General features: G+C 43.2%; 1 protein-coding gene across 3 annotated transcripts; it reads left to right on the top strand.

Annotated features, from left to right (window-relative positions):
• The first annotated feature begins 13,006 nt into the window (after positions 1-13,006).
• LOC126213452 (ankyrin repeat, PH and SEC7 domain containing protein secG-like) lies at positions 13,007-64,054 on the top strand. 3 transcript variants are annotated; one of them, XM_049941207.1, is made up of 6 exons: positions 13,007-13,096; positions 35,583-35,752; positions 35,868-35,912; positions 44,121-44,697; positions 52,210-52,359; positions 63,524-64,054. In XM_049941207.1, the coding sequence occupies exons 2-6, from the start codon at positions 35,665-35,667 to the stop codon at positions 64,014-64,016; spliced, it is 1,353 nt and encodes a 450-aa protein (XP_049797164.1). In that variant the 5' UTR covers positions 13,007-13,096; positions 35,583-35,664; the 3' UTR covers positions 64,017-64,054. The 3 variants fall into 3 exon arrangements, with proteins under 3 accessions (XP_049797164.1, XP_049797163.1, XP_049797165.1); XM_049941206.1 differs by having other exon boundaries at positions 13,030-13,130; XM_049941208.1 differs by lacking the exon at positions 52,210-52,359 and having other exon boundaries at positions 13,030-13,130.
• Positions 64,055-72,089: the final 8,035 nt, after the last annotated feature.

Raw genomic sequence — 72,089 nt, 5'->3', positions numbered from 1 at the left:
TTAGCCACGTTTCTGTTTTCTTCTTCATTGTTAGACCTGCATCTACATTACCCCATTTGACTTTGTATTGGTAAACCTATATTGACTTCACCAGAAGTCCTGTCCTTCGTTCTACCACACTTCACTACTCCCACTGCATCTAAATTGAACCTGTTCATTTTCTTTTTAAATTCTCTAACCAACCTAAACGGCTAACGTATTCCCCTCTGTGACCTCTAGAACGCCAGTTTCGTTTGTTTTTTTTCTGTTGATGACATCTTCCCGAGTTTCCCCCGTCCAGAGATCCTCATGGAGGACTACCATACCTCCATAACATTTTACCTGACAGTGTGTGCTCATTATTTAACTATACAGCAAAGCTGCAAGCGCCGCGCGGGATTAGCCGAGCGGTCTAAAGGCGCTGCAGTCATGGACTGTGCGGCTGGTCCCGGTTGAGGCTCGAGTCCTCCCTCGGGGATGTGTGTGTGTGTGTGTGTGTGTGTGTGTCTGTGTGTGTCTTTGTCCTTAGGATAATTTAGGTTACATAGTGTGTAAGCTTAGGGACTGATGACTTTAGCAGTTAAGTCCCATAAGATTTCACACACATTTCAACAAAGCTGCAGGCGCTCAGAAAAGTGAAGACAACTAGTAATATTTTGTTAATAGCTTTTCTTCATGATCCTGCAGGTCAAAAGACGGCAGAATATTTAATGAAGTATGTATGTATTCTCCACACATATATGTTCCCTCGACACACAATAGGGATCGTTATAAACTAAAACTGTACTCCGTCCGAACAGGCCATGAAGGTCCAACTGTAACGACCGGCCGCCGTCACTGAATACGGATATGGAGGGGCATGTGGTCAGCACACAGCTCTCCCGACCGTATGTCAGTTTACGAGACCGGAGCCGCTACTTCTCAATCAAGTAGCTCCTCAGTTGGCCTCACAAGGGCTGAGTGTACACCGCTGGCCAACTGCGCTCGGCAGACTGGATGGTCACCCATCCAAGTGCTAGCCCAGCCCGACAGTGCTCAACTTCAGCGATGTGACGGGAACAGGTGTTACCACTGCGGCGAGGCCGTTGGCACTAGGGTTTATTGCAGGTCGTTGTTAAGTTCAGCTCTACAGCCTGCCCGCTGAATTAGATACAGCCCTCTCTCCCTGAAGCTGGCTCTGAGCACTATGGGACTTAACATCTATGGTCATCAGTCCCCTAGAACTTAGAACTACTTAAACCTAACTAACCTAAGGACATCACACAACACCCAGTCATCACTCTCCCTGAAGCAAGAGACATTAAACCCCAGTTTTGGCAATGCTTATTATGGCTAACTTGTTTTAGGTGAAAAGTATGCTCGATGCACAGTAGCCATGTTCTCGCTTGCCCAGATGGCAAGGCAACTTCTACTTCGGTATATTGACTGCCGTCCTCTAAAATCGCTACACCAGGAAGAACAGCAATTAACAAAATATTTGTTGACGGTATGCAATATGACAAGGAACACACATGATTAACTCTGTAAGTGACATAAGGTATGGACCTTGGAAAGGCTGCTAGACAGCGCGGTTTCAGGCGTCTCGTCACGGTTCACGCGGCTCCCCCCGTCGGAGGTTCGAGTCCTCCCTCGGGCAAGGGTGTCTGTGTTGTCCTTATCATAAGTTAGTTTAAGTTGGGTTAAGTAGTGTGTAAACTTAGGGACCGATGACATCAGCAGTTTGATCCCAGAGGAACTTACCACCACCCCATCACCTTAAAACTCTGAACAAAGGTGAAGCCACAACGATAATTAGAATTTAATATCACTCCTTAGATAGTTTAAGAAATTCGGTATTGTTGTTATTGTTGTTATTGATGTGGCTCTCCGTGCTATTCTGTCCTGTACAAGCTTCTTCATCACCCAGTACCTACTGCAACCCACATCCTTCTGAATCAGCTTAGTGTATTTATGTCATGGTCTCCCTCTACGATTTTTACCCTCCACGCTGCCCTCAAATACTACATTCATAATCCCTTCATGGCTCAGAATATGGCCTACCAACCGATCACTTCTGCTAGTCAACTTATGGAACAAATTACTCTTCTCCCCAATTCTATTCAGTATCTCCTCATTAGTTACGTGATCTATCCATCTAATCTTCAGCATTCTTCTGTAGCACAACATTTCGAAAGCTTCTCTTCTTGTCCAAACTATTTTTCGTCCATGTTTCACTTCCATACATAGCTACACTCCATACAACTACTTTCAGAAAAGACTTCACGACACTAATTCTATACTCGATGTTAACAAATTTCTCTTCTTCAGAAACGTTTTCCTTGCCATTGAAAGTCTAGATTTTATATCCTCTTTGCTTGGACCATCATCAGTTATTTTGCCTCCATAATAGAAAAACTCATGGACTACTTTAAATGGTTCAAATGGCTCTGAGCACTATAGGACTCATCTTCTGAGGTCATCAGTCCCCTAGAACGCAGAACTACTTAAACCTTACTAACCTAAGGACATCACACACATACCTGCCCGAGGGAGGATTCGAACCTGCGACCGTAGCGGTCATTCCAGACTGAAGCGCCTGGAACCGCACGGCCACACCGGCCGGCGGACTACTTTACGTGTCTCATTTCCTAATCTAATTCCCTCAGCATCACCTGATTTAATTCGACTACATTCCATTACCTTCGTTTTGCTATTGTTGATGCTCATATCCTCCTTTCAAGACACTGTCCATTCCGTTCAGCTGCTCTTCCTGTTACTATGCTGTCTCTGACAGAACTACAATGTCATCGGCGAACCTCAATGTCTTTATTTCTTCTCCATGGATTTTAATTGCTACTCTGAATTTTTCTTTTGTTTGCTTTACTGCTTGCTCGCTATACATACTGAATAACATAATATTCCATATAAATGTAGTGTGGCTAGGGCCTCCCGTCAGGTAGACCGTTCGCCGGATGCTGGTCTTTCGAGCTGACGCCACTTCGGCGACCTGCGAGTCGATGGGGATGAAATGGTGATGATTAGGACAACACAAAACCCAGTCCCCGAGCGGAGAAAAATCTCCGACACCACCGGGAATCGAACCCGGGCCCTTCGGATTGCCCTTTTTCCGCGCTGATCACTGAGCTACAGGGGGCGGACATAATATTCGGTAAAATCACATTCGATGTTATACAATAGATTTCGATAAATGCTGTTTTCTTTATGATTCTTAGAAAACATAGTAGCTAAGCACCGATCCACGGGAGGACAGGCAAGCGGTGGTGGTGGTAGGTTCCTATGGGACCAAACTGGTGAGGTCAATGGTCCCTAGGCTTACGCTGGAAAATCAAACTTGCTGATAAGGATTGCGCAACTTCCGGTTGTGGTTGCGCGCTGTAACTTCCGTGTTAAGAGTCAGTTCTTAAGAGAGAGCAGAATTGGCAACAACACGGGCTCTAGTATTACTAAGCCCGTGTTGCCCTAAAATCAAATATGCGGATTTAGGTTATGCAGGAGAGTTAAGAGATTTTATTTTGTTATTAAAGAATACTACACATTGATCTTGCCAAAAGCCGAGAAGCGATTCTTCTTGGTGTTGTAGCTCTCTGGGGCACTCTGGGATGCACTCTGTGTTCTCTGGGAGTGCACATTAAGTGTTTTTATGACCTCAATAGAATAAAAACCTCAAAGTCCTGCTCAGACACACAGCCGCAGGCCATCCTAGAGAATGGCCTCACGGTGAGGTCTCCTTGTCAGGGTAATTAATTTAGCACAATATGATATATTATTTTCATTTGTGCTTAAAGAAGAGTGTTTAGGGTGGTTATGGCGTGGGGATGGTGGGTGGGTATTTTGTTTATATGTTTTTGTTTATATTTTTCTTATCTTTAATGCGGATTTTCTTATCTATTTTAAACTGTGTGCGTGTGCTGACTACATTGTGTGAAAGAGCTCTTAAAGGAGTATATGTCACGTGACTTTCGTATGGTCTTAAGAGGAGATGATTTTAGTCTTGTAGTTGGACTTAGAATATTTCGTTGGCCGTCCGCCTCCGGCACCGCTATATATATTTACTTAGCTCGTGTTGCTGGAAAATCAAACTTGCTGATAAGGATTGCGCAACTTCCGGTTGTGGTTGCGGTAACTTAAAGAAAGTTACGCTAAGAAAAACACACCCACGCCCTGAGAGGGCTCGAACCTCCGACGGGGGTAACCGCCAAAACCGTAGAAACGCGCCCTAGACCGCGCGGCTACCCCGCACAGCCACAACTAGGCGGTGAAACATTGGAACCTCAAGCAGGGCTGCATTAGTATGTGCGTGGGACTCTGCGGCACAGTTTTTGTGCCCGCAGTTCGCAGCAGGAGAAGAACATAACACTAACCTACAGCTGAATCACACATCTCAAGAGACTTTCAAGATGTTCTACTATAAAGAAGCTGGTTTAACGCTGGACTGCTGAATTTGTTTTTTGTGAATACAACAAATAAACAGCTTAAGCAAAATTTGGAAGCTTTTTGGTGTGCTTGCACGAGTGTAAAATCTAACACAGAATGAACTGAATACTTCTGTTTCAGAGACGCTCAGGCATAGAATACAGAAAGCGATATGTGAATCGAATTTTGCCTCAGTTTTTCTTGTATGTCTTCCCAATACTTCGCTAGGTCACAGCTGTTGCTGAAGTCCAACAAAGATTTTTTTTAAACGTAATGAACATTCTCAGAGCTACGACGGAGCTGCAGTTATTGTCGGTCATTTGTGTGGACACGTATTCTAATCCAATGTTGGGTCACCGTTTCGCTCATCACCTGAATTCAGTGCTGTTGCTAGTCTTGTCAGAGGTTAAGTGCAGTAATAGTTTCCTGACTTTAAATGGTCTCGTTCCTTCCATTCCACCGGAACCTAATTCACTTGAGCTCTATAGGAGAAATTAAACAAACGAATGCCTTGAGCATGAGCCGTGTGGTGCAGTACAGCATATAGTTTGGTGAAATCCTCATATCGCAGACAGTTAGCTTCACTTTTCAACGACAATATAGCTCTAGATAAGTAGAACGATGAAGCCTGTAATTCTGCTCATGGATTTGAAATCACGATTCACGATATTAGCTTCCCTCATTCGACATACTTTCGCAGATATTTTCCCTCTCACTAAAACCGTACTGATATATTGTAAGGCCGAGTTTATCACACTGGCAAAAGTGTAACACCAATTTGTGCGTTCCAAGCTGTGTTGAAAACCAAATGTTGGAGAGTGCATTTCACGGCCAATGTACGGACGAAACAGCAACTATACATCCTAGGCCTGATGCTGCCGCAAATCTAGAAGCAAACATAATTTTGATCAATGTAAGCAGTAATAACTGAAGCTTGTACAAAATCGCTTTAAGATTTCTTTGGACGATTTTTCTGCACTTGGTTTTATTTTTCCTTTTTTTCCTTCGCTGCTATTTAGGATCACAACGGTTGTTGCGCATATTTCCGGAGAAATGCTGGTTATTTGTTGGATATCATTGTCAAATGGACTTCAGGCAACTTTGCTGTGCTGTGCAGTGTCTGTAGTCGCGCCCCGTCGCACTTTCCAGCTCTGAGCACAAAATGAGCAGCTACTGGTGGCGTAAGCAATAGAGACACGCTCTAGGTGAGAAGTGTGTGCTGCAGTTCGATTTCTTTATGCTGAGGGATTCCGCCTGATCTCATGCGGCCCATGTAACACAACCCTCACGTGTGATAGCAAGGAGTGGCAGTCATGCGAGATCTTTGAAGCAGGATGTCCATGATTCAGGCGGTCAGGGAAGGAAGCGAATGACAGCCGATGTCCTTGTTCACTGGTTGGATAAGGCGATTCGAGAAAATCGACCTTAAGGGGCAGTCCAGAAGAAGCGAAGAGGAACCCTGCCATTGGGCAGTGACCCTCTCCATGACAATGCTCAGCAGCTCACTTCAGATGCTATAAAGACGCTCGTGCAGTCTGAGATAGGAAGTGTTTGGTCTCCCACAATAACAGCGTCGATTTTGCTTTATCACTAACGGCAGTGTGAAGCTGTGTCGGATGCTTCCCTGAAGTCAAGGAAAACGTCACAAACATGGCCACCGGTGTATACACCGTAGTGGGCCTCATGGAAGAACACAGCGAGCTGAGTGTCCCAAGATCTCTAGACATGGAATCCATGTTGATTTTTATACAGTAGGCTTCCGTGAGCGTAGTTCATATTCCGTAATTCTTGGTTGATGTCAACGATACAGGCATATTATTATTTACCTCGGTCTTATGAACCTTCTTCGAAATGAAAATGACCTGCGCTTCCTTTCAGTCGCTAGCTACGCTTGGTTGCTCCATGCGACCTACGATAAACAGGCTCTTCTTGTTCAGGATTCAGCGCTGTTCTTCATCTTCCTGCCGTTGGAACTTTCAACAGCACGCCACTGACAGTGAGATCACTCGTTTTCTCCGTGTTATCTTCAAAAGATAACGTGAGGTGACATAACCTTCAGATTGCCAGCTCTGATCCATCGAACAAAAGGAAGGACAAGAATAGAACTAAAACCAGAACATGATTCACACACCCTACCAATGACAACGCCGTTTGAAAAAAATCAAGGCTAATAGCCTCATAAAACTCGTTAATTCACATGACTATGAACGACCTAACGTGAAAGCCGGTCGGAGTGGCCGAGCGGTTCCAGGCGCTACAGTCTGGAGCCGCGCGACCGCTACGGTCGCAGGTTCGAATCCTGCCTCGGGCATGGATGTAGTGCTCACAGCCGTTTGAACCATTTGAACCTAACGTGAAAAATATCAACATACACTGCACGCACCTGAGGACGGCTCGACGAGAATAGTTCAGGCCCGGATTTGGGGGGGGGGGGGGGGAGGGGACAGACAGGAGTGCCTGCCCAGAGCGGCAATTTCACAGGGCGCCAAGTTCATATTCGTGAAGAAAGAAACCTTGTTTCACATGTCGCCTGAGCATCCAGTGCATGTTGTCTATCAATAATTCATATGATTTTGAAATGCATCTAAATTGTTTTCTGGATATTTTTGAACACATTCTAAGTTGGTATCTGAAAGAATCATAAGTTGTTTTCCCATGTATACATAGTCTAAGTGATTACTAGGGAATTCCCTTGCGTCTAGAAATAAAAACAGAGGACGGTGCTATACGAGCTGAGCCGAATAAACCCGAACGGGTGAATGCTATTTGCAGTTTGTTTATGTGGTTGATTGGCGGTGCGAATTATCAGCGTTATTTTATTAGTTAAATCCATAAATTGAGACTATCAGAGTGGAAATAACTGGTAAGACGGATTACATATTATATTTCTGCGCTTATCCAATAAAAGGAAATTTTGACAGAAAATTTTTACCAGATCGCTACATTACCAGTTCTACACTCCCCGGTTAGCAGTCGCATTAAGGTCTGTTCTCGGTATAGATCGGAAAACGAGTCGTACGAATACGTAATGACGCCTGAACGGGGAATAAACGCGCGATAATTGAACCTGTGGTGTTGGCAGGGTTACTGAAATTAACCAAAGAATAAGCTTTCACAATGGAAGGAATACTTACAGAATTTTTGATGAAAAGATTCTTGTTAGAACGAGGAAGGAGAGGAAACGGCGACACCACACAAATTATGTGGAAGAATATGACGACTGCAAATTTATGTAAAAGATTTGGTACTACTATTTTTCGATCTCATGAATGAAACGTGATACTATTTCTTAATATAAAACTTTTTGCTTATAGTAGGCCTAATAGGCATTTGCTATTGATACTTCGTGAATTATGCTGTCATGTTACTCACGTAAGCGACGTAAATGAAAATGATCATTTGCGCGAAAACGTACTCACTTATTTGGTGTGTGTTAGAATTGCAGCAATATTAGGAAGGCCAGTTCATTTTATCTAGCAGACAGTGGAAAAATAGACATAATCAAGTCGAAAAACCACACAAGTCTTGAGTACTACGCGTATTAACAGTTTTTACAGTATTAGAAGACGACATGTTGATTTTGCATATAGCAGACCGTTTGACGGACTTTGATGAGGTAGTAGATTCTTTCACAGGAAGGAAAGCCCACCATGTAAATCTGTAGCAAGATTAGAGACAAAAAAATTCTGGGACCTAAGGATTAAAGAGATGTGTATTGTTTTGATGGTCTCTTGTTTTTACTGTTTTTTTTTTTCTTCCTTAGGAGGAGGCAGGATGTGAAACCGAATGACTAGGAGCAGGAAAGACACTACAGAACAATTTAAATTCCACTGCCCTGAATATACGTTTGATGGCTTCCACTGCAAAATATACACGATCGAATTCCACAGATCAAAATACAGTGACGTGTGATAGAAGAATACTGTATGAAGAAGTGTGGCACTCCAGTTCAGTTTGGCATACTTAAGACCGAATAACTTGTCTCACAAATCCGCGAACATATATATTTTATACATCAAACCCTCGAGAAAGATGCGCAGTACAAAATGAACATATGTTTGAATAATCTAATCTTTTTAAATTTTTTACGTCATATCACGAACACTCGAGGTGGTGGGGGGGTGGGAGGATGGGTTCCACTACGTTCCTGCCTCGCTCGCCATGTTGCAGCTCTGCGAACTGAAACAGCCTCTCGAGTGCACCGCGCTTTGTCGGTGTGACGTAGGGAGCCGCCGACTCAGCGAAGGCGAGGCGCCGCATATCGCTTGTGAACCAGTGACCTCGACCACCAGCAGTCGCTATTAAGGTTTATTTTTTCTTTTCTGAGAAGTAATTACTCACCAGTGCAGCTGAGCAACAGAAAAACTGCGAAGAAGGGTGCTGCACATGAGGAAAAAGACGTAAAGTCACTCTCTGTCTGCACATTTTATGATATGTTTAATATACAGTTCAGGTCAAATTATATCGCCGTTTTCATTACACAGGGTGTATGAAAAAGAATCATCCGATTTGGCACGTCTACATTTTTGAAACTAACAAAGATATAGGAGGTTGGTTCATTAAGTAATGCCCCACATTTTTTCCTCAGAACGTATATATTGTTAAGACTCAGAATTTTGTGACAATATACATCAACATGTCTTGTTCATGTCCTATTTTTCTACGTAGTCTCCATCACGATCTTTGGCTGTACCCCAATGTTGTGGAAGAGCATGTACTCCCCGCTGGTAAAAGCTCTTGTCCTGCGGGCGTAGCCAAGTTTTCACTGCATGATGACACTCTCGCCATCTTCAAAGTGTGTTCCCCGTAGAGAATCTTCAAGCGGCGCAAAGAGATGGAAGTGGGGGGGGGGGGGGGGCAGGTCTGGACGGCAGGATGGATGCCGCAATGATGTACAATCCAGATTGGCGATGTGTTCCCGGGTACTCATACTTATGTGCGGGCGTGCATTATCGTGTAGGACCAAGATTTCTGCTGGTTTCTTGTCTGATCGGACATGTCAAAAACGGTTCTTTATTCAGAGTCTTCAGGTATGTCAATGAATTGATGGTTGACTCCCTTGGCATCACATCTACCAGAATGACGCCATCACAATCCCAAAATACTGTCATCATGACTTTTCCGGCAGAGGGGGTTGTCTTGAATTTCTTCTTTTGTGGTGAATGAGGATGATGCCACTCCATCGACAGCCTTTTTGTTTCCGGCGCCAAGTGGCGCACCCTGCTTTCGTCACCGGTAACGATCCGTGACAGAAAGGTCCCTCCGTCGGTCTCAAAACTTCAGATGAAATGGCTTTTCTTTTAATCTTCAGGTCCGCTGAGAGCATTCGTGCAACCAGTCGTGAGCACCTCCTTTCATATCCGAGAGTCTCGATCATTGCAGACGCACTTCCAGTGGTGACCGACAACTGTAGAGCCAATTGTCGAGTTGCGTTGCGCCGGCCGGCACGAATAATGGCTTCCCCACCACTCAGAATGTCTGGAGCAGTGGCTGTGACAGGACGTCCCGAGCATGGCTGATCATGGAGTTCTGTTTCTGAATTTCCTGAGGCTGTAACTTTCTTCACCCATCGACCAACTGTACTCCTATCAACTGCATCATCGCCAGAGACTGTACGCAAAATTTTGTGGATGTTCACCCCAGTTCGTTTTCCTGTACACAAGAATTCAATAACAGCACGCTGCTTGTAACGTAAGTCGTATGTAGACGCAATGTTGACGCTGTACTACGGCTCTGCCATCTGCCAGAACGGTTCGAAACTTCACCGGGCACAGAACAAACGAAAAAATGTGAAGCATCAACAAGGACATGTCTTTGTACATTAACGCATTTTCCAAACACAATGTGTAACATTACTTACTCAGTGACCCTCGTACAATGAATATCCTTTTTTCATTTACGGGAAACTGAAAAAGTTTCTTTTTCATACCTTTTCGTAGGTGTTCAGTATGCTTCCCTTGACATGAATGGCAAATGACAATCCGGTATTCAAACTGTTCCTCACTGCAGCTAGCATGTCTTGAGTTACAGCCTCCACAGCTGCTGTCATACGATGTCTCAGTTCACTCATTGTTGTTGGTAATGGAGGCAAATAAACACAGTCTTTTATAAACCCCCACAAGAAATAATCACATACAGTAAGGACCGTAGACCTGGATGCCAGTAATGTAAGGCTGAATCATTTGGTCCATTGCGATCGATCCATCGTTCACTAATCCTTTGATTTAAAAATTCCCGCACTTCCAGATGCCAGTGTGGTGGTGCCCAATCCTGTTGGTAAATGAAGTCGTTTGAATCCAGTCTCCAACTGTGGGATAGGCTCGCTCACAAGCATATCGAGGCTTGTGCTTCCTGTAACAGTGTTCTCGGCAAAGCAAAATGGACCGTACATCTTTTACCGTCTAACTGCACAAAACACATTAAAATCTGGAGAATCCCTCTCATGTTGTACAACTTCATGTCGTTGTTCCGTACCCCATACTCTCGCAGCATTACGGTCCACCTTTCCTTTAAATGGAATGTTGCGTCGTCACTTAACACTAAGGGTGGAAGAAAACTGTCACCCTCCATCTTGCTGACAACGAAATTACAGAACACACGTTGTTGTTTGTCACCTTCACGAAGAGCTTGCAGTGCCTGAATTTTGTACGGTTTCACGTGTAAACGTCTACGCAACACACGCCAGACGGATATCGGAGGCATGTTGAGCTGTCGGCCTGCACGGGGAACGGATTTCTGCGGCCTCCTTGTGAAACTATGGCGGATGCGTTCGACGTTTGTGTCAAACACTCGCAGATGTCCCGGCGATTTGCCTTTACGGAAACAACCTGTTTCTCGCAATTGTTCGTGCAATCGTCTAATGTGCTGTAGCTGTGCTGTAGCAGGATCCACACCATACCCAGTACGAACGTCACGCTGAAAAGTTATTACCGTCCCGCACTGCACAAAACGTAGAACACAAAACGCTCTCTCTTGTCTTTATAGAACTGAAGTGGGTGCACACTACTGCTACTTAGAGAGAATCATGTAAAACTTGAGAGTTTTCTCTTTCCATCAGTACATTATTCACGCACGTATCTCAAGTAACGTAATAGTTGCATTTTTACCAGGTCATCGAATATTACACTTAGTTGATTGGAATCGAAAGAAGGTCAGAAAACTCGGAAAGAACAGCTGCAAGCGCAAAACGAAGCATATAAGGAAGAGGGAGGGTTACTATTTGCTGCTGGAGTCGCAGATTGATCGGAAAGCATTTTACATTATTGTTAACTTCCTTGAATTTCTAGTTTCCGAGAATTTATTTTTCAAAAGCGTTCATCTCGAAATGACTTTTTTGACATTTGCGTGCAATCTAACTCAAAAAGTAGAGAACCGATCATTATGAAATTTGATAGTATGATTCTTTATAAAATTACGAAATATTTGAACCACCGTGTGAGATGATATCATGGTTTCAAGGGTATTTTTCTTTGCTTAATAGGAGAAAAACTATCCTGAAAATCGAAGTAAATTGTTCCAACGCCTGCAGACATTTTAATATTCATTATTTTCACCTGCACTGAGCTTCATATTCTTAGAAAATAAGCTATTAATGTAAAATCAAAAACTTTTTGATTTCAGATGAAAATCGGAATGGCTACACTGCACGCAATTGGAGAACTATACTCACAATCTTCAGCGGACATCCCAGCCTAACTTTGTTAATTTTGGCTGAAATTATTCAATAAAATTCACAAAAACTGTTCGAAATATGAATTAAGTGATATAAAAATTGCTTATAATTCTGATTAAATCTTCCCACCCCAAAAGAATATCGAAAATTCGGTGTCAAACAGCTTCCTCGTGTGGTTTCCCCCCTCAATCACAAGATTATCGACATCTTTATACACTTTCAGGCGCGGACGCCTTCTACTCCAACAGGAAGAATATAGAAAAGGCCAAGGACTGTTTGGAACAGCGAGAGAAATGTAGCAGTCAAGATCTTCTCAATTTTGTAGCTCTACAAATCTGGTCATCAATTGTAGGGCGCATCGCTGGATCGAGACCACTGCCATGGCTGGACGTCGTGCTGACGGCAAGTGAGAGGCGCCTCCAGAGGGCGAGTAATTATCTGTCCGGGGTGCGTATCTCGCAGAAGGAGAGAGGAAGGCCACTGAAATGAACACCTCGTGGTGGGCAAGTACGTCGCTGTCGGGCAATGGAGTGGACAGAGGCTGGGAACGAACAGCATCTGATGTGGCCCACGTGGCTTTCTGCTAGTCAGAGGTTCCAGCCACTCTGTTCTGCGATCGCTTATCTCAGTCTCTGCAATTTGGGGCTTCGTGCGATGGTTGAAAGGAGGGACCGTATTTCGCGGTGAAACAGTTTAGAAATACCGAATGCATCACTTTGCATTACGGTGCCAGAATGGCCACTGGGCGACAGAATACGCGATATGAATTCACTTACAGCCTTTGCGTAAGAGCAAGAATTCTTAGTGTTTCGGCTAAGATCACATGGCAGAAATATTTCGAACGTCAGACCTATCCAAGGGTTATCGTTGTCGGTGCGGAGGAGGGAGGGGGAAGGAGTGGGGGAGGGAAGGGGGGGTCTCGAGGAAAACTGCGGACAGAGTGGGTGGGAGGCGACAGCCCAGTCCAGCACAGGAGGCGAGTCTCGCTGCCGACCACCACTGCACTGGCTGCCGCGGCGCCCGACGTGTCTGGTGAGTCTCCACGTACTCCCTCCATCAACGTACGGTAGGTATATACTGTGCGTGTAACTTCCCTCTATTTGACATTCTTGTGTTCACAGTGTTATCCACACTTAAAAGCGGCGGGTATGAAAGCGGGGGAAAACTAAAGGGAGACTGAGATGTTTTTCACTTTTCCCAACTATTTTCCTCTACCTGTAGCGCGACAGCTCTTATTATGAACTCCTGTATTGTCTCACGTTAGCTATGATCTTTAGTATATACACCTTCTTACAGCACAATGTAAATAATGGTGCCGCCAGCATTAGTTATTATTGTACGGAGTTGGATGGTTTTGATACAGGTTCCAGAACGAATGTTGCTTTTGATGTATGCTTGTCGGACCTAAATGACAACTGAAGCAGGCGAGGCTTTCGCAATGAAATTTTCACTGCACAAAAGAGTGTGACTAATACGAAACTACCTGGCAGAGCACTTTCCCGCGAAAGGCAAATGTCCCGAGTTCGAGTCTCGGTCCGGCACACGGTTCTGATCTGCCAGGACGTTTCAGGCGACAGTTGCTGGAAGACTTCTACAGAGTGGTAATGTACCTAACATCTATCTGCCAGCTGGAAGAAGTTCAGATGCTCTGGGTTCATAAATGTTTTTACTAAACTAAGTAACAACATGGAGGAAAGTTGGATGTTGAATTTATGTTCAGGCTGATTCCAAAAGTTTACTCAGCAACGTTGTGCACAACAGTAGGTGTTCGAAACGACGACTAATTGGAACGCCTACAGCCTTATCTGTGCAAGTACGTGACATACACGATGCCACATATCCCAGTCACTGGATCGAATGGGGAGACCAATTTGCATGTCTCCTGTGCTCCCCTCATCGGACGCCTCTTAATGTTTTTTATGTCTTCTCATATCAGCAACATCGTCTACATGACACGGTGTCTGTAGAAGTTCAGTTTCGTTAAGACATGTTGCCGTACAATTTACAGTCCATCACTCACGTTGGATGGTGTCACTTTATTTCAACTCACACTTTTGAGAACATGTGTTTTGGTCCTGTCATTAAATAATGTGTGCAATACTTAATCAGTTTATTACTTCCCATTCGCTCAAGCTCCAAGTCGGTACATACTCACGTTTTATATCAAAGTCTGCACCATTGCTGTAGTTCAAAATCTCACTTTATTTCTGAGACCATATAACTGTTTCATTTCGTACACATCCTCTCTTTGTGTAACGTATACTCGTGTTCTGTAACAACTATTGGTACCTTCTCGTACTTCCCTTGTCTTCATCCTTCTTCTTGATAATCTTATATCGTTTCCGTCGATACACAGCTGAAATTTAAGTTCTTGGACCTTTTCTCTTTCCTCCTCCTTGCCTTCGGACTTTTCTTCCCCGTCGATAGTTTCGAAACGAATAGTGTGATCTCCTCTTACATTTTAGTACTGTAATGCGATAGTGCTGCTGTGTTAATATGCTGGCTACTTAATCTCTTCCTTAGTCCCTGGGTGCTCAAACTACTTCAACTCCCTCCGACTATTACTTTTCCTACTCATAAAACAAGACTTCCCTTCTGCCCACCTTTACACAGCCACACACCTGGTTCAGCTAACTCGCTTTCGTCTTCACAAAATTTGCACAGGTTAAAATTCTCATATCGGACTAGAGTATTATCGTTTACGCACAGAGCAATAGGAATCTTATACACACTGCGTTTAATTTAGTTTAAGATCAGTAATGCCTACTTGTGTTGGCAACAGGTAATTACTGCATGTCTGAAACCTCACTTTAAAGTCGCTAGAAGGCGATATAGTTTTATGAGGATTAACAACAAGAGTGTGCCATTTAAGGGACCTTGCGCGACATTTTCTCCCATTCCGAGGCAGTTTCATTCCTGCGACACCCTATGATTTCTGTTATGAAGGTCAGATTCCACCAGTGTAGAAATGATGCCGTTAATGCCACAGCTAATTGTCTGCTCTGTAGAGCTTTGTGGCTCACAGAGTGGAAGAATTTGACAACTTCGCAAAATATACAGCGGGATATTTAATTTTGCTTACCTCTGCAATCGTTCAGTTTCTGAGGTTCGGTAGTGTTTTCTCTATACAGAACTCGTTGCGAAAGGAAAACAGTGAGGCTGGTAAGAAGTTTTGGTCAGTCACACAAATCAGTATTCTATCCGAACCACATTCTCATAGACTTTTGAAAGGAATTGAAGGACTCTAATAGGTCTGTAACTAATTTCGCTTATCTGCATTTTTACAGATCTCTGTTTCCAAACGTCATTGAATTTCTGTCAGCAAGTACGACCCCAGTCATTAAATGATTACAAACAGACTTAATTATATTCCTATCAACTCTGGACCAGATTAAAATAGAAATAAATCTAATGCACCTGTACTGGGATTGTAGCCACTTTGAAGAAGTAACCAGAGTCGCTATGGCAGAGATTGACACGGTAGCGGGTCTGACCCACACGGTAATCAGGTTATGAGGGAGCTATTTATTTTGGTAGGTACCTACTACGACGATGTGGCACTGATAAACAGTTTTTCATAATTCCTTAGTTTCTCGTCGTAATAAATTATGCTTAGTTTTCTCCACACATTCCCCATCCACAAAATTAGTAGGAATTACCTCTTAGCTCAGATACTAAGTACGCACTTGGTTACAGCAGTTATAGCTGTATGGCGCTCTACTTAGCGACTATGATAGGTCGACCATTATCTGTAGAAGGCCAGAAAGGGTTGAAAACTGTACTTCTGATTGTAGATAAACTGAGGAAGGAATGAGGTAACAAGTCCGCATGAGCGCTTTACATTATGTCCAGAACACACGTGATCACAATCCCATGCATGTATTGACCAGGTATGTAAGCGTACTTTAGCATTTGTGTGTAGTTGTTGTAGTAATGGTGGTAGTAGTAGTAGTTGTTGTTTATTAGTAGATCCCTATTTACAGGCATATCGGACACGTCCTGGTATTACAATCTAGGAACGATAAAATAAGATAATTCACATATGGAGACATTTGTAGGCTTATAGGTCTAGAATGGCAAGAGCGCGACAAATAGTTAGCCGTGGCCTTATAGTAGGAATAAACCTAGCATTTATCGGAGATGATTTACGGATACCACGAAAATCTAAATTAGGGTGGGAGAATGAAGAGCGGACCATCCACCCTCCCGAATACAAGGCCAGTCAGTTTAAGACAGTGCTACCTCATTCGGTTTATCCCTTCCGTACAGTACTTCAGGCGGCAGGGAACTCGGTTGGAGGGGTAAGCTACTACCTGAAACAGTTTACAACACAATACTAATTCATCAAACACACTCGATGTCTTGAAAAATTACAGAATTATCTGTGTTACAGGATAACAAAATTTAAATGTACTTATTACTCTGAGGTCATCTAGCAACATTACTCATGCTTCACAGCAGAGGTTGCTTCGAACTTTACACCGAGACAGGCATTTAGTTAAATTCAAACAGAATGAAATAATTTGTCAAAAAATGAAGGAATCATTAAGATAAATTAAATGTATATGAAAGGAAGGGGAAACTACAGCCGTAATTCTTCCCGAGGGCATGCAGCTTTACTGTATGCTTAAATGATGATGGCGTCCTCTTGGGTAAAATATGCCATAGGTAAAATAGTCCCCCATTCAGATCTCCGAGCGGGGACTACTCAGGAGGACAGCGTTATCAAGAGAAAGAAAACTGCCGTTCTACGGATAGGGGCGTGGAATGTCAGATCCCTTAACCGGGCAGGTAGTTTAGGAAATTTAAAAAGGGAAATGGTTAGGTTAAAGTTAGATATAGTGGGAATTAGTGAGGTTCCGTGGCAGGAGGAACAAGACCTCTGGTCAGGTAACTACAGTGTTATCAACGCAAAATAAAATAGTGGTAATGCAGGAGTGGGTTTAATAACGAATAAAAAAAATTGGAGCTCTGGCAAGCTACTACCAACAGCATAGTGAACGCATTATTGTGGCCAAGATAAACAAGAAGCCCACGCCTAGCTCAGTAGTATAAGTTTGTATCCTAACTAGATCCGCAGATGATGAAGAGATTGGTGAAATGTATGATGAGATAAAAGAAATTATATAGACAGTGAAGGCAGACGAAAATTTAATAGTCATGGGTGACTGGAATTCGATAGTAGGAAAAGGAAGAGAATGAAACGTAGAAGGTGAATATGGAATGGGGGCAAGGAATGAAAGAGAAAGCCATCTGGTAGAATTTTGCACAGAGCGTAACTTATAGCTAACACTTGGTTCAAGAATCATATAAGAAGATTTATACATGGAAGAAGCCTGGAGATACTGGCAGATTTCAGATAGATAATATTAAGGTAAGACAGAGATTTAGGAACCAGGTTTTAAATTGTAAGACATTTCCATCGAGCAAATGTGGACTCTGAACGCAATCTATTGGTTATGAACTGTAGATTAAAACTGAAGAGACTGCAAAAAGGTGGGAATTTAAGGAGATGGGACCCGCATAATCAGACAGAACCAGAGGTTGCATAGAGTTTCAGGGAGAGCATTAGGGAACGATTGACAAGAATGGAGGAAAGAAATACAGTAGATGAAGAATGGGTAACTTTGAGAGATGAAATAGTAAAGGCAGCAGAGGATCGAATAGACCAAAAGACGAGCGCTAGTAGAAACCCTTGGGTAACAGAACAAATATTGAATTTAATTGATGAAAGGAAAAAATATAAAAATGCAGTAAATGAAGCAGGCAAAAAGGAATATAATGTCTCAAAAATGAGATCGACAGGAAGTGCAAAATGGCTAACCAGGAATAGCTAAAGGACAAATGTAAGGATGTAGAGACATACACTCCTGGAAATTGAAATAAGAACACCGTGAATTCATTGTCCCAGGAAGGGGAAACTTTATTGACACATTCCTGGGGTCAGATACATCACATGATCACACTGACAGAACCACAGGCACATAGACACAGGCAACAGAGCATGCACAATGTCGGCACTAGTACAGTGTATATCCACCTTTTGCAGCAATGCAGGCTGCTATTCTCCCATGGAGACGATCGTAGAGATGCTGGATGTAGTCCTGTGGAACGGCTTGCCATGCCATTTCCACCTGGCGCCTCAGTTGGACAAGTGTTCGTGCTGGACGTGCAGACCGCGTGAGACGACGCTGCATCCAGTCCCAAACATGCTCAATGGGGGACAGATCCGGAGATCTTGCTGGCCAGGGTAGTTGACTTACACCTTCTAGAGCACGTTGGGTGGCACGGGATACATGCGGACGTGCATTGTCCTGTTGGAACAGCAAGTTCCCTTGCCGGTCTAGGAATGGTAGAACGATGGGTTCGATGACGGTTTGGATGTACCGTGCACTATTCAGTGTCCCCTCGAGGATCACCAGTGGTGTACGGCCAGTGTAGGAGATCGCTCCCCACACCATGATGCCGGGTGTTGGCCCTGTGTGCCTCGGTCGTATGCAGTCCTGATTGTGGCGCTCACCTGCACGGCGCCAAACACGCTTACGACCATCATTGGCACCAAGGCAGAAGCGACTCTCATCGCTGAAGACGACAAGTCTCCATTCGTCCCTCCATTCACGCCTGTCGCGACACCACTGGAGGCGGGCTGCACGATGTTGGGACGTGAGCGGAAGACGGCCTAACGGCGTGCGGGACCGTAGCCCAGCTTCATGGAGACGGTTGCGAATGGTCCTCGCCGATACCCCAGGAGCAACAGTGTCCCTAATTTGCTGGGAAGTGGCGGTGCGGTCCCCTACGGCACTGCGTAGGATCCTACGGTCTTGGCGTGCATCCGTGCGTCGCTGCGGTCCGGTCCCAGGTCGACGGGCACGCGCACCTTCCGCCGACCACTGGCGACAACATCGATGTACTGTGGAGACCTCACGCCCCACGTGTTGAGCATTTCGGCGGTACGTCCACCCGGCCTCCCACATGCCCACTATACGCCCTCGCTCAAAGTCCGTCAACTGCACATACGGTTCACGTCCACGCTGTCGCGGCATGCTACCCGTGTTAAAGACTGCGATGGAGCTCCGTATGCCACGGCAAACTGGCTGACACTGACGGCGGCGGTGCACAAATGCTGCGCAGCTAGCGCCATTCGACGGCCAACACCGCAGTTCCTGGTGTGTCCGCTGTGCCGTGCGTGTGATCATTGCTTGTACAGCCCTCTCGCAGTGTCCGGAGCAAGTATGGTGGGTCTGACACACCGGTGTCAATGTGTTCTTTTTTCCATTTCCAGGAGTGTATATCACTAAGGGTAAGATAGGTACTGCCTATAGGATAATTAAAGAGACCTTTGGAGGAAAGAGAACCACTTGTATGAATATCAAGAGCTCAGATGGAAACGCAGTTCGAAGCAAAGATGAGAAAGCAGAAAGTTGGACGGAGTATGTAGAGGGTCTATACAAGGGCGATGTACTTGAGGACAATATTCAGGGAACGGAAGAGCATGTAGATGAAGATGAAATGGGAGATATGATACTGCGTGAAGAGTTTGACAGAGCACTGAAAGATCTACGTCGAAACAAGGCCCAGGGCGTAGACAAAATTAAATTAGAAGTACTGATAGCCTTGGGAGAACCAGCCCGGACAAAACTCTACCATCTGGTGAGCACGATGTATGACACTGGCGAAATACCCTCAGACTTCAAGAAGAATATAATAATTCCAATCCCAAAGAAAACAGGCGTTAAAAGATGTGAAAATTACCGAACTATCAGTTTAATAAGTCACGGCTGCAAAGTACTAACAAGAATTATTTACAGATGACTGTAAAAACTAGTACAAGTCGACCTCGGAGAAGGTCAGTTTGGATTCCGTAGAAATGTTGCAACACGTGAGGCAATACTGACCCTACACTTATCTTAGAAGATAGATTAAAGAAAGGCAAATCTACGTTTCTAGCATTCGTAGACTTAGAGAATGCTTATGACAATGTTGATTGGAATATTCTCTTTCAAATACTGAAGGGGGCAGGGGTAGAATAGTGAAAGGCTATTTACAATTGGTACAGAAACCAAATGGCAGTTGTAAGAATTGAGGGCCATGAAAGGGCAGTGGTTGGGAAGGGAGTGAGACAGGGTTGTAGCCTATCCCCGATGTTATTCAATCTGTATATTGAGCAAGCAATTTCCGTAATATCCTTCGGAAACTTAGTGTGCAGTTTTATTCCTTTACTTAAAATTATGCTTATTTTTTCTTGCTAAAGTAAGTTCCGTCTTCATCTTGTTCCAGCTCTTCGGACAGTAAAAGCGAATGTCATCTATCATGTGTACAACTTGTTTGTAAATGTACACACACGGTGCACTTAAGACCCCAGTGTTTTGAACAGATCTTTGCCAATCGCCTCCAGTTCTACGCTTGGTTACTTATGATATGACACTTTTCTGCAGTTTTGAAAATTGTGTTCGTATTTTGTACATTTGATTCCCAGAAGAGAATATTATAATTAAGATTTGAGCGTACATATGAACAGTATGTAACTACAAGATGCTGGCTGTTATACACTGAAGAGTCGAAGAAACTGGTAGCGTGCAGGGCTCCCTCGAGTGCGCAGAAGTGCCGCAACACGACGTGCCACAGACTCGACTAATGTCTGAAGTAATGCTGAAGGGGATAGACACCATGAGTCCTGCAGGGCTGTCCATAAATCCGTGTGGTGATCTCTTCTAAACAGCGCGTTGCAAGGCATCCCAGATATGCTCAATAATGTTCATATCTGGAATTGTCCTGCTGGAATAGGACCACCCCGTAGGAATGCACAACGGACATGAATCGGTGGAGGTGAGCAGACAGGATTCTTACGCATACGTCACCTGTTAGTGTCGGATGTAGATATATGTGGGGTTCTATATCACTCCAACTGAACATGACCCACACTATTACAGAGCCTGAACGAGCTATAACAGTCCCCTGCTGAAATGCCGGGTCCATGGATTCAAGAGCTTGTCTCCATAATCGTACTCGTCCGTCCGCTCTATATAATCTGAAACGAGACCCACCCGACCAGGCTACAAGTTTCCAGTCGTCAGTAACAGAATTTCGGTATTGAGAGGTCCAGGCGAGACGAAAATCTTTGTGTTGTGCAGTCATCAAGGTTACACAAGCGAGCCTTCGGCTCCGAAAGGCCGTATCAATCACATTTCGTTGAATGGTTCGCTCACTGACACTTGCATTGAAATCTGCAGAAATTTGGGGAATGGTTGCACTTCTGTCAAGATGAACGATTCTATTCAGTCATCATTGGTCCGATTCTTCCAGGATCTTGTTCCGGCCGCAGTGATGTAGCATATTTGATGTTTTACTGGTCTCCCGGTATTCACGGTAGGCTCGTGAAATCGTCGTACTGGAAAACCCCCACTTCATCGCTGCCTCGGAGATGCTGTGTCCATCCCTCGTGCGCCGACTGTAACTTCACGTTCAAACTCACTTGAATCTTGATGAAGTGCCATTGTAGCATTAGTAACCGATGTAAAAACTCCGTCAGACACTTGTTGTCTTATGTGGGCGTTGACGACCGCAGCTCTGTATTCTGCCTTTTTGAAGTATCTCTGTATTTGATTACATATGCCTATACCAGTTTCTTTGGTGCTTCAGTGTGTAATGACGGCGGGTCTCTAAGGGAAAAGGATGCTGAATACATCACGTAGCAAGTACCTTTCGCTGTTCAACTGAGATTCAGTATTCATCCCTAGAAGCTTTTCATTTGCTACATTGTCTATAGAGGTGCCACTACATTTAAATGAATAGGATCACTTTCCCTCTTCAAACTGAAATTCATGACGTTTGTTCTCTTTATGTTAAATGTCACATTATTGCTTATTTTCCGATTGTAAACTCCTTAAGGGCCTTGTTTGCTCCCTCTACAAGGAGTTCCCTAGTTTTCTCAGAGATCAGCAAAGATATTATTTCTCCATGACTGTCACTAGTGGGAGAGCCTTCGATGTATATCAGGAAGAGTATTGTTCCTAAAATGCTACCCTCAGGCACTCTTGTATTAATATGTTTTGACTCTGATAAATGCTTTACTAAGGCCTTAGGCTTGTTTGAGGTCTGTGTTATCTGTATGATTTTTACCCTGTGTGATAGGTATGGTCAGAACCAGTCACTAGCTACTGCTCTTATCACTAATGTTTCTACCTAATTTAGTAGAATGTTATGGTCAACAGTATCACAAACAATCGAATCATCTAAAAACTACGTGTGACACAATTATCTTTGTCAAGAGCATTAAGTTATGATTACACTATGGCTCATTCTATACTCCTACTACTTCGAGAGTCAAACAATTATTCACTTAAGATGTATTTATTCAAGTAACTAATTAATCTTTCATAAATGTTCATATTTTCCAGAATGGTCACAACAGCCTAATGGGCCACTAATTTTCTATACTGTCTGCTTACCTCTCTTTAGCAGGGGTGCAAATGTTGCCTGTTTTAAACATTCTGGAAATGTCCCTGATGTCAAGAACTCGTCTGTCGTGTGTATTAATGGAGCATGTATACTCTCTATGCAGCGTTTCAGTACACACATTGTTACTTCATCTAATCCTTTTGACCTTTCATATTTTAGTTTTGCATAGTTTTACTAGCTTCTTGCTCTGTTGTTCTAGCAATAAAAGTGTACTTATCACTTTTTGCCGCAGTTAGCAACGTTTTTAAATCTTTCGCCACGTGCGATAAAGATTTAATAATTCTGGCTCATTATGACTGTTTTTAATGTAACTGAGGTACAGAAGCATTTGGAAAGATTTCTTAACAACTGCTGTTATCCATTTATTTTTGTGAAACATTTTTAGTGATTTGGGTGCTTTTCAAAAGGTCTTTTGAAAATTCAATTTAAATAATGTTGAGAATATAGACGATTTTACATGTACATTCGTTTCTCATTACAATTCATCCCAGGTTTGGTTTGCTGGTTCTTTTGGAAAATCTTGTACTTTGATTTCTGATAAATATGTTTCATAAGTTTGCAGTTTAGAGAATTTTCCATACCCGATTTTACTGTTATTTGACAGAAACGCTCTGATAATCTAAGATCTTCTACAGCTATTTCACACTTTTCTCTGTCTATACTTTTCGCCACATGGTCAATCACTGATGTCTTTGTTGTAGTAGCCATTGTTGTACTATTGACCAACTGGGACATCCCTAAACTCTGAAGGATGTTTGTGGGGATGCTACTAGTTCCTTTTGTGATACTCGTCTTCATGTTTATGTCTTCACACAACAATATGTAGATTATTCTACTTGAGATTTTAGCTGGTACTTCTGTTAATTTATTGAGGAAAATGTCCACACTATCACCAGGAGATCGAGATAAACACATACATATTGATTAATTTCTTGGCCATTAAATAGCCGATGTAGCAGAGTTTTTCTGTACTTATCGTGCTAAGGTCATATCTTGCTTCGAATTCTGATCCTTTTCTGAAATAAATACATGACTGTCCGCCATATGAAGTAGTCATACAATAAGAGTCTATCCTTTCATCCAACGAAAATACTGCATGTTCTATATCTGTGACTCTACACAAATGCTCAGTGACGCCCCTGGTAGCTGAGTGGTCTTTTGTGGCGGCCTTCGTAGCGACAACACTTCGCTGTAGAAACGGCCTACGAGGTCACCGCCACACTTTTAATAGCGGGCCGACCGGTCCGCTGGAACAGTGAACAGAAAGATGAAAACCCAAACACTCGGATTAAATGAAAGTCGGTACTTATCTTTATTAACGACGATACGGAACACAGTGGTGGACATGGTCTACAGAAATCTGTCTAGTTCGAGTCGGAGCGGCTTGGTCAGCGTCGGCTGACGACAAACAACAACTCTGCTGCGATGAACACACAACTGACTAGCAAGTACACAATTCGGTGGCGAGTATACAACTGAGCGGCGAATACAGAACTGTCCTAGCGCTCGCGACTCCAGCGCTTAAGAAGCCAGAAGCCAGCGGTGGCGCGCGCAGACTTGCGGCGATTTCCTGCATCGCTGGCGCTGCTTATGCGGACGGCGTCCGGACTTTGATGCTGCCAACCTTTTTGGCAGCGGGCTCGGTTGGCATTACTGGCTAGGATATAACATGGTCAGCACGACAGACTGTCAATCCAAAGGGCCCGGGTTCTATTCCCAGCTGGCTCGGAGATTTTCTCCGCACAGGGACTGGGTGTTGCGTTGTCCTAATCATCATCATTTCATCCCCATCGACGCGCAAGTCACCGAAGTGGCGTCAAATCGAAAGACTTGCACCAGTCGAGCGGTCTACCCGACGGGAGGCACTCGTCACACGACATTTCATTTCAGTGACAGAAAGTATTGTACAGTTGATCACACTCAAGATAAAATATCTGTATTTTATTTTGTATCTATTACATGTTTATTTCTTATTCAATCTACCCATCTAATCTTCTGCGTCCTCCTGTTGCACCACATTTCAAAATGTACCACTATCTCCTTGTCTGAACTATTCATCCTCCATGTCTCACTTCCAATTACGGCTGCACCCGTAACAGATACCACTAACTGGCACTTAAATTGATATCAGATCTTGATAGATTCCTTCTTTTCAGTAATTCTTTTCGTGATGTTCCAGTCAGCATTTTATATCCCATCTACATTGGCAATCAACAATTATTTTCCTCTCTGTATAACAAAGTTTAGCAACTGCTTTTACATACTCATTTCCTAGCCTAATTCTCTAGTCATCACTTCATATAATTCGACGACATTTCAGAACTAATGTTACACTTTTATTGATGCTCATTTTACACCCTATTTTCAAGACTGTATCCATTATGTTCTACTGATCTTTCAAATCATTTGCTATTTATGACATAATTACAGTTTCGTCAGATAACCTTAAATTTTACAATTCCTCTCCCTTAGTTTTTTATTTCCTTGCTCAATTTGTCCTTGGTTTCTTCACAAGACACTCAATGTGCAGATTCAATTACGTACGCTAAAGGCTTCAAAGCTATCGTTTCATGTCCTTATAACTGCAGATTAATTTCTGTACAAGGTGTAGATAACGTCCCATTTCCTTTTTTTTTTACTTCTAGTACAATACAGTTAGAAGTAATTCTAATACAATTAGACCCCCCCATGAACCATGGACCTTGCCGTTGGTGGGGAGGCTTGCGTACCTCAGTGATACAGATAGCCGTACCATAGGTGCAACCACAATGGAGGGGTATCTGTTGAGAGGCAAGACAAACGCGTGGTTCCTGAAGAGGGGCAGCAGCCTTTTCAGTAGTTGCAGGGGCAACAGTCTGTATGATTGACTGATCTGGCCATGTAACACACAAAAAAAAAAAAAAGAAAACAGCCTTGCTGTGCTGGAATTGCAAACGGTTGAAAGCAAGGGGAAACTACAGCCGTAATTTTTCCTGAGAGAATGCAGCTTTACTGTATGGTTAATGATGATGGCGTCCTCTTGGGTAAAATATTCCAGAGGTAAAATAGTCCCCCATTCAGATCTCCGGGCGGCGACTACTCAAGAGGACGTCATTATCAGGAGAAAGAAAACAGCCGTTCTATGGATCGGAGCGTGGAATGTCAGAACCCTTAATCGGGCAGGTAGGTTAGAAAATTTAAAAAGGGAAATGGATAGGTTAAAGTTAGATATAGTGAGAATTAGTGAAGTTCGGTGGCAGGAGGAACAAGACTTTTGGTTAGGCGAATACAGGGTTATAAATACTAACAAGGGGAGATCGCCAATTGTGAAATTCAGATTCGATTCATACTGCGCATAATAAGAGCTCATGGCCAGAGGTGCAATGTGGCAAAGTACCAATATGCACTTCTCAGCCGTTGTCGGGAAAATCGACAGTTAAAAGAAACCGTTGCGGTGAAATACTCTCTACGCTTAATGATTTTCCACAGCGTCGTGGTGCAGCGGTAGGCGCTCGGGTTCGTAATGCAAAGGTCGCCGGATCGGATCTCGCGCCATGCAACTTTTTTTATTAGTATTTTTTTTAATTCAAGTATATATATATATATATATATATATATATATATATATATATATATATATATATATATATATATATATAGGAATGTGGGTAAGCAACTACAAACAGCATTGTGAACGCATTATTGTGGCCAAGATAGACTCGAAGCCCACGCCTACTACAGTAGTACAAGTTTATATGCCAACAAGCTCTTCAGATGACGAAATAAAGGAAATTATTCAGATAGTGAAGGGAGACGAAAATTTAATAGTCATGGGTGACTGGAATTCGGTAGTAGGAAAAGGGAGAGGAGGAAACGTAGTAGGTGAATGTGGATTGTGCCTAATAAATGAAAGAGGAAGCCACCTGGTAGAATTTGGCACAGGGCACAACTTAATCATAGCTAACACTTGGTTCAAGAATCATATAAGAAGATTTATACGTGGAAGAAGCCTGGAGATACTGGCAGATTTCAGATAGATAATATTAAGGTAAAACAGAGATTTAGGAACCAGGTTTAAATTGTAAGACATTTACGGGGGCAGATGTAGACTCTGACCACAATCTATTGGTTATGAACTGTAGATTAAAATTGAAGAAACTGCAAAAAGGTGGGAATTTAAGGAGATGGGACCCGCATAATCAGACAGAACCAGAGGTTGCAGAGAGTTTCAGGGAGAGCATTAGGGAACGATTGACAAGACTGGAGGAAAGAAATACAGTAGATGAAGAATGGGAAACTTTGAGAGATGAAAGAATAAAGGCAGCAGAGGATCGAGTAGACCAAAAGACGAGCGCTAGTAGAAACCCTTGGGTAACAAAACAAATATTGAATTTAATTGATGAAAGGAGAAAATATAAAAATACAGTAAATAAAGCAGGTAAAAAATAATATAATGTCTCAAAAATGAGATCGACAGGAAGTGCAAAATGGCTAAGCAGGGATAGCTAGAGGACAAATGTAAGGATGTAGAGATATATATCACTAGGGGTAAGATAGGTACTGCCTATAGGATAATTAAAGAGACCTTTGGAGGAAAGAGAACCACTTGTATGAATATCAAGAGCTCAGATGGAAACCCAGTTGTAAGCAAAGAATGGAAAGCAGAAAGGTGGAGAGAGTGTACAGAGGGTCTATACAAGAGCGATGTACTTGAGGACAATATTCAGGAAATGGAAGAGGATGTAGATTAAGATGAAATGGGAGATATGATACTGCGTGAAGAGTCTGACAGAGCACTGAAAGACCTGAGTCGAAACAAGGTCCCCAGGAGTAGACAACATTCCATTAGAACTACTGACGGCCTTGGGAGAGCCAGTCCTGACAAAACTCTACCATCTGGTGAGCAAGATGTATGAGGCAGGCGAAATTCCCTCAGACTTCAAGAAGAATATAATAATTCCCATCCCAAAGAAAGCAGGTGTTAACAGATGTGAAAATTACCGAACTGTCAGTTTAATAAGTCACAGCTGCAAAATATTAACGCGAATTCTTTACAGACGAATGGGAAAACTAGTAGAAGCTGACCACGGGGAAGATCAGTTTGGATTCCGTAGAAATATTGGAAGACGTGTGGCAATACTGACCCTACGACTTATCTTAGAAGCTACATTAAGGAAAGGCAAACCTACGTTTCTAGCATTTGTAGACTTAGAGAAAGCTTTTGACAATGTTGACTGGAATACTCTCTTTCAAATTCTGAAGGCGGCAGGGGTAAAATATAGGGAGCGAAAGGCTATTTACAATTTGTATAGAAACCTAATGGCAGTTATAAGAGTTGAGGGGCATGAAAGGGAAGCAGTGGTTGGGAAGGGAGTGAGACAGGATTGTAGCCTCTCCCCGATGTTATTCAATTTGTATATTGAGCAAGCAGTGAAGGAAACAAAAGAAAAATTCGGAATAGGTATTAAAATCCATAGAGAATAAATAAAAACTTTGAGGTTCGCCGATGACATTGTAATTCTGTCAGAGACAGCAAAGGACTTGGATGAGCAGTTGAACGGAATGGGCAGTCTCTTGAAAGGAGGATATAAGATGTACATCAACAAAAGCAAAACGAGGATAATGGAATGTAGTCGAATGAAGTCGGGTGATGCTGAGGGAATTAGTTTAGGAAGTGAGACACTGAAAGTAGTAAAGGAGTTTCGCTATTTGGGGAGCAAAATAACTGATTATGGTCGAAGTAGAGAAGATATAAAATGTAGACTGGCAATGGGAAGGAAAGCGTTTCTGATGAAGAGAAATTTGTTAACATCGAGTTAGATTTAAGTGTCAGGAAGTCGTTTCTGAAAGTATTTGTATGGAGTGTAGCCATGAATGGAAGTGAAAAATGGACGATAAATAGTTTGGACAAGAAGAGAATAGAAGCTTTCGAAATGTGGTGCTACAGAAGAATGCTGAAAATTAGGTGGGTAGATCACATAACTAATGAGGAGGTGTTGGATAGGATTGGGGAGAAGAGAAGTTTGTGGCACAACTTGACTAGAAGAAGGGATCGGTTGGTAGGACATGTTCTGAGGCATCAAGGGATCACCAATTTTGTATTGGAGGGCAGCGTGGAGGGTAAAAATCGTAGATGGAGACCAAGAGATAAATACACTAAGCAGATTCAGAAGGATGTAGGTTGCAGTAGCTACTGGGAGATGAAGAAGCTTGCACAGGATAGAGTAGCATGGAGAGCTGCATCAAACCAGTCTCAGGACTGAAGACCACAACAACAACAACAATACAATCAGAAACTGAGAAGAGACAATTGCAAATCTAGGAACGCTTCGCTCCTGAAATGACATACGGTACATTGCTTCTAGAAGAGGAGAAAATTCTTTCGCATACTCTAAATAGAAACAGATTGACATTCTGTCAGATCCAGTGGCTATTCCTCTGTAGAGTGATTTCAGTAGTTTCTGTGCCCAATGGACGTTTATTTCGGCATATGTCATTCAGGCGTTCGCTTGACGAATTAAATAAGGAACCACTGTAAGATCTTCCTCAGAGAAACAATTTTGGAAGAAAGTGTAGTATGTCGGTTATCTCTGTCATCCCCCATTTCGATGCCGTAATGTGGGGACTTATCACTTCAATATTTTCACTGACCTAACAGAAGGATAAAACTACTCAGCATTTTATTTGAAGTCAGCAGATGTAATGTATCTTTCCAATTCGTTGAATCATACAGCTTATTTTCTTTTGTCCACAGGACTTGCAGAGCAGTAGAATTGAGTTGCTTCATTAAATAATTTATTTTTCCTATTTTAGAGTTCTGAACTGTGAGTAGAAAACTTCGTATTACGCTACTGTCAAAAGAATTCGCGAATTTACATATAACAAAACTTTCGGTTCGGTGTTCAAAGGAGATAAATCCGAAGCTGTACATTTTATTTACAAATGAGTCTCTTCCCTACCTTCTGGCAGCGGTGTCTGGACGTCGCAAGGGCGGAATATCTGACCTGCACTGCAGGCTGACTCGCCTTTATGTGTCACAGAGGTTGGTCGCACACTGGTGTTTTAATGCGCCGGTACGCAGATAAGAAATGATCCATTTGTCTAACAATTTATAGGATGTTTAGCGGAGTATTGAGAAATGGACTGAACAATCAAAACCGTAGGGATAATAAAGTTGACTAACACAATCGAATTACAGTTCATCATTCATAAATATTTATTGATATTACTGAAATATCTGTGAATGGTGATCTCACTTCATTGTGGATTCAAAGCAAAGTCATTAACAGATAATCATAAATAAAGTGCAGAAGTACAGCGTAAAAGCAGAACATATGCTTGCAGATTTCTTTTTTTCTCAAAGCTGTAATTATCAAAACTGTGTGCAAACATTTCAAAAAATGTTGATCCTTCACACGATGCAAAACATCGTTCACTGCTCACATGCAACCAATAACACAGCTGTAGCAAAATAATCTACAGGGTCAGAATTATTCAACTGTATGAGAAAAATCGCGAATTAGTCACAAGCTGTCGGGCGTGCACGTACTTTATTCAGCATGTGAATATCACTACTGATATTCGTCCATGGGTTATGAGACGTTCGATACGCCTGCCATCATTGTCGATGATGTGGTGCACACGAAAAGCGAAATTCTGCATGGCCCGCTGAAGTGTCGGAACACCGGTACTGTGTATGACCTCCTGAATGGCCGTTTTCATTTAAGCAGTGGTCTCGGGGTTACTGCTGTACGTCTCTTTAATATAGCCGCACAATGAGGGGTCGCATGTGATCAGGTCCGGAGAATATGGCGGCCAGTAGAGACCCCTGACAGTAGCCTCTGGGTACCCCAGAGCCAGAATGCGGTCCCCAAAGTGCTTCTCATGGACATCAGACACTCTCCTGCTTCGATGGTATCGAGCTCTGCCTTGCATGAATCACATCTTGTCAAAATCAGGGTCTCTCTGGATAATGGGGATGAAATGATTTTCCAAACCCTTCACGTACCGTTCGGCAGTCACCGTGCCATCGAGGAGTAACGCACCGACTGCTACGTGACGCGTTGAGGGTGGAGAGATTTCTAGACTGCGGAGTGCGGATTCTCAGTCCCCCAAATGCGCTTGTTTCGCTTATCGACGAATCTACGCAAATTAAAGTGGGCTTCGTCGCTAAAGCAAACTAAACGCATGCACATATTAATTCCCATCATGCACCGTGGCTAACCGTGCAGTTTTAACGTCCTAAAGCAAACCGTTGACAAGTTATGGCGATTTTATTTCATTCACTTCAATAATATTCACCTTGCAAGTTCGTTTCTGCCTTGGTTCTCACTAGTACCAAGCTAAAGTTCCAACAAGTTCTCCAAAATAAATCATCGAAACTGTATTTGAGTATTCCAAATCCTGCACCAAGTAAGAGTGTGGGGCAGAGCTCAGTGAATTAAGGGAAGTCCAACGCTCTGCACCCAGAAACAGGCGCGTTAACTCGCCGACTAGATCTCTCTACAGCTTTACCTCTCCTGAGATCACCGGAACGACCCTCCGAGACAGAAAGCTGCCGAAACACCAAATACACGCGCAGTGATCCACACCCTTCCACATTCTCTGTGGCATCGCCTAACACTGACTCGACGTTAACACTGAGAAATATTCATATTTAAGGTTGTCCCTCATACGTACTTTACATTAAATTCAAAATAGTTAAATTCAAAATAATCTTAGTCGTCACGGACATTTTGTGGCCACTCGAAGCATGAGCAGTGTGATATTACATAAGATATTAACAAAAACGTAAATCACATTCAAGTAAGTCGTTGTGTGCACACACGAAATATGCTACTTAGAGATATACGATTAACGTGTCGCTAATGTAAGAGGAGTGCCCATCCGCCATCTGTTCATTTGTTCTCTAAGAAGTTACATAAAGTGGAGCTTTTCCTTTTTCATTTAGAATTTTCACTAATGCCCATTTCCATTAATCAGTAAACCTTGGATTAAATAGCATTCAACATCAGCCACAGTAATCATCATCGATTATGATTACATTTGAATCTAAATATCTCAACCTTCCCCTTATTACTTGCAACTGTGGCAAGTTCAGAGTATTGGCACATTTAAAAAACCGTACTGCTACAAAACAGAGCAAGTTGCGTAAATGAAATCTGGTTTTTGTAGTGTTTAGCTTTGAGGTGACACCTCATATGCTACTACAGCTCGAAGAGCGTGTTACTTGTTAATTGTCAGTGGCCTCTGACAATGTCCGTAATCAAAAGCTTCGTAAATGTTGAAATAATTGTCACAAAATTGTGATCAATGTTGCGGTGAGCTCATTTCTTCACAAATATCTCTGTGATATCTTCGGTTTCATGATAGATTGCCCCCATTCGAGTCAGCACTCAGTTGCCACCATATACAGGGTATATCAAAAATATTTATCCTATTTGACACGTCTATATTTCTGTAACTAATAAACATACACAATGACTTTTGTGTTTTGATGAAAGGAAAACTCAAAAAGTTTTTTTTTTCATTCCTTCTGATAAGTGTTCATTATGCCGGCCTTGAAATGTACGGGATATGTGAATGCTGTATTCAGATTGTTCCCACACTGCAGCGGGCATGTCTTGAGTTAAAGCTTCCACAGCAGCTGTTATGCGATGTCTCGGTTCATTCACTGTTGTTGGTAATGGAGGCACATGAACGGAGTCTTTCATAGATCCCCTCCAGAAATAGTCACATACAGTCAGGTCCGGTAACCTTGGAGGCCAGTAATGTAAGGGTGAATCATTTGGTCCAGTACGACCAATCCATCGTTCGGTAATCCTTTGATTTATAAATTCCCGCACTTCCAGATGCCAGTGTGGCAGTGCCCCATCCTGTTGGTAAATGAAGTCGTTCGAATCAGCCTGCAACTGTGGGATAGGAACTTCCTCCACCATATCGAAAAATGTACTACTTGTAACAGTGTTCTAGGCCAAGGAAAATCGGACGTACATCTTTTACTGTTCTAACTGCACAAAACACATTCAATTTTGGAGAGCCTCTCTCATGTTGTACCAGTTCATGTGGTTGTTCGCTACCCCATACTCTCACATAATAACGGTTCAGCTCTCCATTTAAATGGAATGTTGCCTCGTCACTAAACACTAAGCGTGGAAGAAAACTTTCATCCTCAATCTTGCTAAGACCTAAATGATAGAACTCCACACGTTGTTGTTTGTCACCTTCTCGAAGAGCTTGCAGTGGCTGAATTTTGTACGGTTTCGTTCAAATGGTTCAAATGGCTCTGAGCACTATGGGACTTAAAATCTGTGCCGGCCGCGGTGGTCTAGCGGTTCTAGGCGCGCAGTCCGGAACCGCGCGACTGCTACGGTCGCAGGTTCGAATCCTACCTCGGGCATGGATGTGTGTGATGTCCTTAGGTTAGTTAGGTTTAAGTAGTTCTAAGTTCTAGGGGACTGATGACCACCCATAGTGCTCAGAACCATTTGAACCATTTTTTTTTAAATCTGTGGTCATCAGTTCCCTAGAACTTAGAACTACTTAAACCTAACTAACCTAAGGACATCACACACATCCATGCCCGAGGCAGGATTCGAACCTGCGACCGTAGCAGTCGCGCGGTTCCGGACTGCGCGCCTAGAACCGCGAGACCACCGCGACCGGCACGGTTTCGTAAGTAAACGTGTACGCATCACACGCCAGGCGGACATCGGGGGTATGTTTAGCTGTCGAGATGCACGGCGAACGGATTTGTGCGTACTCCTTGGGAAACTATGGCGGATGCTTTCGACGTGTGTGTCAGACACTCTGGGATGACCTGGCGATTTGCCTTTACACAAACAACCTGTTTCTCGGCATAGTTCACGTCATCGACTACTGCTGTGTGCTGTACGAGAATCCACATCATACACAGTACGAAAGTCACGCTGAATGGTTGTTACTGACACGCAGTTCGCAAAACGCTTTCCGTTGTCCCGACACCATTTTTACTATTAGAATAACTAAAGGTGGCGCACACTGCTGCTACCTAGTGGTAACCATGTAAAACTCGAGAGTTTGCTCTTTCCAGGAGTGTGTTGTTCACCAACATATCTCAAAGAATGGTTCAAATGGCTCGAAGCACTATGAGACTTAAAATTTGAGGTCATCAGTCCCCTACACTTAGCACTACTTAAAGCTAACTAACCTAACGACATCACACACATCCATGCCCGAGGCTGGATCCGAACCTGCGACCGTAGCAACAGCGCGGCTCCGGACTGAAGCGCCCAGAACCGCTCGGCCACAGCGGCCGGCTCACATATCTCAAATACCATAATAGCTATGATCTTTTTGAAATCGGATGACACTTTTTGACACACCCTGTGTTTCATAGGGCGCAGTTTCCACCAGCACCGCACTCGGACGTACCCGCTGGCGTGTCCTTAGACGCCTGAGGCTCGCCTAACTCGGCTAACGACACTGCTGTAGGCGAGACACAGCCCCCTGTCCTCCTCCAGATCTGCATAATGCATCACCACGTGTTGACACATACTGCAATTTCATTTGAAAAAGAGAGGCTGATCCCCGTCCCCTGCAGTTAATACGAGTACGACGTCGCTCATCCAGCAGTTCCTCGCAGTTAAGCAGCTGCAAACATGATAACGATCTCTTAATTGGTTTCGAAACTGACGTAAACAGTTCAGCTGATCAGCCAGTATACAGGGTGACTGACGAAGGTATGCAAACATTTTAACATTATATTCTACAAGTAAAACTAAAGAAAAAAATTCATATAATCATAGGTCGACAAATATTTAGCTACGGGGTTACGGCTCATAAGAGGTTTTGCCTGAAATTTAGCAACTTCGCTAATATGAAGCCATCGCAAAACTGTACGAGGTTAAAGTAAAAAACTATTTCCATTTACTTTGTTGTTATTAATAAGGTGAATCTAATAAAACATTTTCCCACGACGTCTAACAGGCGATACGTACTTGTAATTCCTTCAACAAGAAATGCCCCGCTTCCTCGAAGGTGTTCCACTAGCTACGTGATTGCAAGTGTATTTTCAACATGACGGTGCGCCTCCACATTTCGCCAACGCCGTTACTAAACGTTTAAATGATCATTTTCCTCAGAAATTGGTTGGTCGTGGTGCTACACGTCTGTGGCCACCCAGATCGCCCGATTTAACGCCAATAGATTTTTGTATGGGGATGGATGAAAGACATAGTTTGTGAGGAAAATGTCAGTACACGTGAGGTATTACTTGCTCACGTTATGAATGCAATAGGCGAAATTAAGAACAACCCTGTGAAACTGAAACGAGCAACAAAATCTGTTCCTACACGTGCAGGTAAAAGCACTGAACTCGGTGTAGACATTTTTGAACATTTATTTTGAATGTATTAAGAAATTGTACGTTCACTGTACAACTTCCTTAACAGTGAGCTTTGTCTCTTCTGGTTTAACAGGAATTCACGTGTGCTACGATATTAATTAAAGCAGATTATCTGACACATTCATAGAGTTTCAGTCAACGTTATTAGCATTATTTTCCAAAATCAAATTCTCTACAACTTCTGTTAAATACTTTGCGGAATCATCTGGAATTTATAAAACAAATTGGGTCAACTAGTTCATAAATTGAAAACTTTATGAAATTACTTCTTTTCTTTTCTGGATGTTCTGGAAAATTACTGCAGATACACGCCTGGGACATGTTTTATTAGATTCACCAGACCAACAACAACAAGATAAATGGAAATCGTGCTTTACTTTAACCTCGTACGGTTTTGCGATGCCTTTATATTAGCGAAGTTGGTAAATTTCAGGCAAAAACCTTTGTTAACCGTAACTGCGTAAATAAACATTTGCGGACCTATGTTTATATGAACTTTTTTCTTTGATTTTACTTGTAGAATAACATATTAAAACAATTGTATATCTTCGTGAGTCACCCAGTATATTCGGAACAACGGAGTGGCAGCCGCCTCGTAAAATGGTGTAATCCAGATTAATTTACGCTAATTTATTTATTATGAAGCTAGCTGCTAGAAAATGTCTTTGTAGGTTACACTTATTCCGTAAATTTCAGGTTGTTCAGCAGACTGCAAGTTTGGTGAGGTTATTTTGACAGAAAAGTTCCTTACTTGACCCGACACCTGAGACCTTCCGCCATGTTCTGCAGAAGCTTTAGTTGGTTCATCCGCATTTTTGTGGCGGTTGTCATATCTACTGGCTGCAGCCACCCAATTTCTGTTACAGGTAAAAATTTTACTTTGTTTGATCCATATGAGTCTGGGTATGACAGTAGATAACCATAAGAAATGAAATATATTTTTAATTTTTTGGTTGAGATTGTTACGAATTTCTCTTTCAGAATTCTATACAGAAGTCACCGCACATAGTTTAACAACCAGCAAAGGTAAGTGTTTCATCCATTGCTACTACATACACCTCATGGTCCACGTGGTTCTTTTGGTACTAGTTTATTTAAGCACGGTAGTCTTATCTGGTGGTTTGAGACGTCCTCGCCGGCGCCGTGGGAGGCGAGCGTGCGGAAGCTTCCCTCCAGCTGCCTGCGCCACCTGTTGCCTGCTTCTCGCCGTCGCGTGGCGGTCGTATCCAAACACACTGCATTGCTACTTATTTTTAGAACGGCGAAAGAGGATGTGAGATAATTGTACACTAAATTAATCACAAATTGTGTGATATCTCATTTGTTCAGAGATCTCTCTCGTCCAAGGTTCACACAAACTTGTATTTAGCACTGTTCGTTGCTCCTACATGATAGGCAATACGTACCTCACACGCTACTGTTTTTCCAGTAGCATAAATGGCAGAGTCGGGCGTGACCCACCCGGGGTACACGCCGGCGTAAACTTGGAATATCTGCTTTGGGTCAAGGGGAAGTCACAAGAATTCTGCGACCGAACTACGCAACACCGTTGGGTATCGGTGTATCATTGCCTATGGTATTGTAGAAAGCTCCAGTTGGAATGCCATTTAGTCGTCATGTTGCACATACAGGGTGATTTTTACCACAGTGTACAGACTCTAGGGATTGATCGATGAGCGGATACGGAACAGAAATGTCTAACGAACGTATATCCGAAAATGCATGGTTTCCACGCTAGAGAATCTTTATTCAGTCGTTGTTACAAAGACTGCGGTATAATTCGCGCTGTACCATGCAGCGACAATTACAGTGTGTGCTGAAAATCGTTTCCAACGCATGCGTGTATACGCGCCGTAGCGTGCTCTGTCTCACACGCTCACATCGATCAGGCTGCAGCCGAACAGTATCAGAGGCAGGATGAATACGCTGCCCCAGTGTCTCCACATCTGGAATGGACTTTTCATACGCGCTACTCCTTAGTTGACCCTGTAACCAGAAACGTAGCGGGTTGAAATCTTGTGAACGAGCAGACCGTATAACTGGACCTCCTCGTCCGATCCTTCAACCAGAGAAGATGCGATTGAGATGCGTCCAGGCGTTAATGACGAAGTGGGCTGGAGGACCATCGTGTAGCAGCCACATAACCCTTAGAATCATCAGTGCACTGTTTCCAACAAGTCACCCACAAGAAACGCCGATATTTCCGACCTGTCAGGCGACATGGGAGGAAGACTGGTCCCAAAATAGGTCGCCAATTATCCGAGCCCAGACATTCAGGCTGCAACGATGCTGATGATTCGCTGTCGTCATACCATGGGCCTTCTGCATACCATCCCACAGATGTCTGTTGAAAAAGTTGAAGATACCACTCCACGTAAGGATGGCATCATCTGTGAATAGGATGGATGACACATATCCCGGAATCGTGGTTACCTGGTGAAGAAACCAGTGACAAAACTGGTACAGATGTGGAAAGTCTGTCGCTAGTAAGCCCTGTACAAGCTCTAACTGATAAGGGTAGTAACAGTTGTCATGGAGAACGTTTCACACGGTCGTCTGGCTTACCCTGTAGTGGTGGGCCAACTGCCTGGTACTCGCATGGCGGTCACCTTCCACAGTGTTCATTACATTTTCTTCCAAGTCTAGTGTCCGATCACTTCGGGTACGTCCTTCATGATTTCCTGCATCCTAATTCATGACGTGCGAGAAACAGTACCACCCTCTAGGAGGAAACCGTGAATACTGTAACCGTGGCTGCATGGAATTACACTGTAGCTTCTGTAACAAAGTATGATTCAATAAATGGTGCCTAGCATGCATTTCCGGACATCATTAGACATTTTTTGTTCCGTATAGTCCCATTCATCGACTCCTAGGGTTTGTACATGGAATTTTCACAAAAGTTTACCAACACTCCTTTAGTTGTGTTATGCTCCACACCGCACTTTTTTCCCATGGCTATTTACTCACTTTCCTCTATTTCCTTCGTGTCCGAGTAAAATCAGATTTGTCAAATTAATTCGCCTCTAAAATACAGGTCCCAAAACTTCACATCAATTTTAAACATGTTCTTCGTGTCAACTGCATCATAATCCGAGCTTGTGTTGCAATAAATTAAGTATTTTCGTACGCTGTGCGCCACGGGAAACGTACTTTGTGCTATAACGTCCGTTGCGTTTAACATTTCTCTTCGATAAAAACTTTGGACTAGCAACCCCATTCAAAGAAAAGTTTACCCAATATTTCATTGTGTATCAACGTGAATAAACGTAAATTTTTGAGAATTTTCGTAAGTTACCAATGATGTGTATTGGTACGTCATAGAAAACCAGTGTGTGTGCAGTGCTTGTTGTAAGTAACATGTCGTGTTCTGTTGTCTGCATTTGCTGTAAACTAACGATGATTTTGATTTTGTTTTCGACTACTACATCTAAACACTTTCAGGAAATTAGTAGCTTTTATAGACGGTGCTACTGCTGCTCTAAAGAACATCTCGATTTGTGTTCAGACTGCTTCAGATCTTAACGGTAACTAGCTATCCTTCGAACTTAACTGGTCCAAAGTATAAAAAAGAATAAGCAGGATTACTTTAGCGATACTTGTTTGCCGTTCTGTAAGACATTACACCAACCATACTGCAGCCGCACTCTGTAAACTATCCTCGAAAGTGGGAAGAGTCAGCTGACGTTCATAAGCTCGGATCAGTCGACTGGGAGCTGCTGTGCATGGGTGTTTCTGGAGAGCTGTCAACAGTCATCTATCAGATATACCACAGACACCTGAATTACTATCACCTCTTGCTGTCGCTTCTACAGGAAGTACGTGATCTGTCACTGCATATCTACTTGGCTGTCACCAGCTTCTACAAGAAGTACATGATCTGTCACTGCTTATCCACTTGCAGTATGGCTTATGTCAGCAGCTTCTACGGGAAGTACATGATCTGTCGCCGCTTATCCACTGGACTGTCAGCAGCTTCTACAGGAAGTACATGATCTGTCACTGCTTATCCACTTGGCTGTCAGCAGCTTCTACAGGAAGTACATGATCTGTCGCCGCTTATCCACTGGACTGTCAGCAGCTTCTACGGGAAGTACATGATCTGTCACTGCTTATCCACTTGGCTGTCAGCAGCTTCTACAGGAAGTACATGATCTGTCGCCGCTTATCCACTGGACTGTCAGCAACTTCTACGGGAAGTACATGATCTGTCGCCGCTTATCCACTTGGCTGTCAGCAGCTTCTACGGGAAGTACATGATCTGTCGCCGCTTATCCACTGGACTGTCACCAGCTTCTACGGGAAGTACATGATCTGTCACTGCTTATCCACTTGGCTGTCAGCACCTTCTACAGGAAGTACATGATCTGTCACTGCTTATCCACTTGCAGTATGGCTTATGTCAGCAGCTTCTACGGGAAGTACATGATCTGTCGTCGCTTATCCACTTGGCTGTCAGCAGCTTCTACGGGAAGTACATGATCTGTCACTGCTTATCCACTTGGCTGTCAGCAGCTTCTACAAGAAGTACATGATCTGTCACTGCTTATCCACTTGCAGTATGGCTTATGTCAGCAGCTTCTACGGGAAGTACATGATCTGTCGCCGCTTATCCACTGGACTGTCAGCAGCTTCTACAGGAAGTACATGATCTGTCACTGCTTATCCACTTGGCTGTCAGCAGCTTCTACAGGAAGTACATGATCTGTCGCCGCTTATCCACTGGACTGTCAGCAGCTTCTACGGGAAGTACATGATCTGTCACTGCTTATCCACCTGGCTGTCAGCAGCTTCTACAGGAAGTACATGATCTGTCGCCGCTTATTCACTGGACTGTCAGCAGCTTCTACGGGAAGTACATGATCTGTCGCCGCTTATCCACTTGGCTGTCAGCAGCTTCTACGGGAAGTACATGATCTGTCGCCGCTTATCCACTGGACTGTCACCAGCTTCTACGGGAAGTACATGATCTGTCACTGCTTATCCACTTGCCTGTCAGCAGCTTCTACGGGTAGTACATAATCTGTCGCCGCTTATCCACTGGACTGTCAGCAGCTTCTACAGGAAGTACATGATCTGTCACTGCTTATCCACTTGGCTGTCAGCAGCTTCTACAGGAAGTACATGATCTGTCGCCGCTTATCCACTGGACTGTCAGCAGCTTCTACGGGAAGTACATGATCTGTCACTGCTTATCCACTTGGCTGTCAGCAGCTTCTACAGGAAGTACATGATCTGTCACCGCTTATCCACTGGACTGTCAGCAGCTTCTACAGGAAGTACATGATCTGTCGCCGCTTATCCACTTGGCTGTCAGCAGCTTCTACGGGATGTACATGATCTGTCGCCGCTTATCCACTGGACTGTCACCAGCTTCTACGGGAAGTACATGATCTGTCACTGCTTATCCACTTGCCTGTCAGCAGCTTCTACGGGTAGTACATAATCTGTCGCCGCTTATCCACTGGACTGTCAGCAGCTTCTACAGGAAGTACATGATCTGTCACTGCTTATCCACTTGGCTGTCAGCAGCTGCTACAGGAAGTACATGATCTGTCACTGCTTATCCACTTCTCTGTCAGCAGCTTCTACGGGAAGTACATGATCTGTCACTGCTTATCCACTTGGCTGTCAGCAGCTTCTACAGGAAGTACATGATCTGTCGCCGCTTATCCACTGGACTGTCAGCAGCTTCTACGGGAAGTACATGATCTGTCGCCGCTTATCCACTTGGCTGTCAGCGGCTTCTACGGGAAGTACATGATCTGTCGCCGCTTATCCACTGGACTGTCACCAGCTTCTACGGGAAGTACATGATCTGTCACTGCTTATCCACTTGCCTGTCAGCAGCTTCTACGGGTAGTACATAATCTGTCGCCGCTTATCCACTGGACTGTCAGCAGCTTCTACAGGAAGTACATGATCTGTCACTGCTTATCCACTTGGCTGTCAGCAGCTTCTACAGGAAGTACATGATCTGTCGCCGCTTATCCACTGGACTGTCAGCAGCTTCTACGGGAAGTACATAATCTGTCGCCGCTTATCCACTGGACTGTCAGCAGCTTCTACAGGAAGTACATGATCTGTCACTGCTTATCCACTGGACTGTCAGCAGCTTCTACAGGAAGTACATGATCTGTCACTGCTTATCCACTGGACAGTTAGCAGCTGCTACAGGAAGTACATGATCTGTCACCGCTCATCCACTTGGCTCTGAGAAGTCTGTCAGTGGCAGGACCGGGCTCCATGCATCAGGGAGGACTCAGCGCGTCATACCCATCACCCTAACGAATGAGTCAGTGACACGACTGGTACTTCTTATTTGTAACAACCATTTTTCGTAGTATGATGTAGTCTTTCTCATTGCATCTACTACTCCTCGAAAACGAAAGTTAACTGTCTCCAGTGAAGGTATATACTTGTTGCAAAACATGCTTCCTCCACACTGCTTCTCTCTCTCTCATGACACTTGCTTCACCCTCACCTACAGCCTTATTTAAAATCAATCAAGTTAAAATCCTTGCACTCTACTTCCTTTTTTTGAATCACTTGATTGCTGGACTCCTTTCTCCTGTACTGTCAGAAATCGAACTATTTCATTTTGCCAATGCTTTGTATCTTACTAGGTGCTACAAATAATAATCATAATAATAGTAATAATAATAATACTGTACACACCCTACAACAGAACAGGGGCCACTACATAATATGTGTTGAGTTAAAGTTTAATTTATTTGATTTATTTAAAGGTGTGTGGTTTGCATATCTCGATTTCTCTATCATACGTGCATGGTACAAACTACTGTGCATTTTATGAGACATTTACCGTATGCAATGTATGTGCCTCGATATCTCTACCATAGGTCCATGGTACAAAGTACAAACTACTGTGTATAGCAGGAGGATTATGTGTGGAAGATGAAGTCTATAGATTCGTTTGGCAACTTCTATTTGCACCACATTGTGTAATTCGTTAACGCTATTATTTGAAAATAAGCATTAATTAATGGTAACTTGTGCAATAAGTATCACATCATTATGAAATAGTAATAATAAAAGTAATCTTTTGGAAATAATTTAGTATTGTGAGCGAAACACATTTAGACACAATTGTTTTCATCCCTCATAAATTTAATTTTATCCATTGCGGGAGGGGGGCTAATTATGCCTCTACTCTACACAATGTTGGGTGTTTTGAGATTGGAGAACGTCAGGATTTGGATCTAGCTATGCCCGCCTTCTCGATGTTATGTTTCTAGAAAGTCATATCAGACCGAGATAGCAGTTAGTTGATCCGCTGTGAGTATCAGTTCCTGCAGAGAAACATGCTGGATTAGCGGTTAAGGGCAGAGTGATACAGATTTCAGGCGCAAAATATCGTTGTTTCCTTAAATAACTGCAGAAATCTGGACTGTGTGTTGAATACACTACCTTCTGACGCTCTTAGTATTGTGCTAGATCTCCATTTTGATATTCTGCTCAAGTAATTGTAGAAAGAGATTAACGATAAGAGGTCTGTTCCTTCTGGGCTTTTTGTACAAGAAAATAGGAAAGTTCTAAGGGGGGATGTAATAGATTTTGGTCCAAAAATGGATTTTTCAAAAATATTATTTTCTTCATCTACACAGTTTACTCTATTTTATCGTGATAGCGGTTTTAGAAATGCCATTAAATTGTTAAACTGATTAACTCTACACAGCCGGTACCTTTTCCAACAATTGGGAAACTGGTTGCTTCAGCGGAATAGTTGTCAGTGTCAAAGCTATTTTCTTTCGATTCCATTGGCTGACATCTATATCATTGCCTGAAAACATTCTTGCATGTGGTTCATTTACGTTTTGACAATACTAACATATATTAGTAGGTGGAAGGTTGAATTCACATATCTTTACGTGGGAGTCCAGGGTTACCATAAAAAAAGAGGAAGAAATTAGAAATGAAGAACTTAAGCTCTTAGCTTATCCAGTGACAAAGCACCAATGTACAATCTGTGTCTAAAAGACGATCGGTGTAAGTTGAACAATATAAAATGAGATGTATTCCCATAACACTCATTACCAGAATATGTTATGAATGCATTTAAACCCACACTCAAGTTTCTTGCAAGCCCTGATTTATTGAGGAACTGTCTTCACGGAAGGTCACAAAATTGCATATGAAAGCCTCAGTAATTTAATTTGGATTACATGCTCAAGAAGGACATTCTGTGGACTTGAAGTACTTAAAATAGGTGTCTATGATGCCGTTATATGTTACAATAATGGAAATAATGGCAGAATTGAAGTTCTGAAGAGAGTTGGTACAGATCCTGCTATGTATACAAGAAAAGCATTTTACACCATCAACGAGAGCAGGGTCAAGAAAGCTAACAGATCAGTGTCTTACCTGCAAATACAGGCCAGGCATAATCTAAGAGGAGAGAAGATAAACCTGGAGGATGAGGAATATCAGTATGGAGGATTTTAAAATTGAGGTAAGCTTATTACATTTAGAAGTATGAGAAGAAAATCTTTGAGCATCATTTTCTCTGTTTTACATTTTTTTTACTTTATTGGAAGCCTTGCCTCAAAAAGTATATGCTCTAATGCTATGAAATTTTCAGGAACTGTTCACAACGTTCTGCTGTCTCGTTGGAACTAAAAAATTCTGGATCCATCACTTACTTTCGATATTTAGATGATTGTATGTAGAAAAAGGAAAATTGGATGCGCAAAATTAAAAACTCTTAATGATACAATTTGTACCACAATTAATAACTGTGGTTCAGTGGTCTTATAACTTTTTCAGGACACTACAATAAAATTTTCAGATTAATTGCATGATTAGAATATGAGCTATGGCTTTTTATAAAAAAGACAATTAAAAATGAAAAAGTCAGGTTCTGGTAAAATATTAATCATGCATATTGTAATATATTTTGCTGTTGAAACACAGCTCTTTTGCTTTGTGCATACAAAATTTTAGATTGCACATTAATAAAAAATTTGACGGTAATGATTTTTAAATATTTGTTATCATTTTCTGTTACATCCCCCCTTATAAAGTATTTTTAATGATTATAACCTATTCACTTTCGGCATCAGTCTGACACAGCAAAGATATCATATTGTTGCAACTGGCATGCGATTGGAAACATATCCTAACTGCAGGTTCATACAGACTTGATTGCGGCTCATACAAGTATAGAGAGTACTGTGTGAGGGCAAAGAAGTGATCAGTGACACTGTGTTCCAGAATCCCTCACAGTGGGACGAGTTCAGGCGGCTGAGGAGGCCACGGCCGTGGATCTGGGCGCCCTGCTGGACGCTGGGGACGGCGCTGTGGTGACTCTGCTGGCCGGAGACACGCGGCTGGTGGCTCACAGGGCTGTCTTGGCCGCCAGGAGTCCCGTGTTTGCGGACATGTTCCGTCGTGTCACTGTAGAGGGCAGCAGCAGCCAGCTCGTACACTCGGACACAGAGGGTCCTGTGCTGCGCCAGGTGCTGGCATACCTCTACACCCTGCAGGTGCCTCAGCTGCCCAGCATGGCCCCAAAGCTGCTGGTCGCCGCCGACGTATACGGCCTGTCGGTACTGAAAGAACACTGCGAGCAACAGGTGGCCGCCCAGCTGTCTGTCGAGACTGCGGCAGCCGCAGGTGTTCTCGCGATTAGGCACTCTGCTAACAGGCTGAAGCAGGCCGCTGTCGCCTTCATAAAGGCCCACTTGCTCCATGTGGTGGCAACGCAGGGCTGGGCTGAGGCTGTAGCCAACGACCCACAAACTGTTGTGGAGTTGACTCACCTGATTGCAGAGACACCAACAGACACGAGGTAAGCCACTCATCTACGTTTCAGAGCTCTGAGTGTGTGTACTGCCAAGTATAAAACGTCCTCCACTAAGTTTAATTAGATGTACCTGCACATTAAAATTGATATCCATTTTCTGGTATTCACTATGTGATCAAAGTATCCGGACGTCTGGCTGAATATGACTTGTAATTTCGTGGTGCCCTCTATGGGTAATGCTCGAATTCAATATGGTGTTGGCCCACCCTTAACGTTGATGACAACTTACTCTCTCGTTCGATCAAGTGCTGGAAGGTATCTTGGGGAATTGCAGCCCACTCTTCACAGAGTGCTGCTATGAGGAGAGGTACCGATGTCGTTCAGTGAGGCCTGGCACGAAGTCGGCTTTCCAAAGTATACCAAAGGTGTTCAATGGGATTTAGGTCAGGACTGTGTGAAGCCCAGTCCATTATAGGGATGTTATTGTCGTATAAACACTCCGCTATAGGCTGCACATTATGAACAGGTTCTTGAAAGTGTTGAAAGATGCAAACGCCATTCCCAAATTGCTCTTCAACAGTGGAAAGAAAGAAGGTACATAAAACATCAATGTAGGCCTGTGCTGTGACAAATACGTCCACATCATAAAACCAGCGCCTCCGAATTTTACTGTTGTCACTACACACGCTGGAAGAAGACATTCATGGGGCATTCGCCATACCCACACCCTGCCATCGGATCGCCAGGTCTTAATGTGGAATAGGCAGACATCTATCTAGACCATCGCACGGGAAATCGAAACTTCATCAGGATCCACTGCAAGTACTGTCACAATTAGGTGGGAGGTGAGATAACTTGGATTAGACGGTCAAGCAGCTGCTCTTAAATCACATATCACGTTGGCAAATGCCAAATGACACCTCGCTCGGTGTAAGGAGCGTAAGTATTGGACGATTGAACAGTATAAAAACGTTGTGTGGAGTGACTAATCACGGTACACAATCTGGCGATCCGATGGCAGGGTGTGGGTATGGCGAATGCCCCATGAATGTCTTCTTCCAGCGTGTGTAGTGACAACAGTAAAATTCGGAGGCGCTGGTTTTATGATGTGGACGTATTTGTCATGGAGGTTTTGCGTGGCACTATCACAGCACAGGCCTACATTGATGTTTTATGTACCTTCTTTCTTTCCACTGTTGAAGAGCAATTTGGGAATGGCGTTTGCATCTTTCAACACTTTCAAGAACCTGTTCATAATGCGCAGCCTATAGCGGAGTGTTACACGGCAATAACCTCGTCTGTTGGACGTTTTATGTGTGTTGTGTATCTCCCTTTTCCTTTCTACATACATATGAGGGATTCAGTGACCATTTCTGTTACAAAACTTTGTTCACTCTAATCATGCAGTCGAAGGGAATTAGAAGTAACTTTTGTGAAGTATACTATGCTTGAAGGAAATTGGTGTCGTTCTCAGTCGGAGCATATATGGAACATTTCTCTTGAAGAAGGTAAAAAAAAAATGGTTCAAATGGCTCTGAGTGCTATGGGACTTAACATCTGTGGTCATCAATCCCCTAGAACTTAGAACTACTTAATCCTAACTAACCTAAGGACATCACACACATCCATGCCCGAGGCAGGATTCGAACCTGCAACCGTAGCAGTCCCGCAGTTCCGGACTGTGCGCCTAGAACCACTAGACCACCGCGGCCGGCAGGATTCTAATCTGTGACTGTAGTGGTCGTGTGGTTCCAGACTGAAGCGCCTAGAACCGCACCGCCACACTGGCCGGCAAAGAAGGTCATGTAAGAACGTAAACACCGCATGAACACCTCACAAGAAAGGAGACCGGGCTCCACAACAGCACTGCCACTTCAGGCCGTTCTGCATAACGCTCTGTCTTCCTTCACATTTCCTTCCCACTTCTACTGTGTTGTTTCTCATGATATTGCCATACTTCGGTGCACTCCCTTGTGCAACAACAATGAAGGGCACTCTTATGTGCGAAAACTCCGTACTTGCCTCTTAGAGGCTGTCAAATATCTACTGACCAATCTTCGCTTAATTTTCGATGCGGTTTTAGTAAAGGTTAGTCCTGCAGTGTTTTGTTCTGATAGATCTTAGGATTTTCCATATATGGCCTTTTCCAATTACATGTCCATCCCTAACCACGTCAATATGAAAGATATTTTTAGATCCTTCTTTTCCTTGTTATGAACATTTCAAATAATAAATACTTACTACAATGCTTCTCACTATCTTTCTTTCTTTCATTTGCTTGTGCCTTCGTCCTGCAGGTATGCAGGGTCAGCATGGTTAATCGGATTTGGCAATGTTAGATTAAGGGGTGGCCGGATGCCCTTCCCTGTACCCCCCTGGACAGAATTAGTGTACCCCACCTGTCTGCGACTAGTGTAGTCCGTGGAATAATGCGAAAGTGTTCAGAGGTCTGCGAGCCATGTAACTGAGGCGGGACGTGAGGACCAGCCCGGTATTCACCAAGGGGGATGTGGAAAAGAGCCTAAAAACCACATCTGTCGTCGTTAGTCCGCCAGGCGGATTCGATCCAGGGCCGGCACGCCTACTCGAGTCCATGAAGCAGTATATTAGCGCTCTCAGCTAATGTGGCGGGTCTACAATGCTTCTGACCAGTAATTATTATAAATTACTTTTATTTTTAGAAATATCTGAATACTTATGCACTACTTACTGAGTTGCTTGGAAAACTGGATTTCTCATCCTTCAGACAATAATCCTTACACTGAATGACATTTATTTTTATTGTTATAGAACTGTATTCTATAATTATAAGCGAAAATTAATGTTTGAAAGAAAATGCTTATCGCCACAGCTAGCTTTGCAAGATGCCCATTATTCACACATTAAATATGTAATTTTATCTGAATTATTTAGAAGCAAAGTTGAGAAATGCAGTTCCTAACTTAAATAGGATGCATGTCACTAGACCTAACCCTTATCTTCTTCATTGCCTCAAGCTATGTACACTATTGCATTGTAGCTATTCATCTGCTTACAATGACAACCAGTTCACACACAGTTATCCATCCATGTCACATGCATATACATGAAGCCTCTCTTGTTATGTCAATGGTATATTCATTGCCCCTCGTGAGAAATCACAAACGTTAACCAACAGACACACTCACACACCTAACACAACTACAGCTGTCAAAACTAGAAATTGACACATCTTCAGTAACGTAGTTCTCACTCATTTGATGCATGGATTTCCAAACAGTTACAGCCATTAAACACCGCTGTTACATGTAGCATGGTTCACAAAACTCTTGAATTGCTTCTTGTCTTTTACCATGACAACACTTGCTTCATATGCACCAATTGCAAATTCCATGTCATTCAAACACCATCTACAATTAATAAACGCTGATATAACAGACACACACACACACACACACACACACACACACACACACACACACACACAGACACGTTCATTGACTTCAGTGCCGACCTTTCAGTTTCCAGACATTTGCTTGTATCTTCTGTTTAGTTGGAGAACACTCAATGGACTTTCCCTAATTTCTACGTAAAAGCATGATTCCATGAGCCTTCACATAGATATATTTCGTGCATAGCCTTATGTAACCTCTTTCTCGTGGTTTTCACTCATATTGAATCCATGACATCCAATAATCACAGTCTGATAAATATGATTACACTGAACACAGTAACGAATCTAAATTCTTAATTTCAGTAGGTATATATATATATATATATATATATATATATATATATATATATATATATATATATATATATAATTGATGTGTCTGCTTATTTTACTGATCATACCCATAGGCTCATTCATCCTTCCAATCAGGTTGTATTCAACATTCACCTGTTTCGTGTGAGTGCTCATTGGTGTCAAATACATCTATTGATCTATTGGCTGATGTTTCAATTCTGTAATAAAGTTTTTAATGGAAGCCAAATTTTTACTGCAGTTCCTTCGTAATATGACAAATACGACAAAACGTTTTTCTCTGAATTTCCTTCACTGGTTATTTCAGAAGCGTCTGTCATCATATTTACTATATGTTCCCCCCACAGCCTGGTCTGAAGCATTTTACCTACAAACACCATCTGATGGACATAATAGCATATTAAGTACATCTAAGAGTTACTGCATTTCTAATATCTGTGTGATTGTTGTTTGGTATGTTAAGCTGCTGGTATGAGGAACTCAGGAGAAGCAGCGTGTAAACTGATTGTCTCACTAGTAAGTCATTTATCTTAGTGAATTAGTGGACCTGCTGTTGTCTTTGGCTGTATTTGTCCCATTATCTGTGGACGGGCAGATGGCGTCTGGTCTCTGTGTGAATACACGTATCCAAGCAGTCTACATCTGCATAGCGTGCCAGCCACTGGACACAACAGGACCACCACCAGCATACAAAAAAATGGCTCTGAGCACTATGGGACTTAACATCTATGGTCATCAGTCCCCTAGAACTTAGAACTACTTAAACCTTACTAACCTAAGGACATCACACAACACCCAGCCATCACGAGGCAGAGAAAATCCCTGACCCCGCCGGGAATCGAACCCGGGAACCCGGGCGTGGGAAGCGAGAACGCTACCGCACGACCACGAGATGTGGGCCCACCTGCATACAGCCACACAGCGAGCACAGCAACTACTGCCAGACACTCGTCACAATTGCGCAGACCACAGGTCCCCACTCAACCCCCGCACAAGATGGTACAACCGTCTCTTTCATGTCCTGAGTTCTGTCACTACATAACCATATATGTAAACAAATTAGAGGGGGTGGCGTTAGCGAAGTGTGATGATGAAAAAATATTTTAGTTTCTAAAAGCAGAGGTTGTGATGGTTAACAGTAAACTTATTGTTTTAATCGATGTCGCCATCTTTCTTTGGATTCAGAGAGGAAATGGCGTTCAATTTACAGATTTAATGTAAGGACTTTGAATCTCCATGTATTCATCTGCACTGACTGTGTAGATTATTTTCATACCAAATGTTTGCTCAGTGTAGTAGTATGGGGAATGTTTGCTAAGCTCTTTTCCAAAGTTACTGTATATATTAGCCCGCCCAGTTGGCTGTGTGGTCTAACGCACGGCTTTCTGGGTGGGAAGGAGCGCCTGGTCTCCGGTACGAATCCGCCCGACGGATCTGTGACGAGGTCCGGTGAACTGGTCAGTCTGTGGATGGTTTTTAGGCGGTTTTCCATCTGCCTCGGCGAATGCGGGCTGGTTTCCCTTATTCCGCCTCAGTTACACTATGTCGGTGATTGCTGTGCAAACAAGTTCTCCACGTACGAATACACCACCATTACTCTACCACGCAAACATAGGGGTTACACTCGTCTGGTGTGAGACGTTCCCTGGGGGGTGCACCAGGGCTCGAACCGCACAATAACCTTGGCTTCGGTGTGGGGTGGCGGAGGGGTGCAGTGGACTGCGGTAGTCGTCGTGGGGTTTTAGACCACTGCGGCTGTGGTGGGAATGGAGCCTCTCCTTCGTTTCTAGATCCCCAGTTAACATACAATACAATGCAATACAATACTGAATATATTGATGCAGTGGATAGAGTTTCTAGTTTCATTGTTGGTTAGATATCTCCCAAATTAATCCTGAAGGGAATGGAAGTGGAAGCAGGTTGATGGTGCATTGCTATACGAGTAACATACATGAACATAAATTTATGGGGTTTATCAGCAGCAGAAGAGAAGGGTAGGGTCTGTAGACAGTGAATCAGGTAAGACTGGAAAGATAACCTCCATCTAAGACTATGATGTAGAGTCTATCTTTAAGTATACAGTGCCTCAACGAGAACCGAAGTATCCAGAATGGCTGACGAAATGAAATGATTCTTCACAGGTTGAGACAGTACGTAACATTATTTCCGTGGTTGAAAAATCGGGTCAAATTTACACAGAATGTTTTGTGTTCGTTTGTGGCATATTATCGCACAAGATCCCTAGAATTCGTTGCTTCAACCCTAAACAACGTCACCATGGCAACATATACACAGTGAAGGGTGCTGCAACAAATATGACACCAGTGGCTCAGGACAGCAATCTCTTAGTGCTGGTACTGAAGAATATCATCACAGGAATTATCAACCAACTGCTGTAATGGAAGCCATCAAACCTATGTTCAGAGACTTGCAAATGAAAACTTATTAAAGAAATTTCTTGGTGGTACCCAAAACCCAAATCAAAATTTTAAACAATGTGTATAGGAAAGAGTCATAAAAACCATAATTAGCGGGAATAAATGCTATTGGTGTTTATGATCCAATTTCGTGTTTTAATGATGGTGCGAAGAGCAGGAAATACGTTTTAGAGAAATTGAGAATGAAGCCAGGAGGGAACTCCATGAAAGCTTTCTATGCAATGGACAGAGAGAGAGTGTAGTGAAACAGATAAATTATTTTTGGGGATGAGAGAAGAGTGTATCATAGAAATGTGAAAAGAAAGAAAACTGGTTTAGGAAAATTGAAAAGGACCTTCTTATGGAGGTGGGCAGCTGTAAATGAATAACAAATACAAGGAGAAACGTTAACTGCCATATTCCGCAAAACAAAGATTTCTGTACTTGGGTACATATAACATCCAAAATAAATATCCTATTACTTTCTAACCTGGTATGTTTATTAAGCACAAATTCTTTAGGACAAAATTCTAGAGTTTTTCAAATCTATTAAAAATTATGGTAATAATTGAAATATTTAACTACAAAATTTGTATTGTTTCTAAAGACAAAGTTCAAAATGAAACACCTAATTAATTTTTTCATTAATTAAATAAATTTTTTAGTTTCATACACCTATAACTGGTTTGTATGGCGTGCGAAATTCATCGAAGAATCTCTCATGCTTATGAAGGGAAGTGTACCTATAGCAATAAATGCAGCCACCAGTACGTGAAAAAAATTATGAAATGTCACATTAAAAAAAAATTATTTTGTTATGTTTTTGAACTTCCACTGTTAGGAGTGTGAATCTAGAACTTCTTGCTCGTGCTGACACATCTTCACGAATTTATTTGTAAAAGTATAGACAGTGAAAATTGAAGTGTCCTGTGGTGCCTCACCTGCTCCACGTCTGCACATTTGACGTTCAACCCCCCTTAACACACGAGCCACATACACCATCTCATGACGGCAGCAACACATTAAGTGCATTGAAGGGGAACTGTCATTCCAGTTCCTTTGTGATTTATGCTGTTGTGCTTTGAAACTATGTCAACACATAGCGGTCATAAACACAATTGTTGAGCCTCGTACGAGCCTTATATTTATGCTTTATTTTGTACCAAATACTGTGTAATATTCTAGGCTACAGGTATGAGAAAATTAGGAGAAGCAGTGTGTAAACTGATTATCTGAATTCTGAGTGATTCATCTTAGTGGGCTCGCTACTGTAGTATCGAGTGTGTTTTCCATTATCTGTGTGGGGACAGTACCTCAGCAGTACTGTCTGTGGTAATCTGACCACTGTGGACTCGATGTGGAAACCCTTCTCGAAGCAGTGCTCCTTCTGTGCAGCACGCCAAGCGCTGGAGAGAGCAGGACCGGCCCCTCCTCGCAGCCGCACAGTGGCCACAGCGACGACGGCCGGAGCCCAGCCACAGCTGTGCCCCCCACCACTCCCCAGGCCACTCCAGAGCCTGATGACGCTACCGTCTCTCTCCTGCGGTGAGTTCCGTCACTTCTTGTGCAGACTGTCCACAATCAAAGTGCGACATGTTGGGGAGATAGCCTAGTGTTAAAGTAAAGAAATGGAATGTCGCTGATTCCTGTTTTTGACAAAGCAGAAGTTATAGTTCTCGTTTAAAGTTACTGCTTTTATAAACTGTGACGTTCGACGAGGCAAGGATGCAAGGGATTCTCTGCACTCTTCTACAGGTTTGCAACTTGTCGTATTTTCAATTCCTAACACAACTGAGCAGCTGAATGAAATTACTTGTTGTAAGGTGCGATAATACTGAATACATCCCCAAAGATAGCAAATGTGTTGGTGTGTTAGAGGCAGTTTCCGTTTTCAGGGATGGTTTCCTATCTTATGAATTAATTCTGTAGGGGCTAGATCTTGATTGTTGCTTATGACTAGCAAACATCTTCACTATTAGGATGCATCACCACACGACCAGGACTTTCTGAAACTTGCATTGTCTTGCATCTCCACGATTACTCTCCCTACACTATAACGAGATACTCTCTCACAGGGTCTGTGGGAACGCGTGAGCCGTGTATGGCTCGTGTTCATGCCATTTATTCCATGTCATCTTCTATTACATTACTCCCGCCTCGTTTACTTATTCTACTTACTAGCGTCACTAACTTCCTACCTTACTTGTCCGTGAGCGACAGCAGCAGCGCTTTCGATACGTGCACTGTCGTACCATCTCTGGAGCGACCGACAGTATTTCCGTGTCGTCGTGTGTCTGGTAGTCAATGAGGGTGATCGGACCTGGAGCGGCTGGAGTTGCAACGTGGCAGAAGTGCAGTAGAAACGTAGGTGCAGTCAGATACTGAGCCTCAGGGAGGTCCGCGCAGCTAGTACCAGCGAGGGCTACCGTTGGTTGAGCGTTCGGTCGGTCACCTCATCGACGAGGTGTATTTTCTGTCGGTTCCTTCCTGTGCAGAGATGTCGGTTGTGTTCCCTCTGCATGGCTGGGTCCGAGCCAGTGTCTCTGGGACGTCGACCATGCGAAGAAAGTCGGCTGAGTTGGAGACGGAGCAGCAATGCAGTCGGCACGCAGCAGCAGTGAAGTCGGGGAAGGAGCGCCAGTAGTCGCAGTCCGCTCGTGACACAGGATGAACTGTTTGACGGACGGAGATTGGAGCGGGACGACCGCTGGTCGTCTCATCGGCCGACATATATTTGGTCTTTTCACCGCTTCTGGGCCTCATCACTGGCTCATCTTGCTGGATGTGGTTCGGTTCCTTCTTGTGCGGAACGTCTTGGCCAGTGGGCAAGAGTTTCCTCTGCATGATTGGGTCAGAGCCATTGTGCCAGGATCGCCGTGTCTCCCACTTCCCGACAGACATCGGGTTCAGTCGGTTTGGAGCTGCAGTGAGCTCCGGATAGGCAAGACTCGCCCGACCATTGCTGATACACGTGGTTTGAGTGCCGATGACCTTGGTTGGCTGCTGGTCGGTCGTGTGGTCAGACGACGTGTTTCGTCACCGACTGTCCTTCGGTTTTGTTTGTGTGTCCTCCTGTGATATATCCTAGTTGTTCATGAGTCATTCTTTTTACGAGTGTTCGAGTTTCTTGTGGCAGTGTTTCGTGCAACACTGTGTACCTTGTGTCAGTTCGACTGAGCAATGCGTTCCCCTAGGTAGTGTTATAGGCCCATAGCTATTCCTTATCTATGTAAACGATTTTGGAGACAATCTGAGCAGCTGTCTTTGTTTGTTTGCAGATGAAGCTGTGGTTTATCGACTAATAAAGTCATCAGAAGATCAAAACAAACTGCAAAACGATTTAGAAAAAATATCTGAATGGTGCGAAAAGTGGCAGTTGACCCTAAATAACGAAAAGTGTGAGGTCATCCACATGAGTGCTAAAAGAAACTCGTTAAACTTCCGTTACACGATAAATCAGTCTAATCTAAAAGCCGTAAATTCAACTAAATTCCTACGTATTACAGTAAAGAACAACTTAAATTGGAAGGAACACATATAAAATGTTGTGGGGAAGGATAACGAAAGACTGCGTTTTATTGGCAGGACACTTACAAAATGTAAAAGACCTACTAAGGTGACTGCCTACACTACTTTTGTCCGTCTGCTTTAAGAATACTGCTGCACGGTGTGGGATCCTTACCAGATAGGACTGATGGAGTACATTGAAAAAGTTCAAGGAAAGACAGCACGTTTTGCATTATCTCGAAATATGGGAGAGAGTGTCACAGAAATCATACACGACTTGGGCTGGAGATCATTAAAAGAAAGGCGGACGGAATCTTCTCACGAAATTCCAATCACCAACATTCTCCTCCGATGCGAAAATATTTTGTTGACACCGACCTACATAGGGAGGAACGATCACCAAGATAAAACAAGGGAAATCAGAGCTCATACGGAAATATATAGGTGTTCATTCTTCCCACGTGCTATGCGAGATTGGAATAATGAATTGTGAAGGTGGTTCGATGAACCCTCTGCCAGGCACTTAAATGTGATTTGCAGAGTATCGATGTAGATTTAGAAGTTCTGTAATGCTGCCTGCTTACTGCAGTAGCCAGTTGATCGGCTAAGAAAGAGGAGAGAGTAAATGTTTTCTTACCGAATTGATGCGGTCCCCCACGACGTGTAGTTCCACAGCCGTTGCGATGATCATATCTGTCGGTAGTTATTGTGCCTGGGCCTATTAACACAACAATATTTGAAGACGAGTGTTAATGGTCTCTTCGCCTCGCTGGCAATTTCGTTGTAGTGTTTTTGGTCCGGTGACCGAAATCAGGTGCTTGCTTCTTCGGCTGACTGTCGGTTGGGTTGCCTTCCGATTTAGAGACTGTTGGTCAGGCTGCCTTTCTCGCCTAAACGGGCATTAGTGCTACGATCACAGGCTAACCGTTGGAAACTTCTGAGGGCCGTTCCTTGTGTGCTACATAGTCAATTCCCTGTTTGGCTTTTAGTTATTTTGTTGATGTGCGGCCTTCAACTGAGTTTTAATATTTCTTAAATTAATTTCCTTGTTTTGCCCTTTTGCATGAAATGTTTTAAGAAAAAGCTTTGTGCCTTTTAAACTGAAACTCTTCTCTAGGCCTTTAGCCGTTGAACAATTTGTTTGATATGTGGCCTTCAGCCAAGTATCAATATCACGTAAAATTGATGTTCTTACCTTGTCCTTAAGTCATGGGATTGTTATTTTTGTATAGGGGCCTTCAGCCTAATTTTGTATGAAAATTTTTAAGATACGGCCTTCTGTCTTTTAAAATTCAAACTCTTCTTTCTAGGACTTAAGCCACTACATTATTTACTGATGTGCTTCCTTCAGCCAAGTTTCAATATCTCTTAAATTAATGTTCTTGTCTTGCCCTTTTGCATGAAATATTTTAAGATAGCTCCTTCTGCCTTTTGATGGTAACTCTCCTTATCGTTTTATATGCAGCCTCCAGCCAAGTTCCATTTAAATTAAATTGCTAAGACCTTCAGCCTCTTTCGGTTGAGGATTTAGAAAATATTTTAGGGTGAAACCTCCAGAAGAACCTTGTCGTGACACCATCTGCATTGAGAAAGTATTCTGGACAAGTTACCCTTTTGGATCCCTGGGAATGGACTGTCAAGGTGGAAGTGACCGTATAATAAGTTACAGAGGGATAACATTCTATGACTTGGAGCTTTGAATTCCTAAGTTTGGTTGTAGTTGGAAAGCTAGGGAGTCTAAAAACGGAACTGCAAAGACCCAGTGTAGATACAGGGGGGGTCATTGATGTGAAATAGAAGAAAGCAAAGGATTTGTCATAAGACACATTGGGGTAATATCAACAGCAAATTGTATAATGGGAATCGTTATAAATATGAAAGCAGGAGAGTGTGTGGGCTACTGTGAACTGCTCAATGACAGAGTTTTTCTCACCAGATTCGATATCAAAAATGGTTCAAATGGCTCTGAGCACTATGGGACTTAACATCTGAGGTCATCAGTCCCCTAGAACTTAGAACTACTTAAACCTAACTAACCTAAGGACATCACACACATCCACGCCCGAGGCAGGATTCGAACCTACGACCATAGCGGTCGCGCGGTTTCAGACTGAAAGAAAAGAAGAAATTGTCATGGGGATTATGGGCTTGGCACAGTGATGAGAGAGGTAAAAGTCTAATTGAATTCTGCAGTCAAATTTAAATGGTAATAACGAATACTCTGTCAGGAATCATGTGAGGAAAAATATGCTTGGAAAAGACCCAGAGACACTGAAGGATTCGAGCTGGATTACTTCATGGTAAGACAGAGATTCCGACATCAGATATTGGAACGTAAGGTGTACCCAGATGTACACAAAGATTTAATAATTATGAAGAGTAGAGTGACGTTTAACAGAATCGTCCAGAAGAATCAGCATAGAAGGATGTAGCATCATGCAGTAATGAGAACTGATGAGATGGACTTGAAGTTAATGAACGATGTGTAAATGGCGGTAAGGAATATCACAGTAGGCTATTCAATTGAAGAGGAGTGGACATCTCTAGAACGTAAAATCACAGGTGGTGGACAGATAAACACAGATAAAGGGAAGCTAACTTCGAAGAAACCTTGAGTAACTGTAGAAAGACTGCAACTGATCAACGAAATAAGAAAGCGTGTAAATGTCCAGTGAAAGACAGGAATACAGCTACATTCACTGAGGTGGTAAGAGTCGTGGGATACCTCCTAATGTCGTGTCAGACCTCCTTGTGCGCAACCTGGAGCAACAACTCGAGGTGGTGGGGACCCAAGAAGTCGTTGGAAGTCCCCTGTGAAAATATATTGCCAGGCTGCCTCTATAGCCATCCACAACTACGAAAGTGTTCCTGCTGCAAGATTTTGTATAAGAACTGACCTCTCTATTATGTCCAATAAGTCATTGGTGGGATTCATGGTCTCCAAGTAGCCAAACATAACCATTTCCAGTCAATGATTCGTTCAGTTGGACGAGAGGACCCAGCCCATTCCACGTAAGCACAGAGCATGCCATTACAGAGCCAACACCATTTTGCACAGTCCCTTGTTGGCAACTTGGGTCCATAGCTTCGTGGGGTCTACGCCACACTTGAACATTACAATCAGCTCTCACCAACTGAATCCGAGGCTTATCTGACCAGGCCACGCTTTTCCAGTCGTCTAGCATTCAACCATTATGGTCACGAGACCAGGAAAGGAATTGCGGGTGGTAACATACTGGTAGTGAAGTCACTCGCATTGGTCATCTGTTGCCACAGCACTTAACGGCAAATTTGGCGCACTGTCCTAGTGGATACGTTCGTCGTATATTCTACATTGATTTCTGCGGTTATTTCACACAGTATTGGTTGTCTCTTAGCACCGACCGCTACATGCGCAAGCCGCTGCTTTTGGTCGTTACATGAAGGCTGTCAGCCACAGCATTGACTGTGGTGAGAGATAATGCCTGATATTTAGTATTCTTGGCACACTCTTGACACTGTGTATCTTGCAATATTGAATTCCCTAATTATTTCCGATATGGGATGTCCTATGCATCTAGCTCCAACTACTATTTGGTGTTGAAAGTTAATCCCCACTGTGTGGCCATAATCACGACGGAAACCCGTTCACACGAATCACCTGAGTACATATGACAGCTCTGCCAATGCACCGCACTTTTGTACCTTGTGTATGTGATACTGCCGCTGTCTGTATATGTGCACACCACTATTGAATGGCTTGTCACCTCAGTGTAGGCCATTTAGAAATGACATATGTGAGATGTGCCGCGTAGACTAGGTGAAACAACTGCAGAAAAATTGTGAAAAAACTAAAAAGAAACAGTCTTTTGCAGGACTGACACATAATATAGAAAAATCAAAATTACAGACACCATGGGAATTCCACTGCCAGCCTCAGAAGACAGAGCACATAGGTGGAAAGATTACATTGAGAGCCTCTACGAATGGGGACCTTGTTTGATGATTTGATAGAGGAAGGAATCTGTGTCGACGTGGAAGATATACAGGATCTACTATTAGAGCCAGTAGTTTAAAGAACTCTGGATTATTTAACAACAAATAAAATTGACAGGGTACCTAACACTTCATCAGGACTACTAAGTTCATTGGCTAAAGTGGCAACCAAACGACAATTCAAGTTGGAGTGTAGAATCTGTGAGTTGGCGACATACCATCACTCTTTTACAAAAATATCATCCACATATTTCCCAAGATAGCAAGGGCAGATAAGTGTGAGGACGAGTGCGCAATCACCTTTCTTACTCATACATCCAAGCTGCAGACGAGAATGATATCCAGAAAAAGTGAAAAGAAAATTGAGAAACTGTCAGATGACGGTCAGATTGACTTTAGGAGAAGTAAAGGCACCAGACATGCGGTTCGAAAGTTGTACGTTATAATGGAAGCAAGCAAAAAGTTTTTTGACCTAGAAAAAGTGTTCGACATTATATAATTCTACAAGATCTTCGAAAGTCTTATATAAATATGATTATGTTACAGGGAAGGACAGGTAGGTTACAACATGTACAAGAACCAAAAGGGAACAGTAAGACTGGAAGATAAAGATCAAAGTGCTCAGATTAAGTGTGTAAGACAGGAGCAGTCTTTTGCCCCTGGTATTCCATCTACACATTGAAGAAGCTGTGATGGAAATATAATAAAAGTTCAAGGGTGGGATTAAAATTCGCGGTGAAAAGATACCAATGAAAAAAGTTGATGACATTGCTATCCTCAGCGAAAGTGAAGAGTTACAGGATCTGTTGATTGAATGGAGAGTCTGGTGAGTAAGGAATGTGAATTGAGAATGAATCACTAAAAGAAAATTCTACTGAGAAATAGCACTTAAATTGGTGCTCATGAAGTAGCCGATATTAAGAAATTCTGGAACCAAAATAACCCTTGATATACAAAGCAAGAAGGGCATGAGAAGCATAGTAGCAAAGGCAATATGGGTACAACTAGCCACCATAATTCTGCTGCTATGAAACATTTATGTTTGGATTACTACTTTGTATGATATTGAACCGTAGACAGTGGCAAAAAACCGGAACTGATGAGACTAGGAGCGTGTCAAATGTGGTGCTAGAGAAAAGTGTTGAAACTTAGGTGGACTTGTCAGATATGGAATGAGATTGAAATACATCCAACAATTAATTGAGTGTGTAGGGTGTAAGTGCTACTTTCAGATGAAGGTTGGTGCAAGAGAGGAATTCGTGGCAGGCCACATCAAACTGAGTAGAAAACTACTTGCTAAAATAATCTCATTTGACAGATTAATAGAATGTATATTGTCTTTAGTTCATAAAGGAAGTGCCACATATTATTGCTGAACATGCAACACGCAGTTCGTAGTATCAAAATGTAGATGTTTATGTCACATGTAAATAACATGGCCCGTTTCTCGGTAGACATTCAGTTTCATCGACGGTATATGGACACCTATTAGAGAAAATTAATAAAGGGTGTGTCAAAGTTTCATCTCTATCAAGGCTTTTATTCTGCTGAGGGAACTTTGAGTAATGGGTGTGAACTACTGTGGAGAAATGAGAACCCATTATTCCTCAACGCTGGACGCTTCAGTCTCCAGCGAAGCCAGCTTCTAACTCATCCAGAGCAATTGCATTGGGTTTAGCTCGGAATTCTGGGCGGACAGTACACTCATATAATGTTATTGTCCAAAAATTCTTGCCTGACAGATAATGATTTATGATAAGAAGCACTGTCTTGCTAACGCAAACAATGATGATCTACAGTATGCAGTACACGAAGCTGGGAAACGTGCTTGCTATGCTGTCGAATTTAGTGTTCTCTTAAGCTCAATAGGGGAATGATACCATAACCATGGAAATATGCCGATAATTTAACACCATCTCCTCTCTCCTTCACTTCTGACATTATACGAGATGGCAGGTAACAGTCATCAGCCAAAAACAGAGCCTTCCATCGGATTGCCACAGGTGGTTCATCTGTGCAGACCATTCGTTTCCATTCATCCATTGTCCAGTGGCGTCACGCTTTTCACCAATTTAAGTGTTGCATAGCACTGACTGCAGAAATGTGTGCCTCATTGGGGGGGGGGGGGCTGCTTGACCATTTTACAACATTCTTTTTACCTCCCTATGCACAGTCTTTGTGCTGGCTGCAGTGCTTCATGCGATTTTTTACAGCGACCCTCCATAAAGCTTCATGGTCCCTGTCCATCAGTACATGCCTCTTCTACCTTTTGCTATGGTTGTTGCTCTGCATTTCCACTTCACAACAGCGTCTCCAAAAGTCGCCTAGGGCCACTGTGTAAGGGTCGAAACATTTCTGGTACATTTGTTACTCAGATGACATTCAGTGTCTACTGGACATTCGAAGTCCCTAACCCCCCTGATGGACACATTCAGCTATTTCTGGTTCTGTACTGACGACACAAGTCTCTCTGCCTCCTTTTATACTGGCGGATCGGCCTCTCATTACACTTGTTGTTCAGACACACATTAGAAGTATCTAGATACTTTTGATCTGACAGTGTAGCGTAGCTCGCAGCCTATCCCTGATGTTATTCAATATGTATGTTGAGCAAGCTGTAAAGGAAACAAGAGAAAAATTTGCATTAGGAATTAGAAGCCATGGAGAAGAAATAAAAACTTTGACGTTTACCAATGACATTGTAATTCTGTCACAGACAGCAAAGGGCCTGGAAGAGCAGTTGAATGGAATGGATAGTGTCTTGAGAGGAGGATATTAGGTGAACATCAGCAAAAGCGAAACGAGGGTAAAGGAATGCAGTCAAATCAGGTGATGCTGAGGGAATTAAATTAGGAAATGAGACACTTAAAGTAGTAAACGAGTAAAGCTATTTGGGAAGCAAAATAACTGATCTTGGTCGAAGGAAAGAGGATATAAAATGTATACTGGCAATGGCAGGGAAAATGTTTCTGAAGAAGAGAAATTAGTTAACATCGAGTATAGATTTAAGTGTCAGGAAGTCTTTTCTGAAAGTTTTTGTATCGAGTGTAGGCCTCTATAGAAGTGAAAGATGGACAAGAAACGATGTAAACAAGAAGGGAATAGAAGAGAAATGCAGTGCTACAGAAGAATGCTGAAGATTAGATGGGTAGATCAGGTAACTAATGAGGAGGTACTGAACAGAATTGGAGAGAAGAAGAGTTTGTGGTACTTGACTACAAGAAGGGATCGGTTGGTAGGGCATGTTCAGAGGCATTAAGGGATCACCAATTTAGTACTGGAGGGCAGCGTGGAGGATAAACGTCGTAGAGGGAGACCTAAAGATGAATACACAAAGCAAATTCAGAAGGATGTAGGTTGCAGAAGTTACTTGTCGTTGAAGAAGCTTGCACAGGCTATAGTAGTATGGAGAACAGCATTAGAGCTGTCTCTGGACAGAAGTCCACAACAACAACAGCAATATACCTAAATGCTGTCAGGACTTTAGTGTTATAAGAACGTAGGATTCCGCGACCAGTGTCATAGTGATTAAAATTCTTCTGGGTATTATGCCGCATCATTGCTAAAAACTAACAACAATAATAAACTAAAACCGACGTTTCGGCCCAATCACTAGGTCTTTAGTATGTTTACGAAGCCAACATGCAGCTCGGCTAGTAATTTGAATGGTATAAAAAGGGGCGTGAAATTTGATGTACGTAGTTTCCAAAATTAAAGCAACAAATGGAAATTTTGCAAGGTTGCGTATATTTTGCCATAAAATAGTAGAAACAGGTGATAGTAAAATAGAAACGTTGTAAAATATAAAAACATAAACAGCTACAAAATGCACAAAGGTAGATAAAAAATTTCTTCTTTTTTTTAAAACTTAACCGATTTGCACTCACAATTCGACATCTGGTTAATGTGTTCAGCATCGGGTGTGACCACCTCTGACTCATGCAAGCCTGACAGTGACAGGGAAAGCTGTGAATGATGTCATCGATCTCATGTGGAGGCAATTACACTATTCTTCCTGCAGAGCTACTCGCAAGTCTTATAGAATTGTTTGTGGAAGCTTATGTGATGCAACCCATCTCCCTAGTGTGTCACCGGTCACCGGCATGCTCTATGGGATTCAAATTGGGAGATCGAGCGAACCACCCCATATGTGCAATATCTTCAATTCCCAAAAAAACGTCAATCACCTGATCTCTATGAGGCTTAGCATTATAGTCCACCAATACGAAGTCTACGCCAGAGCACCTCGCAAAAACCGCATATGAGGTCCCAAGATCTCGTCGCGATACCTGACAGGAGTTAAACCTCGCCGATTCACCCATACAACGTCATGAAGAGGTGTTCGAGTAGTCAACATAATCTGTGGCCACACCATCAGGCGTCCTCTTCGATATCAGTCTCTTACAAAGCTGTTTGGTTTCCGAAATCGTGTTCCGAATTCCCTCCATATGCAAATCCGTCGAGAATCACTCTCCAGACTATATTTGAACTTACCTGTGAAAAGGACATGGACCCTTTGCTCGGCCATCTAGGTGGCATGTTGACGACTTTAACATTTCTTTCTGTGAAGATGTGTCAGAGGTACATATACAACAGATCCCTGACAATAAAGGCCACTCTGCTGATGCCTTCTGTATAACGTCTACCTCGATACAACACATCCAGTGCTTGCTACGAGGTTAGATGGCAATTGCCATGCAGTAGCAAGGCGGTGCAGTGATGCCCTTTTAGCCAGATAGCGGTCCTCCCTTTCTGGTATCAGACGTGTTGGGTCCTGCCCTCGTCTTTGAGATACAGTTTCTGTCTCTACAAACTGTCCCCACATCTGAGAAACAACAGAGCGCAGGCAGCCTGGTAGGCGTCTTCTCTGTAACATACTCCACCGTCTGTAACTGTGTCTACAGCGATTGTGGATGTGGGAGTACCCAGCAAACACAACCCCAATTTGTAGTTTCACTGACTTCATCGTTGTAGTTGTTCAGTGACTGGAATGCCAGCTACCATGCAGAACACCATGGTTCAGGCATCTGCTGACAGTTGGCATGATTACATTGGGAATTAGACACACGATGGGGAAATCGCAGTTTCTTGCTTTAATTTTGGACACCAGTCTATTGTGTTAACCTTCTTGGAGAGATGACTTTTTGGAACTCATCACAGTTCTGCAATAGTGTTTTGTCCTCAGACGTATGTGTTGGGAGCAATTTGTGTCTTTCTTTTGATGTAGGGATCTTTCTGGAGAAGAGAAGGGCCAGATGCTGATCGTGGCAGCTAAGGAGGGGTCAGTGAGCAAGGTGCGAACTTTGCTGGCAGTGGGGGCCGACGTGGAGGCGAAGGACGACTACAAGTGGACACCACTGCACTGGGCAGCAATCATGGGACACGTGGAGGTGGCGAGGTGTCTGCTGGAGGATGGAGCAGATGTCAACGCCAGGGACGATTGGCAGAACACGCCTCTGCATCAGGCTGCATGGAATGACAATGCGGCTGTGGTGCGGCTCCTGGCGGCATCCTCTGCCGACCCCAACGCCAGGGATAGCAGTGGGAACACACCACTGCACGATGCGGCACGGCGTGGACACGCAGATGCGGCGACTGCACTACTGGAGGCAGGGGCTGACAGGGAAGTCAGGAATGACGATGCGGACACCCCGCTGGACCTAGCCGAGCGGAAAAACCACCAGCAGCTCACATACATCCTAGGATCAAGTTCAGTGTAATGCAAACGAATCTGGAGTAAATAAAGCTTTCTATGCGACCTCTGCTACTTTTAACATAAAGAATTACGAAAATCCTGCAGTCTTGCTTTGCACCTATATTTACATAGTACATACAACGACCCCAGTACCATTACAACAAGAATGCTTCTAGACTACTACAGGTAAAAGGAGAGGCACTCCTTTTGCTGAAAATTCAAAAGAAATTGAATAATTCTCATTAATAATAAACATCAGGTTTCTACAGTATTTTATTAGTGCAAAATGCTTTTTAGGTCCATGTTTGGTGCTATGTGGAACTTCTATAAAATGACAAAATTAATAGATGTTTTTGAAATGCCTGGGCTAGCAGGACAGAGCAGATTAGGTTGTGGAAAGGGGCCAAAATAAGTTGATGTCAGTTTCACTCAAAATACAAACTTTACTCATCAACACACACAATATTACAACATGGATGCAAACCACTCAAAACTTTAATCGACCTCCTTTGATTAACCTTAGATCGGCTGAAGGCCACACTCAAAATCCGAGACTCAAGACCTAAGTAAGAAATTGAAGAACAAGCTTCTTCTGGAGCTTTCACCCAAGAATAGTTTCTAAATCTTCAATCTAAACAGGCTGAAGGCCTTAGCAATTTAATTTTAATTGAACTTGGCTCGAGGCTGCATATTAAGAAATACGAAGAGTTTAAATCAAAAGGCAGAAGGCCTTATCTTAAAACAAAAGCATAACGATCTTATGCCTTAAGAGCAAGACAAGAACATTAATTTATGAGACATTAAAACTCGGCTGAAGGCTGCACATCTACAAATAATTTAACGGCTTAATCCCTAGAAAGAAAAGTTTCGATTTTAAAAGATAGAAGGCCGAATCTTAAAACATTTCATATGAAAGTTGGTTGAAGGGCCCTTTAAAAAATAACAATCTCATGCCTTCAGGGCAAGAGAAGAAATTTAATTTAAGAGATATTAATACTCGGCTGAAGGCCACATACCGACAAAATAAGTTTAACGGCTTAAGGCCTTTTAGGCAGAAAGCCTTACCTTAAAACATCTTGTGTAAAATTGGGATAAAGGCCCCATATAAAAGAATAACAATCCGATGCCTTAAGGGCAAGACAAGAACATTAATTGAGAGATATTGATACTCGGCTGAAGGCCACACATCAACCAAATAACTAAAACACAAAGAGGGAAATTATTATGTAACACACAAGGAACGGCGCTCAGAAGTTTCCAAGGGTTGGCCTGGGATTGTAACGCTAACGCTCATTTAAGTAAGACAGGCAGCCTGTTCAACGACTTCTTAACCTCACGGCAACTCACCGACAGACAGCCGATCGACCAATGAACAAGATGAGTTCCGCTCCATGCAGCCAGCAAAACGACCACAAGATTTCAATACATCGACACACAGAATATTGGCGACCACAACGACCAATAACACCTCAGCCGCCTATCTACACACCGTGCTAGACAGCAACAACACGACGAGGAAAATACACTGCCTAAAATTACGTCAACGATCAGGACAAGTAACCGGAACGTCAACGGCCACAAGGCAGAAGATACCGCTCGTCAACTTCAATAACAGAAAATAAATTAAGTTAAACTCCACAGGAAGACGGCTGGAACATTAGCCAACTAGAAAAAACCGACGTTGTTGCTCGCAAGAATGTCCCAAAAGCAACCACTAGGATCAAACGAACAAATGTAAACAGCTGAGGCTCGATAGTATGTTAAGTGAGGACTCAACTCTCATGTCCTAGATCGGTGGGCGACGAACTTTGTAGCACTTGTAAGCAGCGTCTCACACTCCAACCGCGCGTGCATGCCGCCAGTGGCTCTGACCGTACTCCGTGCGACGAGGGCTTCCCTGCTGCTCCATGTCAACTGGAAACGGTGAAAAGACCAAATATACGTCGGCCGATGAGACGGCCAACCGGACGACCAACCAACGGTCGTCCTTCTCCAACCTCCCTCTGTTGGACAGTTCGTGTGTGTCGCCAGTTTTATAGAAGTTGCACATACCACCAAACATGCACCTAATTTACGCAGCATTCGGTATGAACCGAAAAGAATAGTTCATTTTCCCTAAAACTAACTGGAATTCTGCGACGTTGCGAGGTATTGGCAGGTCTCTTATGGCTAACAAATGCTACTGAAGAGGATGTTAACCTAGATTGTTTATGACATGATCAAGATATTGTACTTCAGGTTTAAGAAAATCACACTTGCCCAGTCTACAATGCATCAGATAACACACAAAGCAAGTAGATTTGCAATGTGTTCTTCAGGTGTACGACTTGGACGACAATATCGTCTAAATAGTTTGAACGGTTTGGTACTTGAGCAGTCAACTGTTCAGAATACCGTTGAAAAATGGGGGTGCGAAGGCACTGCCAAAAGGCAAACGCAAACATTTAAACAAGCCCAAATGAGTGTTCACAACACATACTTTTTGTGATTCTTTATCTATTGGTTGGTTGGTTGTTTTGGGGAAGGAGACATCGAGGTCATCGGTCTCATCGGATTAGGGAAGGACGGGGAAGGAAGGCGGCCGTGTCCTTTGAAAGGAACCATACCCGAATTTGCCTGGAGCGATTTAGGGAAATCACGGAAAACCTAAATCAGGATGGCCGGACGCGGGATTGAACCGTCGTCCTGCCGAATGGGAGTCCAGTGTCTAACCACTGCGCCACCTCGCTCTGTTCCATCTATTAGTATTTGAAGATATGCATCCCGCAAATCAATTTTTGAAACGTAGCGACCAGCGTCTAATCTATCCATGAGACCGTCTGGGAGTGGCAATGGATAAATACCAATCACAGCGTGTCGGGTGACTGTAGACTTAAAGCCAGCACATAGGCGAACGAGGCCTGAAGGTTTGTGGAGCAAAACCAGTGGACTTGCCCATTGACTAGCACGTATGGGAGCTTTTTCTGAATTTTTCAATAGATACACTCAGCCTTGGACAACATTTTTGACGCAAAAGCGGTAGGCTTGTCTTTATCACCAGTTCTGTGCGAAATCGCTGCACCGATTCCATAAGACGACGCGTCAGTTTGCAACACAACTGATTTGTCAGTTTCAAAGTGAAGTAAGCATCGATAATTGTGCAAAGCATCTTTCAGTTTTTGGAAAGCTATTTGCACTCATCTCTCCAAACAAGGAGGACATTCTTGAAAGGCAATGGAGCTGCGATATGTGCAGCATTCGGTATGAACCAAGAGTAATACACTACTGGCCATTAAAATTGCTACACCAAGAAGAAATACAGATGATAAACGGGTATTCATTAGACAAATATATTATACTAGAACTGACATGTGATTACATTTTCACGCAATTTGGGTGCATAGATCCTGAGAAATCAGTACCCAGAATAACCACCTCTGGTCGTAATAACGTCTGGGCATTGAGTCAAACAGAGCTTGGATGGCGTGTGCAGGTACAGCTGCCCATGCAGCTTCAACACGATACCACTGTTCATCAAGAGTAATGACTGGCGTACTGTGACGAGCCAGTTCTGCAACACGCGGTCGTGCATTATCCTGCCGAAATGTAGGGTTTCGCAGGGATCGAATGTAGGGTAGAGCCACGGGTCGTAACACATCTGAAATGACCACTGTTCAAAGTGCCGTCAATGCGAACAAGAGGTGACCGAGACGTATAACCGAGGCAGCCAATACCATCACGCCAAGTGATACGCCAGTATGGCGATGACGAATACACGCTTCCTGTGTGCGTTCACCGTGATGTCACCAAACACGAATGATGCTGTAAACAGAACCTGGATTCATCCGAAAAAGTGACGTTTTGCCCTTCGTGCACCCAGGTTCATCGTCGAGTACACCATCGCAGGCGCTCCTGTCTGTGATGCAGCGTCAAGGGTAACCGCAGCCACGGTCTCCGGGCAAACGTCGTCGAACTGTTCGTGCAGATGGTTGTCGTTTTTCAAACGTCACCCATCTGTTGACTCAGGGATCGAGACATGGTTGCACGATCCGTTACAGCCATGCGGATAAAATGCTTGTCATTTCGACTGCTAGTGATTCGTGGCCATTGGGATCCAGCACGGCGTTCCGTATTACCCTCCTGATCCCACCGATTCCATATTCTGCTAACAGTCATTGGATCTAGACCAACGCGAGCAACAATGTCGCGATACGATAGACCGCAATCCAGATAGGCTCCAATCCGAACGTTATCAAAGTCGGAAACGGGATGGTACGCATTTCTCCTGCTTACACGAGGCATCATAACAACGTTTCACCAGAGAACGCCGGTCAACTGCTGTTTGTGTATGAGAAATCGGTTGGAAACTTTCCTCATGTCAGCACGTTGAGGGTGTCGCCACCGGCGCCAACCTTGTGCGAATACTCTGAAAAGCTAATCACTTGCATATCACATCATCTTCTTCCTGTCAATTAAATTTCGCGTCTGTAGCACGTCACCTTCGTGGTGTGTAAATTTTAATGGCCAGTAGTTTGCTTAGTGATGATTGGGTTTTCTGTGCCAGCATGGGAACGTACGTTCTGGATGCACCTTGTATTTATCAAACGCTCCTTATTTCGCGCTTCTGTTACCAGCAGACAGTAGCTTATTGTAGAGACGATAAGTAGGTTGTTAATTGGAGCCAATACCGCAATAGGAGGTTAGTCATTTGTTCTTCTAGAGAGAAATGTAGATAATTATCATTTCTGGATTGCAACAACAGGATGTGAGCTGATCAAGCCGTTTATTTAAGTAATGAAACATAGTTTTGTTGTGGAGTTCTTATATAATTACTGATTATGATGTTCAGTGGAAAATAGAATTGAGTGTTGAGTGGCTACTGATAATATCGCTTCACAACTTGTATTCAGCGGTCAGAGTCGAGGACCTTCACCAAAGTATTAGTAGAAATTTCTCAAATCAGCTTACTAACTTCTTTAATTTTAATGTTCCATATAAACGTTTTAATTTCCTACCGAAAGTATTGCCTACATCACCAGTGTCTTAGTTTCCGTTGAAGTGAGAGATGGTGACATAAAAATTCTTTCGTGTCTGAGTATGAATTCTACACACCTAGCAATGCTTAGAGATTTTCAGTGGGCTCTTAAAGTAGCAAATATAGTATTTGTTACTGAACATATTAGTTTTGAAAATTTTACACTGTTTCAGTATTTGCGTCGTCTTCATTGAAGTATTTCTTGACCCCCTTCTTTCGAACTCCAATGTGATTACTTTTCAGTGCCCAAAGCAGTCGATAAACCACAGACTCGCTGCTACACAGAGTAACTGAGCAGCACATGGTATACTTCATTTAACAGCTGAGTATGAAAAGTGCTGCCCTCTATAGCCGTCACCTGGAAGCTTTTATCTAGGGCAGGGCTTCCCAACGTGTGGTCCGTGGACCCCTTAGGGGTCCGCCGGCTCTTTTTAGGGCGTCCGCGGCCACCTTTCACCAAATCATGTAAAATAATGAATAAGATTATTAAATAAAAATGTGAACAAATTCATCACTTCTTTTCGTTTGAAGAACATGTGTACATTTACGGTCGTATTCCCAAGCAGCCTTTGCGGTTCCTAAATGAGAACGCATACACAGTTTAGTGCCGGAGAATGCGGCTTCTCTGATCGACTGTTTCGCAACAATACGGGGGTCGCTTGTGCGCCGGCTCACGGCGCTAGATGCGCTGAAACCTTTTACGCATGCGCAGAGCGAGCTTTGTCGACCAATCACAGCGCTCGCTGGTACGTATGCGGCCCCAGGCATCATTAAACGTCAAACTTGCCTTGTCAGTGCACTACCTGTTTCATAAGTCGACTTTTGACCTTCAACTATTTTCATTCATCTCTAAACCAAAGACTATTGATACTTGGGGAGGGGGAGCAAGGGGGGGGGGGGGCATTGGGAACATGGCACTTACATTAAGAAGCTTTCAGTTCCCATGGCGTTCACTCTGAAATTTAGTTACTGTGTTCTTGACTGACTAGGGGTCCGCAATGGATTTTCGACTGAAGAAGGGGTCCGCCAGGCAAAAAGGTTGGGAAGCCCTGATCTAGGGCAAGGCCGGCCGCGGCGTGGCAAACTTAACACGTGCAGCGTGCGCATGCCACGTGTGGGGCGAGGTTCGGATTTTCTCGGACCCTCTCAAAGTTCGCAGAACAGCGCGACATTTCATTCAGCACAACTGTGCGCCATTTTTCGGTCGCCAAACCTCTCCTTCTTCGGCTACTTTTTCGTTGCATGAAGGATGTCCAGTCACTGTTTGCAAAAAAGGAGGGATGAGAATACTGACTTTCCTTAAGTGACAGATACTACATGTTCGGTATAAAAAGACTTTACAATGCATGCAGAAGGTTTAACTAACAATGAAAGGGCGGAAAATTGGAATAGTCGACAGATGGAATTCATTGTTCTGTACATAAAAATGCGATTTATAATAAATTTTCAGTCCTGGAGCACTTGAAAAATGGTAAAATATCTGAAGTCACGTGGATTTTCAGCTGCAACAGTTTTCAGTGAAAATGAACGAAGAGTATGGCCGTTTCATACAACAAAGAGCCAAAGAAAGTAGTACACCGGCCTAATATCGTGTTGGGCTTCGGCGACTACGCAGAAGTGCCGCAAAACGACGTGGCATGGACTTGGCTAATGTCTAAAGTAGTGCTGGAGGGAAATGACACCATGAATCCAGCAAGGCTGCCATAAATCCGTAAGAGAACGAGGGGGTGGAGATCTCTTCTGAACAGTACGATACAAGGCATCCCAGCTTTGATCAACAATGCTCATATCTGGGAAGTTTGGTGGCCAGCGGAAGAGTTTAAACTTAGAAGAGCGTTCCCAGTGTGAAATGGTAGCAATTATGGACATGTGGGGTGTCACCCTGTCCTGCTGGAATTGCTGAAGGCCGCCGAAATGTACAATGGACATGAGTGGATGCAGGTGATGAGACAGGATGCTTACGTACGTGTCACCTGTCAGAGTCGTATCTAGGCTTATCAAGGGTCTCATATCACTCCACCTGCACACGCCGCACACCATTACAGAGCTTCGACCAGTTTGAAAAGTCCCCTGCCGACATGCAGGGTCCATGCATTCGTGAGATTGTCTCCATACCAGTACATGTCCATCCGCTCGATAAAATTTGAAACGAGCCTCGTCCGACCAGGGAACATGTTTCCGGCTTTCAACAATCCAACGACGGTGTTCATGGGCCAAGGTCAGGCGTAAAACTTTGTGTCGTGCAGTCATCAAGGGTACATGAGTGTACATTCGGCACCAAAATACTTTATCAATGATGTTTCGTTGAATGGCTCCCACGGTGATACATGTTGATGACCCAGCACTGAAATTTGCACCAATTGGCGGAAGGGTTGCACTTCTGTGATGATCAATGATTCTTTTGAGTGGTCCTTTGTCCCGTTCTTGCAGGATCCTTTTACAGCCACAGCAATGTCGGAGTTTGATGTTTTTCTGGATTCCCGATATTGCTGATAAACTCGTGAATTGGTCGTACGGGAAACTCCCCACTTCATTGCTACCTCGGAGATCCTGTGTCGCATAGCTCGGCGCCGACTATAACACCACGCTGAAACTCACTTAAATCTTGATAACCTGCTATTGTAGCAGCATTAACCGATCTAACAACTGCGTCAGACACTTGTCTCATACAGGCGTTGCCGACCGTAGCGCCACATTCTCCCTGTTTACATATGTGTCTACTTGAATACGCACGCTTGTACCAGTTTATTTGGGGCTTCAGTGTATATTACTGAAAAGTACGTTGACTAACTCAAGAAGCATGCCTGGGACGATTTTTCAATTAAAGTTCCATGTTGTTCAATTTATGAAGAAAAAATGAATACAGCAACGAAAATTAGAATTGCTCAATAGATTGCATACTCCACATTTTTGGTTGAGTTGACTGCACACTGCCCACTATAAGACACCACAAATTAGTTTGCTTCTGATTTCGTGAGTTTGTAATGTTGTTGCATTAATTTGTTCTGAAAGCGGTGCTCATATTCAAGACCATAAAAGTGGGTTAAAAGCTGTGAGCTATCTGAGGAAGTTAACCTTGCATTA

This window comes from Schistocerca nitens, chromosome 11 (assembly GCF_023898315.1).
Source record: "Schistocerca nitens isolate TAMUIC-IGC-003100 chromosome 11, iqSchNite1.1, whole genome shotgun sequence".
In the NCBI taxonomy this organism is placed as follows: Eukaryota; Metazoa; Arthropoda; class Insecta; order Orthoptera; family Acrididae; genus Schistocerca; species Schistocerca nitens.
This window is presented reverse-complemented; position numbering and strand designations above follow the sequence as displayed.

Excerpts from the sequence above, each read along its gene's own strand:
- LOC126213452 (XM_049941207.1), top strand. The coding sequence starts at position 35,665 with ATGTTCTGCAGAAGCTTTAGTTGGTTCATCCGCATTTTTGTGGCGGTT. Across the intron at positions 35,913-44,120 it reads TAGTTTAACAACCAGCAAAG|AATCCCTCACAGTGGGACGA; the intron begins GTAAGTGTTTCA and ends ACTGTGTTCCAG. Across the intron at positions 44,698-52,209 it reads GAGACACCAACAGACACGAG|CACGCCAAGCGCTGGAGAGA; the intron begins GTAAGCCACTCA and ends CCTTCTGTGCAG.